The 72,089-nt window shown below is 40.8% G+C and overlaps 1 protein-coding gene and 1 long non-coding RNA gene across 23 annotated transcripts in view; one reads left to right on the top strand and one right to left on the bottom strand.

Moving 5' to 3' along the window:
- The first annotated feature begins 17,095 nt into the window (after positions 1-17,095).
- On the top strand, positions 17,096-42,547 carry LOC309848742. Its single transcript, XR_014303253.1, has 3 exons — positions 17,096-17,196; positions 38,892-39,077; positions 42,219-42,547. It is a non-coding gene; the product is annotated as an uncharacterized lncRNA (long non-coding RNA).
- Positions 42,548-64,707: 22,160 nt separating this feature from the next.
- The window catches only part of LMO7 (LIM domain 7), a 202,566-nt gene continuing 195,184 nt past the window's right edge, over positions 64,708-72,089 (bottom strand). For 21 of the 22 annotated variants that reach the window (XM_082701234.1, XM_082701224.1, XM_082701226.1 and 18 more), the window contains 4 exons: positions 70,024-70,305; positions 68,079-68,187; positions 66,845-66,947; positions 64,708-65,487 (listed from right to left, as the gene is read on the bottom strand). In XM_082701234.1, coding sequence (XP_082557360.1) covers positions 65,465-65,487; positions 66,845-66,947; positions 68,079-68,187; positions 70,024-70,305 — 517 coding nt within the window. In that variant the 3' untranslated portion in view covers positions 64,708-65,464. The remainder of the gene's footprint in view (positions 65,488-66,844; positions 66,948-68,078; positions 68,188-70,023; positions 70,306-72,089) is intronic. The other variant, XM_082701228.1, reaches the window with a different exon arrangement.

Below are 72,089 nucleotides of genomic sequence, written 5' to 3'. Positions count from 1 at the left end.
AGAGTCCCCGCTGAGCAGAGAGCCCAATGCAGGGCTCAATCCCAAGACCCTGGGATCATGACCTGAGCCAAAGGCAGAGGCCTTAACCCACTGAGCCACCCAGGCATCCCCATATATCTGCTTTTAGAACTGTACTGTTCAATAGAACTCTCTGAGCTAATGGAAATGCTCCATGTCTGTGCTGTCTAATGTGACAGCCACATGTAGCTCTTGAACACTGAAAATGCACTGTGGTTAAAAACTAAACTTTTTATCTTATTTAGTTTTAATTAATTTATATATAAATGATCATATGTAGCTAATGGCTACTATATGCACCATGTACTAGAGACCAGCACTACACTGCTTCCATCACTAGAGCTCTATTGTTTGATTAGATTTATAATAAAGCAAACACGAAGGGTGCTTTGGTGACTGAGTGGATTAAGCAGCTGCCTTTGGCTCAGGTCATGATCTCAGGGTCCTGGGATCAAGACCCACATTGGACTACTTACTCAGCGGGAAACCTGCTTCTCCCTCTCCCTCGCCTGCCTGCTGCGCTCCCCCCACCCCCCCGCCCCAGCTTGTGCCCTTTCTCATTCTCTCTCTGTGTCAAATAAATAAAATCTTTTTTTAAAAAATAGAAGAATAATGATAGTGTTCTATTATTTTTTAAAGATTTTTATTTATTTATTTGACAGTGAGAGAAATCACAAGTATGCACATGTAGGCAAAGAGGCAGGCGGAGAGAGAGGGAGAAGCAGGCTCCCCATTGAGCAGAGACCCTGATGTGGGGCTTCATCCCAGGATCCTGGGATCATGACCAGAGCCAAAGGCAGAGGCTTAACCCACTGAGCCATCCAGGCACCTCTCCTCTTTTATTTTTAATTTGTTTTTGCTTCTCTGGTACATTTAGTCTTCCAATCAAAATTTAAAATTAGTTTGCTAAGTTAGGAATAAAGTGCAGAGAGAGTTTATTACACTGGAATTAAGTGTATAAGTTAGATTGGGAAGAACTGTCACATCCGTGATATTGAATCTCATCTGGAATATAGCATGTCTCTCCATTGGAAAAGTCTTATAGTTTTATAAAACTGTCAGGGAGGTTTTATAGAGGTTTGTGAGGTAGAAAGATGGAGTGCACATTCTGGAGAACATGCCTAAATCCTTTGAACCTGAGAGTCTGACCCATCTTTGTGGTGCACATGTCTATCATTTCTCTGATAACTACATTTTGGAGATGAAATTAACTTTATTATACCTGTTAAGGGAGGGCCTTATGGGGGAATTAAGTAGGACCACAAAGCAGATGATGTCAAACAGGATACACAGTGATAATCCTAAGAGGAGCTCATACTTGTATGGTAACTACAATGTGCCAGACACTGCTTTATATGTAATAACTTCCTGGATATTCCAGCCCTATCACATAAATGTAATTATTAGCCCCACTTAACAGATGAGACGATTGGGACCAGTGCTTGCTGGTGATTTACCTATTATACCTTGAAACTGGGTTTCAAATCCAGGCAACCTCCCTTTGGACCATGTTCTCACCACCAGTTTGCTGCCTCTCCAAGGGTGCACTCTGAAGTGGGATTTTGAGAGCTACTGAGACTTGGTACCAATGAGCAACTTTCTGCAGCAGGGGACCTTTATATGGCTTAAAAGTAAAGGTGGCAGAAGACATCAAATTCACAGCCTACTGGGTTTTATTATTTATTTTTATTTATTTATTATTCCCAAGCACTTTCTATCATAGGTTAGAAATGTTTTTATTATGTCTTTTAACAAGTTATTTCTAGTATAAGAGAATGCTGTTGGGTTTTATAGTTGATCTTATATTTACTAAAATCTTTTTATTTCTAATGGTTTTTCATGCCATCTGTAACAAAATAGCTATTTTATTAACACATAAAAATAGTTAATTTTCATGTCATATGTAATAAAAAGAAGTTATCTCTTCTTTTCTAAAATATGTATAGCTTATCGCTCTTTCCTCCCATTTTATGTTGACTAGAACTGCCAGAAAGATACTGAATACTAATCATCCTATGTGTTTACAGAGTGGAAGGTCATTTTAAATTTTTCATATAAATCATTTGTTCCGTAAGTATATTTGCTTTGTAAATGTACATACACTTTCCCTCCAGGAGCCCCAGCTGACAAACTGGACATACTCCGATACAGCATCACCATCAGCATGCAAAGCACCACAGATATTGGGGTATTCAGTCCAGCTGCCACTATTCTTTTTACCAGAGACTATGATGGAACTTTTCTGCAAGGATCATGCACAAAATAAGGAGAGCTCCGTCCCAGGAACACTTAGTCACCACATAAAGCCAGGAAGGAACATTTGTATCTCTTCTTTGGGAATTTCCAATGGCCATCAACTGCATGCTTCCCACGGGATGCAACAAACACACAGTGAATACTGAAGTAGACCAGTATGTTGGTTATTACTGCAGAAGATAGAGTTGAATTCCATAAGACTCTCGTCTTCAAGTTACTCACCATCTATTGCTAATAACTAACATAATGCCAGGCACACTAATACTATACTGACAGTACATTATACGTATTTCACAAGTTTTTCTCCTTTAATTCTCAAAACAGAAAGATTTATTATTAAATTTATTCTTACATGTATTACTTCCTGTCACTAATGTAAATGGGATTTTTATTCCATTAAAACTTGTAACCAGTTACTTATGTATATGTCTGCTATTAATTTTTGCACACTTATTTTAAATCTTGTTACTATGCTGAATTTTTTATTGTTTAAGTTAGCTTTATCTTGATTCTTTAGAATTTTTCAAGTATGCTATTATGTCTTCTACAAATAAGATATGCAGAGAAATTAAAATTCACTGGGCGACAATATGTTCCAGAACCAGAAGACACAAATATACGTAGTTTGGACAATTTACTAGAAGCAACACAGTAGTATTCTGAATGGTATTTAAAACACATACACAAGAGGATCCTGGGTGGCTCAGATGGTTAAACATCTGCCTTGAGCTCATGTCACGATCCCAAGGTCCTGGGATCCAGTCCAATGTCAAGCTCAATGCTCAGCAGGGAGTCTGCTTCTCTCTCTGCTTCTCTTCCCCAATGCTCATTCTCTCTTTCTCTCTCTCTCTCAAAAATAAATAAAATCTTAAAAAACACATATACATACTTATTTCCTTGGGAAAAAGTAATTCTTTTAAAAAAGGCAAATGATAGTGGTATTAACAGAATGTTAAAGTTAAGAAAGTGATGGTTCATATATTCAATATAGCTTAACATAGATTCTGGGATAAATTAAAGAATGTCTATTTCAGCAGTGCCCATAGCTATAAAAGTGAATAAGTCCATTACATATCTTATAAAGAAATGGAAAGAAAGCAATTAATGACAATGTTTTGGCTAGTATTCCAACCAGTGGGAAAATTACCCTGTCAAATGACAGATAAAATTAAATATTGTCTGAGTAGCTTCACCAATGCATTTACCACCAATTGCATCACAAATGTTTTCTTGCTGATCCCACCCGCCAAACTGCTTATTTACCAAACTGCTCATCCTCGTATCATCGGCCAACCAATAAGCCACTGCCATAATTTGGCATTAGTTTATAATGTAAGGACTCAGTAAGAGTCTAGAGGAAATACACATACAGTTCAGTATATTTTCTTTTCTTCAATTTTATGTGAAATATTTTATATTTCATTGATATTTATAATTTGAAAGACTTAAAAAATCATGGGATAGATCCCTTAAATGTCAGTTACCTGGGGGTTTTTTTCTGCATCTGATATCTACCACTTCTAAGCTTCGCAGAAAAACCTTATGTGAGGATTTGGGGATGACCTGTTTTATCTTTCCCCTCTTCATGTATTTCCTGGGCTTTGATTACAATCTCCTCAAGACTTTAGTTTCCCAACTGGACATTTCTCCTTTGTAGACCTTCTCCAAAAAAACAGTAAGTTGAAATTGGAAGTCCAAGTTAAGTTACTTGAAAAATTGAATGATAATCTTTCAGAGAGAAAAATATAAAGATATAAACAAAGGAAAGTGAGGAAGAGAATTGAAGTGACAAGATTAGAACAAAAAGATTTTTTAAGTAAAGAAAGAGGGGCTTCCCTGCGAGTTTCTTAGTCATATGTATGACTTCCTTGAGTTCCTCATTTCTAGAACTGTAGCATTGTTTTCATGTGTGCACTTCAGTAATTACCTTCCTAAAATGTTGACTTGAGACAGAGAGAAATTACTCACTCATTGCTGATGAAAACTCTGGAGGTTTAACCTCTGGTGAGAAGGTTTCTTGCCAACATGCCTCACCCCATCTGTGTCACATGTGGTTACATTATTATATCCCCAACTGGCATGCAGAAGGACATTCTTTGACAATGGGACTGATGTATATGTTGCTCTACTATCACTCCCACCACAGTGCATTTGACAGTGTAACCCTGTTCAGTTCATTACAACCTGTCACTGAAAATGGATTGCCTCGTTGCTATAAAACTCCTGTTCTAAGCATTACCGTAAGAGTAACAGCAACGGCTGTTGTAAAACCAACGTGGAAAGTCAGAGACTGAATGAAAGTGGGATGGATGGCTGAGGAAACAGAATAAACTAGGTAAGTTCTTAAATAAGTAAGAGCCTTTTAGGAAATCTGGGAGAGTTTCAGACCTTTCCAAAACAGAAATGAATTCTACTCACTCTAACGACCAGTCTTTGTCCCATTGTCATCACCCATTCTGACCCTTTCTGAAACCAAGTACAAATGGCCAGTCTCTTACAGCAAGTTACCATAACTTAACTTCTTTCTGCCTTTTCATTTCTTACTATTAAGGCGCTAGTTCCTTAATGTCATGAAGTGTTCTCCCATTGAACTTGCCTCTCGTACTATCTACCTAAAATATAATAGATTTGTTCTGTGTTATTGAATGTATTTCATAATTACCTTTTGTTTATGATACTGAAAGTGATACTGAATTTATATTTAAAGTAATGGCACACAATTTCTAAACAGTTTACTGAAGTGAAAAAAAATTACTTAAATAAACATATAGAAAAAATATTAAGCAAATAATAGCAGGGTTTTATGTCAATATGGAAAAATTATGAAGACTGTTCAAGAATACACATTTTGGAACACCTGTCTGTTGGAAAGAATGCCATACAGATGTGCATAAACCTGACTTCTAGTCCAGGCTCTATCATTTACTATCTAGAAGACATCAGAAAAATCATGTAACTTCCATGTGTTTCAGTTGCTTCTTCAGGAAAAAGAGGAAGTTGACCTTCAACAATCTTTCAGGGACTAATAACAGCCACCATTTATAAATACTTTTATGGGTCAGGCTGTGTTAAATGCTCTACAAAGGAACTCTCACTCAATTTAATCTTAACAACGACCCTGCAAAGGAGACTGTCACTCTCATTTTACAGATCCAGATTGGGAAACAGACTCAGAAATATGAAGTAACATTCTCAAGATGGCACAGCTTGTTACTGGTAGAGTTTGGACTCAAGCCTAGCTTTGTCTGATCCCCAACCTGTGTTTCCAGCTTCTGAACATAGCCCTTATCTCAGACCCTATGACAATACCAATGGCAAATATCCTGTAAAATCTCTCCAAGGGACTTAAATCAAAGATCCCTGGAGCTGAGTTAACAGGAAGAAATATTACAAAGGTCAATATAGTTTTATATTATTTCTTAAACACAAATTTCAGGATTAAAAAATAACACATCTTTATGGTATAAAATATGGGAAGCATAGGAAATATAGAGAAGAAATAAAATATCACTTTGAATTCTACCACCTGTGAATTACCACTTGACTGTATTTCCTTACTGTCCTTGTCCTATTAATATATGTTCAAATGCCTAATTCAGTCCCTGGAGCAGTGGAACCTCAGGTAAGAATGAATAAAATTTTAGCTGATCTCTTCAGTCTTCCTACCAACCCTTCTGCCCCTTTAACTGATAGAGGAACAACAACAGTACTTTTTTATTTTTTTTAAGATTATTTATTTATTTATTTGACAGACAGAGATCACAAGTAGGCAGAGAGGCAGGCAGAGAGATAGGAGGAAGCAGGCTCCCTGTGGAGCAGAGAGCCCAAAGTGGGGCTCGATCCCAGGACCCTGGGACCATGACCTGAGCTGAAGGCAGGGGCTTTAACCCACTGAGCCACCCAGGCACCCCAAAAGTACTTTTCTTGAGCACCTACTCTATCAAAGCATATTGCTAGGTAATTTTATTCTCAAGTCATCGTTGGGAGGCAAATACTGTTTTATTATTGTTATTTTATAGATGAGGAGGCTGAGGTTTAAAGGGTAAAGCAATCACCTTGCCCAAGGTCATACAACACACAGACTCAGATCAATACCAGGATAAACTCTATCCCTAAAATCACTAGTCAGTATTGTTTGCATGGGCGAAAGTCAGTTTAGAGTATGCATTTGTAGTCCCTACAAAGTGCCCTCAGTATTGCATATACCACAAAGAAGTGTCCAAACTCAGGTAACCAGAGTCTTGGCAAAAGTTCCAAATTTCTTTTCTCTTAATTTTTACTAAAGAATACTTAGGCCCCCCCATATCAATGGAATCCTAAAGAATAATCCTGGAAAACAAAAGATTCCCATGTTAAGGAAACTAAACTCTGAAATGTGACATTGAGTTAGCTTTCTGTAAGAAAGATCTAGAAAATATTATACAATAGGAAAAAACTAGGAAAATTACACACCAAAAAAGGCACACTGAGAAAATGTCAGAATACAGAGTATATTCCAGTTTACATCTTGAGAACACTTTGTTTTTTGTTATTCTTCAACTAAAGAATATCACTGATAAAATAGAAAAGTATGTCTCTCCTTTAAATTGGCCCTCTACAAACAGCCTGAATCAAAGCAGAGACATAGAAAACCCTTCACTAGGGAGGGGATGGGGGATGGCGTAACCAGGAGATGCGTATTGAGAAGGGCACATGTGGTGATGAACACTGGGTATTATACACAACTCATGAATCATTGAACACTATATCAAAAACTAATAATGTATTATACATTGGCTAAACATAATAAAAAATAAATATAAATAAATAAAAAGAAAAGCCTTCACTATGGAGTGATGGCCAATAAATTCTTTAGTATTAAGAGGTGCAGTAATGATGCATCCTATTGTATTGAAGTGGACTGTTAAAACCAACATATTCGATGTGTTCAATCAATCCAGCACATGTGGAGATCAATGTGGTAAGACAACCAATAAAATTATCAAACATCCTAAAAGTAAATCATTTAAATTTTAAAGAAAAAATTTATATACATGTATATGTGTGGGTATATATATATATATAATTATATATACATATATGTGTGTGTGTATATGTCCCCTCAACGTTAGGCTTTTTAATTACATGTAGCATAAATTAGATTAATCACTAATTCCAAAGCTAAATTCATTTTGGGTTTTAATATATGCTGAAATTGAGAAGAAAACAGGTTTTTGTCAATATCCTAGGAAGTGATTTAATGCTTGCCTGATTTTATAGATGAATAAATTATTTAAGATTAGTTGAAAAATGAAAAGCTACTCTGAATATTTTCATTAGATGGCACTTGTGAAAGTAAACATAATTCACATACATTGATATTTAGACACAAACAAATCCAAGTGAATTTGTTGTTTTCCTCATTGGAAATAAGGGCTCTGAATATCCCTGAAGATTTAAATTCACTTTAAAGGTTTTCAATGAATGATTTAAAGAAAATATTCCAATATCTTCCAATCTAAGTATTAGACAGAGAAGTCAATAAACAAATGGTGAGTACGCAAAGATTTTCTGTCAAGCATCTCTTAAGTAAGAGATTTCTATTTATTTTTTTAAATGAGTCCAGAGAAATATGCTCAATAGAAAACATCAGACAAAGTTCCTAAGCCAGCTTGCTTTCTGAAAAGAAAAAAATCCTTTGTCCCTAAGACGTAATTATTAAAAAAATAATTGTGGTCAGTACATATAACAATAAAGTGCAGGGGGGAAGAAATGGTGTTTTTAATTCCCCCCCAAATTCTCCCATTACGTGTCATTGTGATGTGAAGGTGGTTTTAACTTCTCAAGAGTCTGATCACTGTTAAACCAATTAGGTTGTCTGTCAGCTCCTGAAACCTGTCACCTAACAGCACAGAGAGTGTCATCACTCAAGGATTTCAGCTCTTCATGTCTCAGGAGGTTACCTGAAATAACCCTAACATGGAAGAAGACCTAGGAATATGCATTTCAAAAGTCAAGTAAATTATTTAAATGCTCTGTTAGAATAGGGATTATTTAAGTGATGTGAGTTAGGAACCAAGAGAATCTGAACCCAACTAAAGTTCCGATGTAAAAGAAATACACAGCAGTCCCTTCCTGTGCACAGAGGCTCTGTCCCCAGACCCACCCCCACCCCCAGCACAGACGCTTGAAATAGCCGATAGTAGTGAACCCTATACATATAGACTATGCTTTTTTCCGATACATATGGACATACCTATGATAAGGTTTAACTAATAAACTAGGTACGGTAAGAGATTAACCATGATAACTAATAATAAAATTGAATAATATCCTGTAACATACCTGACCAATATATAATAATATAATAATTATTATATTATCATATAATAATTATAATTATATTTTATATATAATATATACTCATAATAAATATAATATATAATAATATAACCATATGCTGAAAATATTATAATATAATATAATAATTATAATTATAATATATTTTAATATAATACATAATTATAATAATTATAATGTATAATAATATAAAAATATCCTGTAATCATACCTGACCAAAAGCCTGAGAAGCAATCAACAATATGCTTAATAAAAGTTACATGAATGTCGTCTCTCTCTCTCTCTAAACATCTTCCTGCACTGTACTCACCCCTCTCCTGATGATGTAAGATGAGAAAACGCCTGCGCCAAGGGAGAAAGAGAAGAGAATGACGCAGGCGCTGTGACGTAGTAGAGTTAGGCTGCTGCTGACCTTCTGATGATTCGTCAAAAGGATCATGGGCTCCCAGACCTGGGCTGATGCGCTAACGAAACTGCGAACGCGGAACTGCAGATGAGGGAGGACTACACTATGGCTTTTTCATTCAAATTACACTACCGGTCCGTGTCGCCTGTTTGAGGGAAATCCTGGTTTTGATTCTAGGCTGAGATTGACCTTCGTGTATCATCAACCCCTAAACCATTCCTTGCTTTTACCTTCCCATTAACAAATGTTTCCTTCGGGAAAGATGTGCAGTTAGAACAGCAAAGAGTATGTGTTCCGTGGTAGGTTCAAACCCTCTGTACCGTTACAACCCGTGAGACCTGGGTGATTGACTCAACCTTCCCAAGCTGCTTTTTTAAGTCTCTGGCCATGGGTTTGTGAAATAGGAGTTTTAGAAACCCACTTTATAATGTCGTTGTGAGGATTATGAGATTAAATATACAATATAAATGTTAATTTTCATTATTAAGTTGCATTGATCTGTGAAAATTTAACTGGATGTTAGAAACCACAATACTCCGGGTCTAATCCCACGTCCATTTATTGTCTGTATGACCCTGCAAACCATGTCACCTCTACAGGTTTACTTTCTCATTCCTAAATAAAAATAATAGTACCCACCCTGCCTATATCTCAAGAGTGTTGTGTGAATCAAATGAAATAACATATATGAAAGTGCTTTATAGTTAATAAAATAAAACTTTAAAATATTTTTTATTAACATAGAACCTAAAAATAAAGGTTTAAAATATAAATCAAGTAACCAAATGAAAGGGAGAAAGGTAGAGGGACTTCTCCTTTCCAGACTTAGCTCTCAACCATGCCAAAAGGTTTTGGGTTATTTTAGAAGCTTTTCAAAACACTGCCTCAGAGCATAAAGCCAAGGAATCTTTGATTATTGCTCCTTGTTTCAGCCAAGAATAGTTGTGTGTGTGTGTGTGTGTGTGTGTGTGTGTGTGTGTGTTTAAGATTTTATTTATTTATTTGACAGAGATCACAAGTAGGCAGAGAGGCAGGCAGAGAGAGAGAGAGGAGGAGGAGGAAGCAGGCTCCCTGCTAAGCAGAGAGCCGGATGCGGGTCTCAATCCCAGGACCCTAGGAACATGACCTGAGCCAAAGGCAGAGGCTTTAAACCACTGAGCTACCCAGGCACCCCCAGGAATAGTTTTTTAACCAAATTATAACTGGAAGGAAAGGCAGACATGGCACATTTGTGTCCTAGTAGATAGGTACACATCTCCTTGAATCACAAGGTACAGAGAAACTGTTTTGACCTATAGTCTTCCTCAGAGACATAAACAAATAATAATTAAGTTTCTCCTGATCTGATTCTATAATTTACTAGTGACTAAAATGTATCTAAAGAAAGGAAGTAAGTAGCAATAAAGGGAACAGAGGTTGCTAGAAACATTGGAAATGGAACGGAGTATTGTGGGGGAAAGTAACAATGACTTCATCCTGTTAAAAAAAGAATGAAGCCAGAATACTATACACAGAATATAATCTTCAAAATGTTAAATCAGTAAAAACAAATGACCACACTGCTTCATTGTATGGCAGAAAAACATAGTGGTTCAAAGTACTCCAAAAAAAACAAAAAAAAAAAGCGGTTTTGGAGTCAATCCATTTGAATTCATTTCAAGGTCCACCTCTAAGCCACACCAGGGCTTGGTCTCTTCATCTGTATGTCAGGAAAAATAAATCAGGGGCTATGAAGATTCAATCAGATATGACATGCTTACAATTGGCCCAGTGCCAGCAACACACAGAGTGTCCAGTATATTGATGCCATGACAACTAAGGTGAGAAGGACGGTAAATCAGGAAATGATCTAGTCCCTGTATTAGTTTTTTAGGCTGCCATAACAAATTACCACAGATTGTGTGGTTTAAAATAACAGAAACTTGTTGTCTCACAGTTCTGGAGACTAGAAGTCTGAAACTGAGGAGTTAGTAGGGCTGTGCTTTTTCTGAAGTCTCTAGAGGGGAGAATTTATCTCATGCCTTCCTTTTTTTTTTTTTAAGATTTTATTTATTTATTTGACAGAGAGATCACAAGTAGGCAGAGAGGCAGGCAGAGAGAGAGAGAGGGGGAAGCAGGCTCCCTGCCAAGCAGAGAGCCCAATGTGGGACTCGATCCCAAGACCCTGAGATCATGACCTGAGCTGAAGACAGAGGCTTTAACCCACTGAGCCACCCAGGCACGCTCATGCCTTCCTCTTAACATCTAGAGGTGCCTGCAATCTTTGCTGCCCCTTGACTTGTAGATGTATCCTTCCAATCTCTGCCTCTATTATCAGGAGGCATTCCCTCACGTGTTTTTCTCTATATCTCTTCTCTTCAGATAAGAACACCAATTATATTGGATTAAGGGTAAGGGCCTGTCCTACTCCACTGTGACATCATCTTAACTTAATTACATCTGGAAATGCCATATTGCCAAATAAGCTCACATTTACAGGCACCAAGTGTTAGGACTTCAACATAGCTTTTCGTGGGACACAAATCATTCACAACAGTCCCTAAAGAAGAAGATGGAAATGATGGATGCACACTTGGGCTTTCCCCCCAGGCACATTCTGTGCAATTCCAAAAGATATTGCATTTGGTTCTGCAAAGTTCCTAACCATAAATAATTTAAATGTCAGAAATCATTCAGAATGAAACACAAAACAATTTAGAAAGTAGAAGAGCTGACTAATAGAGAAATTGAACAAGAGTGAAATAAGTATGCTGGACAAACAAAATCCACAGGGAAAGAGTAAGAAGTTCAAATCAGACCAGAAATCAGTAGGAGACATTATTCAGAAAGGATTAAGCGTAACAAAAGGGATGAAATTAAATGAGAAGATGATCTAAGAGGAGTACCAGGGGATTTGTTAGGCTAACAATAGTTCTAATGAATGCTGGTGAGACAGAGGAAGTAGTGAAAGTATGATTTTATTAATCATTAAAAATGGGGAATATGGCATAGGAATTAATTATGGCTCAGCAAGCTGGAGGTGTTTATCAATTCCTTGATTTTACCAGTCTATAAAGAGAAATCCAGATGATGTGTAAGTGAGTCTCTATGCCCTGTGATCAGGGTACCAAAGCCCTTATCCCATCACAGGATGAAAAGGAAAGCAGGAGTGATATAACAAAAGAGGGGGTGAGAACCCTCCACCTCTCTCAGTTCCCTATCTTCTAGACCTCACCAGGACACCAGTTCCAAATCCAGGCTTTAACACTGATACCTCATCAAAAAGATGGAGGTAATAATAGTAATATCTACCTTTGTAGGTTCTCTGAGAATAAGCAATTCATCCTACTTCAAATCCTTAGCATGCAGATGGGCACATGGATTGTCCTTAAATGACAGCCACCTGCTTAGACTGATCTTAATTTTCAGAGCCTACGGTGCACTTTTTTTTATTGTGACAAAATAAGTCAAACATGTTTGTTCAGTACATGCTGTGTCCATCAACAGACCTACTATGCACCCAGCACAGGGATGGGCTGGATAAGGGATTTCAAATGAACATAATGAGGATTCTCTATCTCAGAAAATTTTCTACCCCTACCCAGTACCTGGCTGGTTTCTTTTCTTTTCTGGGGGGGCGGGGGCAAATTACTCACTTCATCTCAGTAAATAAAACAGTGTCAGGAACCTTTTGTAATCCATCTTCCTCACTCAGTAAGCTCCGCTAAGTATATCTAATGGGTCTGAACTCATCAGAGCAAGGCCAGCTAACGGTCTACCACCCAGAATACCTCCAGAGGCTGATCTTTCTTTCTGTGGGCACTAAACATATACACATGAGTACCGTGTCTGGGAAAGAACTCAGAAATTAAATTTGAGAGAGGTTACACCCTCCCTCTGCCGGCTCAAAACCTGGGGAGCTCCCTGACTGAAATCTGAAACCAGTCCCTAGACACAGAGGTCAGTCACCCCAGAATGGTAGGGAACCTATGAGGCTTGTCTATGGCAGCTTCAAGAGGAGTAGATCTCCACACCCACCAGCAGAACCTTAAAAGTTTATACAGGGGCCCTAACAGCCTTCAGTTGCATGTACCCTCCAGGCAGTCTCAACAACACACTGCTCTCTCCTTCTTTGGCTATTTCTTTGAAGTGGCTCCTCAGGCAAGAACAGTGGACAGGGCTACATTGCAGAGAACGAATGTCTTTTTTTATTTTTAAGATTTTATTTATTTATTTGACAGAGAGATCACAAGTAGACAGAGAGGCGGGGCGGGGTGGGGGAGAAGGCTCCCTGCTGAGCAGAGAGCCACATGTGGGACTCCATCCCAGGACACTAAGATCATGACCTGAGCCTAAGGCAGCAATATGGCAATATGGCTTAGCCCACTGAGCCACCAAGGCGCCCCAAGAGAACTAATGCTTTTTAAAACTCCATAGATAGCCAGAACTTCAAATCAATTGTTATTTAACTGGAACACTGTTTTAGTCGGAATAACAATATTTTAAGCTAAACAGGATAACAGGAGAAAAGGCTTGGAAAGATGGTATACACAGTAGAACTCATCAAACCAGGTAGCTTCACTGGTTGTTCTAAGATAGTGAGAAGGACCTCCCCCTTTCCCATATGAAGTAGCTCATATTTCTTACCTGCTCACAGAGGCTGATCTTAAAAACAGCAAGGGGGAAACTTGAGCTGAACATAAGTGTCTTACGTGTTCTACTTTGACAGAGGAGGTTCTCAGAGAAATGGGACTAGTCTAGAGCAGGTTGGGCGCTTCATAACAAATGTATGAGGTAAATAAGTATTAACTACTTTTTCCATGTTACACACGAAGAAGCTGAGCGGTGGAGAGGTTAGGCAGCTAGCCGCAGGCCACAGTGTAAGTGGCCTACTCTGGATTCCCAGGAAGGAAGTCTAACCCCACTCTGGAGGTCTGTCAGCTCCTGCAGGTGGACGGGTGCCGCTGAGTGTGCTGGGAGATGTTGAGAAAAACATTTGAGGATCCGTTTGAAGTGGTCTTGATTATAAGAGAGAAAGATTATGATTAATTCCACATGAAACAGTTGGCTATGTAGAAATTTCTGAACAGGATATAGTAACGATGCTCCCGTGAGCATAATAAGGTGAACAAGAGTGTGCTCCTCCGGCTGGGTCAAATACAGCTCGTTCCTCTAAAATTTCTGGAACGCTTGCCTTTCTACATCACCTGTCTGGGATAGAGAAGCGGAGACAATTACAGTCTGAGGAAGGCTTCAATATCAACTCAGCTTCTGCTTAAAATGCAAAAAGCTGCAGGAGAGCATCACTCCCACTCTGAGAACCAGAAAAGGTGGTCTACAAAATCGTAACTTTTCTTGAGGCCATCCGAGAGGGGAGGTTACACGGCACCAAGCAAAGTACAAATGGGACCAAGCTCCCCAGAGGAGGAAAGGGCACATGACTGTCACAGTTGCCAGAGCCCAGGAGGAGGAGTTAGCTACCATAAAAGCAGATTAGGAGAAAAGAAAGAAAGAAAGAAAGAAAAAAAAAAACCAGCTTCAATTTTACTGAGTTCTCAAAGGCCAAATGAGAACTACCAGGAACCAGTTTAGAACAAAAGCTTGACGTGGCATGGGAGGGACAGGGAACATTCCCACCTGCCAGGGCTCAGGTAAAATCTGTTTCTCAGGGAGCGGTTGAGGCAAACGTCATCTGTCCCTGAGGAGGAGGGAGGCACTTCCAGTCTTCACTATGAGCCTCTCACAGACTAACAAGCAATAGGCTTCTATAGCTAGAGGGCAAGCAGGGTGAGGAAGAGTAAAAGGGGCAAAAGCTTTTAGCCTGGAGGGGACAGGGCACTTGGATCCAGGACTCGGCACTGACACAAAACAGAGTTCTGGGACCTGTCAGAGCTGGGGTCATTTGTTACTGAACTAGAATCTAGCCTCCTTTAACTTAATCATCCTCCTAACCTGAATCAACATTGTAAAATAAAGGAGAACACAGAACCGGTCTTGGGAGGAAATATCAGCTCTGTGTTAGTTTTTGAGATGCAGTTGACGGTCACTATTTCTACGGTGGGCCCCAGGCTGGAGCATCAGCCGGGCACATTTCCGTTTCCTAACCTCATTTGTAGGATCCTAAGAGGATCCTGAAATTTTGGCTTCCAAGCAAAAATGTCCTAAATTCAATACAATCTTTTAGGAATTTTAATAGCCTGCTATTTCATATTTATTTCATTGTAGACAAAACTTGGCCTTCTAAAAGTTTGCTGTATAGGGGCACCTGGGTGGCTCAGTGGGTTGAGCCGCTGCCTTCGGCTCAGGTCATGATCTCGGGGTCCTGGGATCGAGTCCCGCATGGGGCTCTCTGCTCGGCGGGGAGCCTGCTTCCCTCTCTCTCACTCTCTGACTGCCTCTCCATCTACTTGTGATTTCTCTCTGTCAAATAAATAAATAAAATCTTTAAAAAAAAAATAAATAAATGAAAGTTTGCTGTATAACATTAAAATATTTTTACTGAATGGAAATTGTTTTGTTTGAGCATGGGGGTAATTTTTAATTTTTAAACATTCCTGAAACAAATCATTCCCCTTTTTCTGGCTGTTGACTTGCTTTGTGATGTTTCCTTAACCTATAAAGCAGTGAAATATAGTGTGGATGAAACTGAAAAACTTCAAGCAAGATTTGCTGAGACCAGCCAAGCTTCCTGCCTTGGACTCACCAGTGACCAACCTCCGTGAGCTGTGGACGAGCTGCCATCTCGTCCACAATGTTCAATAACCACCACCAAATGTCCTCTGCCCAGCCCTCAGGCCTCTGGTATTTTCAAGGAAAGCAGTTCTTTGTAGTGCAAAGGTAGCCAATTTCTGTCTCTTAAAGTTCACCCGTAGCAAAGTATAATTTCTTTTCTGCTAACAGAAGAAACCCGAACTCATTTTTTGGCCAGGTATTTTAAAATGTGAATTTTAAAGAGACTTAGCAAACACTAATAGAATACCTTCTGTAGTTGACTCAGCGAGGTGATGTGAAATGTGAAATGTGAAACCTTTAATAGGGTGAACAGATAATTACACAGTAGTAAGAACATGCCGGACACTGTACTAAGCACTTTATAACTATTTACTCATTTAACCCTTCTAACATCTGAAGACAGGAGAGAAATTATTCCTTATTTTGCAGATAAGTAAACCAAGCATCAGAGAAGCAGGTAACTTGCCCAAGGTCACTTAGCTAGTAAGTCAGAGAATCCAGATTCAAACCCAGGCCAAGTGGCTACAGAGACTGGGTATGATCATAGGAAGAAGGGGAAATGTGGAGGCTCTGCTAGGACAAATGACCACAGCTTCACAGCCTTTGTAGGAAAGCGAACAAGAAGCATAGTCATACTGGTAGATTCAAGCATCAGACCCAAAGGAGTCCCCCATTCATTTCTAAAAAGCTCTACTCCAAAGATCTATGGCTTCCCTCAGACCTCAGTTACTTGTGATAATTGATTGAAGAACAGGTGTGCAGAAATACTAGTGGGGAAAAGTGTGTTTTGATATTTAGACATAAATATGCCAAATAAACCTCAGTCTCATATGTATAATTTATTTCAGCTTAGACTGAAGGTAAACTGAGTTAGGATTTATAGAAATAGCCAACTAGATAAGGCATCCACTTGCAGTTGTTGGGTTCCCAATGTTGGGTCCCCCAATAATGGGTCCATGGTCAAAGGAGTGAGACTGATACAAAGTGAAGTTCAAGCAAAGCTTTATTTCGTACCAAGCATCAAGAATCAAACCGACCGTCAAACAGACTGGTTGGGGCCACCCCTTACACAGAGGGTGACCCCCCCCCGCCCCCGCCTCACAGACTAACTTTTATAGAGCAAAGGCCATGTAGCTGGGCCTGGCCACACACAGGTAGCCAATGAGATTGTAACACACAGAGAAAGCTGCACAGTCATGCTAGGTCACACACGGGTGGCCAGTTGAATTACAATTCACCCCATAGTAGCTATTTGAGCTAGCCTATCACCTTAGTCAGAATGGACGCCCAGAAGGTGGGGCCCACACTCCCTGGTAGCTAGGGAGACAGTATGTGCACTCTACTGATTGGATGTCTCCACCCGACCCGACTCATGTCTGCATTCGGACCATTATCGCCACCTGACCTGACCCACCTTTGTATTTGGGCTTTGTTACCTGGGACTGGTTTCCCAGACTTGCTTTTAGGTAAATTCCCCTGGGCAGGGGTGGGGGCGGTCAGTTTAAGTTTTACTGCATAAACAACAAAATAGGGGCTGTTCAACCAAGGTGGGGCCGCTCTGGCTAAATACGCCCTTACACAGGGAAAATGGTATTTCTTCCAGATCCCCTTACAATCTCTTGGTGTTTCCAAGTGGCAACATTCAAGCTATAGAAGAAAGGAGACTCCATTATGTGTTTTTACTGGCTACTCCATGCCAGCACGCCCCTCTGTGTTAGGGAAGGGTGTTCAGTGATGACTCTCATGGTGACACTTCTCAAACTTAAGAGTTTCCCTACATAGTCTTACCTGCACAGGTGTTGTAAAGGCAGCTGTCCCCACCCCCTTACCGAAGGAAGATAGGTCCCCAGACCCTCACTGGATGCCTGAAACCACAGACAGTCTCAGGCCCTATCTACACTGTTTTTTTCCTATATACATACCTATGATAATGATTCGTTTACAAATTGGGCTCAGTAAGGGATTAACAACAATAATAATAAAATAGAGCAATTATAACCATATACTGTCATAAAAGTTATATGAATATAGCATTAGGCTACGACTGACCTGATGATTCATTAGAAGGAGGATCCTCTGCTTGTGGATTGCAGGTAACTGAAACTGCAGGAAGTGAAACCACAGAGAGAGGGGGACCACTATAGCAAACTAATAGGTTATAAATTAGTAGTCTATATAAATGTAAATGCATATAATAATAAGTACCTATTGGTATCCATAATCCAAACCCAACACACATTAGAACACTCAATGACCATAAGGAAGTCAAAATTTTTGTGAAATGTAAAAGGAATCATGTTTGTTCTTAGTCTGCAAAATTATGAACAGCTCTCAGTCTAAATCAACAACTAATTTGTTGAATGACCCGCAGCTAATATCTGATTAATGACACTTGATTACCAGGAAGCACTTTAAAACTATGAAGAGCCATAGAAATGTTAAGGATATTATTTTCCACCGTCTCTAGTGCCTTCCTTCAGGCAGAGCAAACAGCTCTCCTCCGTTCCTATCTGCCTCTGCATTTACTTTCACTCACCATAAACGATGCATTCTCTCTCGTAGTCTCATTTTCGTATTTTTGCAACTCAGAACTAGTTCTCCAGGAGAGTGTATGGTATCTCTGGATTATAGGAGAGGACAGTAGACCTCTCTTGTCCCAGCCCCAGATGTATGCCTGAAACCACAGAGAGTACTTAGCCTCATCTGTACTATGGGTACATACCTACCTATGATAAAGTTTAATTTCCAAATTAAGCACAGTAAGAGATTAACAGCAACAATAATAAAACAGAATAGTTTTAACAATACACTGCAGTGAAAGTTATATGAATGTTGTCACTGCTGTATTCATCCCTCCTGTGATGGGTGAGGTGGTAAAATGCCTCCGTGCTGAGATGACTGATGTAAGGGGAATGACCCAGACACTGCAGCACGGGGCTGCTGTTTACCTTGTAACAGTTGGGTGTGCTTCGGGACCACGGCTGACCATCAGTTACCGAAACAGCAGAAAGCAAAACCATGGATAACGGGAGCTACTGTGATCCGACGACAGCTTGCCAAGCCATAGACTGTTCTTTGAAAAAGTCATAAAATATGTAATTCCTGGGAGAAAGCAATGATTACCCACAAGCAGTATTATCTGCCAACCTGTTACTGAGCACCTTAGCTTTCCTGGAGGGAGTTGTATGAAATATCACAAAATAAATAAATTAATTAATTAATTAAATAAAAAGGAAAAGATGGGGAACTCCTGAGTGGCTCAGTTGTTAAGCGTCTGCCTTCAGCTCAGGTCATGATCCCAGGATTCTGGGACTGAGTCCCGCATCAGGGTCCTTGCTTGGCGAGGAGCCTGCTTCTCTCTCTCCCTCTGCCTGCCACTCTTCCTGCTTGTGCTCTCTCTCTCTCTCTCCTTCTCTGTCAAATAAATAAATAAAATCTTTAAAAAAATACAAAATACCCCTGGGGATAAAAATATATGTTTATAAAAAATAAAAAATTAATTAAAAAAAATAAAAATAAAAAAAAATACAAAAACAGAAAAGATTGGGGGGGCACCTAGGTGGTGCAGTTGGTTAAGCCTCTGACTCGGGTTCGGCTCAGGTCACGATCTCAGGCTCATGAGCTGCAGCCCCATGACAGTTCATCAAGGAGCCCCCTGGAGATTCTCTCTCCTTCTCCCTCTGCCCCTCCTGCTCGTGCTCGCTCGCACTCTCTCTCTAAAATACATAAATAAATCTTCTTTAAAAAAGAAAAGATAGAATCATAAGCAAAGCAAAATTAAATGAAATATCCTACATATAAAATGCAACATTCTCAATGACAAAAGTGAAAGGTTGCTATTTCATACAGGTCGCTATCACTTGCAACTCTAAAGCAGACATCAGCTACCCACTGTAGTCCCACCTGCCTCCTGTTTGCCCCAAACACAGAAAAACATCTTTTCAAACTTCCTCAAGAGAATCCACTTCTATCCCCCTAAAAAGAGTGAGAAACATCTACTGGGCTGAAGATTATTCTGTTGGGAGTGGGAGAGCCGAAACTGAGAAGAGAAACTACGGGAGCGCAGGCAAAAGCCAACTTACATATTCTTGGAGCGTATTTTTCTTCTTCCAAAACCTCCCCCAGCCATGTGGCTCCTGGAGTTTCAGCTCTGGATCAACCCCCCCTTCCCCATTCCTCTACATCTATGTGTTTTTTAAGATTGCCTTTCTTGGGATGTCTTGAGATCAGGGAACTTTCCTTTCCTTCTTGGGCAAGACCTTTGGGTCTTACTCTCCTTCCCCAGCAACTTACTGAAGTTCTCCACCACACACACCAAAATGTTCCCTCCCCTGAAAGAAATCCTGCCAAATAAACTTTTATTTTATTATACATTCTTTTTCCCCCGCTTTCTTTTCTTTTTTTTTTTTTTTTTAAACCTTGACTATCTTGGGTGTACATTGATCTGCTTCAGCGAAGCTGAAAAGAAATTGAACCACTATAATATAATGTCTCTAAAAGAAGATTTATTTCTGCTTCACACTTCCTCACTGTTCTCCTGTCTTCCACTTCCCAGTCAGAGAAATTTCGGGAAACGTGGGGAAAAAACCACCATGGCATAAACCTAGGCTGTGTGGCTAAAGAGCTGGGGCAGCTGGTAGCCGCTCCAGCCCCTGATCCTGACCCTGGAGGAGTCTAATTTTAAGGAGATGGACTTAGAAGCAGAGCTGCTTCAGGAAATCATTTTGGAAGAGTAGGACTCGGCGAAGCAAGTGTCAAATATTATTATCAAACTGCTATGCTAGCATTCCCGCAGGTAAAAGCACGCATCACTTCTATTTGCTAGATGTCTAGCTAGGAAATGACCCCTGAATCCTTTATTCCCATTTGTGCGGCATTCCACTTAGCCTCCGTAATATATCCTCAGTTGGCCCAACCCGCAATCAGGTATTACACACACACACACACACACAGCGGCTCCTCGAAGGTCCAGCCTGTGGCTCACAGTCATGGCAGGTTCAGAGCCCACGCAACCTGCAAGGTTTCTCTCTGGTTTCCTGTATCCGCTCTGCTGGGGTCCTCAATCCATCCCAGTGGTCCCATCACAGGAGGACCTCTCTCTGGTTAGCTAAGGCCAAGTTTCTACTTCTCTTTACTTCTTAATTTTCCCACCCACTTAATGGATATGGTACTATTGATTTCAGAGAGTTGTACGCACGATTTAAAATGTAACAGTATGCCTAAAATACGGAACAGAGCCCCCAACCTAACACATATCAGATACTCAAGAAATACCAAGTGTTGTTTTTGTTTTGAGTATCAAGTGACTCCTCTCAGAGAAAATTACAGTGTAAAAGAGGCCATGGGAGGCTTCTTCTAAACCATAGTCCCTGAGAGACAACGAAGACCTACCTACCCCAGGCTAACTCCTTCCACCGCTTCCCAGAGACCCAAATTAAGGTCTTTGCCAATCCCTCAGAAAACTTGCTACTCTGCTATCAGTAAGAAAGAATTTCAGATAAATACCATGTGAGCATAAGATCACTGCCTTTGCTTCCCCTATCCATAAACCAATGGGCACCTTAGCAAGCCAGATAGAAGCTACTTCAAGATAAAATTCTATAAGGACACCAGCTTGCCTCGCTTGGCCCACTCAGAACCTCACGGGCTGCCATGAGACCCAGGTGTCTGTTTATGACAAAACCAGGAGGGTTTCTTAAAATGTTTGCTTTCTAGAAGCTGACAGAGGATAACCAAGTCCACATCTTTGATATGTGTATTTTACTATTCATAATTATAAAATTACTATTCATAATTATAAATTATACTATTCATAATTCATAACTTAACAAAGAATGAAATAGATTATGATATTAATTAATAATGTCTCCTCACTCCAAAAGATAACATTAAAAATTTTTTAATCTGCTGTGGGCTAGATTCTCATCTGTGTTCCTATGGCTCTTGTCCTGAGCTACCCGTGCTGGAAACTCTTTCTTCATCCCAGGCCTTTCTTACTAAGTCAGCATCTTTGTATAAACCTTAACTCAAAGAGTTTATGAATTGATTTCTACGTGCGAATAAAGTGCAGTCCTGCGGGGACTTGGATGTAAATATTGGTCCCTCTCTGCTACTGAGTAGTGCATACCAAAGCCAGCTCAGGCCTCTTTCCATTAGGGGAGCTGGAATCCTCTTAGGGCTCTCCCCTCCTCTTGAGTAGACTGAGAACCATAACCAGTCTCCAGGTTAAGAGTCAGTCCAACCCCCGCACTCCTATGTGGAGAGCCCGAAAACCAGGCTTCTCCTGCCATTGCTTCTCCCTGACGCAAAGAGAGTACCGGGACCACGCTGACTCAGAAATCCATGAGGTCGTGTGCATCTTTGAGAGAAGATAATCCACCGCTCTGTATCTTCAGCAGAGGGCAATTCCACCGACATGTTCTCTCAGCAAATATTCAGAGTGCCTCCAGGTAAGGCGGACACAGTGCCAAAAAGGACAGCGTCCCCTTACCTTCCTCACGCTCACACTGATGACAAGGAGAGTGTGTTCATGCAGCTCTGAGACTCAGACCTCACTCACCAAACAGCCGTGGGGCCAGCACTTCTAGAAAGGTCTTTGATCTCATGTCCTCTCTCATCGTGTGCCTCCGGCCCTTTTCCTAGATTGATTTTTATTTTATATTTGATGTATGACATAACATTTATTGATTTGATTTATTACATAACATTTTCTTTTCTTTTCTTTTTATTTAAGCATATGAAACGTGTCCCCTTGACAAGTTTTTCAATGCACAACCCAGTACGGTTGACTACAGACACAATGACATACAGCAGACCTCTGGAATGTACTCATCTCTCCAGACTGAAACCTTTGATTAGCATCTCCTCAATTCTCCCTCCCTCCTGTTCTGGCCACCACCATTTCGTGCAGATGCTATGAACCTGAGAGACGGAGGAAGAGAGAGTGAGAACAAGCAAGGGGGAGGGGCAGAGGGAGCAGCAGACTCCACACCAAGCAAGGAGTCCGATGCAGGGCTTCCTCCCAGGACTCTGGGACCATGACTGGAGCTGAAGACAGACACCCAATGGACTGAGCCACCCAGAAGCCCGCACCTGACTATTTTAGATACCACACATGTGAGGAAGCCTGCAGTCCATAGCACTCTGAACACGTCCAATCCCATCTGATTGATATTTTATGTCCTCAATTTAATTCCTTTCCTTTTTTATCTCTACATTGTTGTAATTACAACTATTTGAAAACAGGACACATCTGCTTCAGCCACACTTACAATACATTCCCTTTCACTTGAAAAAGAAAGGTTGCCAACAGGAGAGAGATATGTGGAAGGGTCTGAGCCCTGGAGGTACCCACTGTCCTGTTCTTACTGAGGTTTTCAGTGTCGCTATGAAATTAGCTTTTATTTTTTTTTAAGATTTTATTTCTTTGACAAGTAGGCAGAGAGGCAGGCAGAGAGTGAGAGGGAAGCAGGCTCCCCACCGAGCAGAGAGCCTGATGCAGGGCTCGATCCCAGGACCCTGGGATCATGACCTGAGCCGAGGGCAGAGGCTTTAACCCACTGAGCCACCCAGGTGCCCCTGAAATCAGCTTTTAGAGCTTGTTCAAACTCAGACTCCGGAATGAACCCTGGCAGATCAATAGCACCTTCCTGGTACAGCCCGAGGGCAGAGGTGGCAGGGTCTATCTGCCATCCCATGGCCCACTTAGGACATAATTCATGCCCATGTGGCTTTAACTTTAGAATCTAATTTCATCCAAATAGCCATTCACCCCTGCTAAGCAGCACAGTAGTGTACAGAGCCTTACAGCAAAAGGCTGTGCCTCCCTCGGGCCCTGGATGAGCAGGATGGTTTCTAACAATTCATCCTCAAACCACCGTCTTGGGCAAGACCGGGGACCAGCGGCCAATGAGGGCGGCCGTGCGCCTGCATCCCCTCGGTGCCCAGGAGGGGCTCTGCACATTTGGGAGCCAGGTGGGGAATGAACCGTGAGGCTTTCCCTTCGGCTGCTCTGCCTTGCACCCCTGCCAGGTTGGTCTCTGTGGGAGCCAAAGAGCAAAGAGCCTCTCCAGCACAAAGCGGACATCTGTTTTGCCAGCTCGGCACAGCAGCGTGACTGGAGAGAAATGTTTCTGGCGCACAGTAGAATGGCTGTTCTTACCGTGGAGGGGACACAGGAGGGTCTGAGCAGCACAAGTAAGTTACTTGGACTTTGGAAATCAAGAGTCATAACGTCAGGAGATGACAGAAGGCAGCAGAGAATGAGGTGAACAGAAGGCCTGTCCTTTGCCGTACTGGATAAGCTTCTCTTCCTTCTGGGAAGCTGGGAAGCCCGGGTCTTTGCTCATGGCCCACAGTGGGGTGAGCTGTGCGGCCAGTGAGCACCTGGGCTCTGGGTGGAGGCACAGGGAGGGGACAAAAGCTCTTCGTCCCCAGACTCAAAAATAGGCCTTTGCATTCAAGGTGCAAAGCACTTAGCAACTTCCTTCCTTCTGAACATTTGCTTTGCATTTCAAGTCAGCTCCTTGGGTCCTGGCAGAACTTTGCAATCTCGCTTGGAAAGGCAGAATTCACACAGAGAGAAGGAGGCTTCCACATGGGCAGATCAATGGCATTTTCGCCTCAGACGGAAGTCAATTAAACAGATTGGAGGACTTTGGGACTCACAATCTGAAAAGGTCATGGGGGATGGGTGCTGGTGGGATGCACCTACACGTGTGCACACGTGTGTGTAGGTATGTGGGCATGTGAATGTGTGTCTACGCTGGTAAGGGTGAGTATGCGTGTATACTGCAACCCTTTTTGTTGAAGTGAAGGAGAAGCTTATCCATTCAGCTCACTGATGAAGTATTGAAACTTCCCTGTTGAGATCAATGACTGTTAACTCCACTCATTATAGATAAACGGACTTGAACATCCCGAGTTTCAGAACCAAAAGTAACAGAAGCCTTTCAGTCTGCCCTGTACCCCACAAAATGGCTCTAAAGCCATTCCCCAGGTTATTCCAGGCTCCTCCCAGGAAGCCTCTTTTTCAAGACAGACAACGTTGCTTCGTGAAGAATGACAGTGCAGGTGGCCAGGGACATCTGCTCCAAACCTTCTGCTCATTGTTCCGGCTTCCCAAGAGGAACTCCTACTTATCCGGAATTTCCACTACCCTTCTGTCTGTTCATTTTTTCCTGAATTTTCAGCTCCTTTTCATGATGGTTTGAAAATCAACAGTTCACCTGACCTCTCCATGCCTTGACTTGAAACATTAGTGAATGTTTCTTGGTATCCATTTTCTTCTTTGACACCTACTTACTGTTGTAGGACATATGACGCATGTTACCTCTCATCCTTTGAATTCAACAGTCAATAGAGCAAAGAGGTTAAGAATGCAGGCTTTAGGGTCAGTTTGCCAAGACTCATAATCCCAGTTACTCCATTAGCCAGTTGTGTGGGTTTGAATGAATCGCTTCCTGTTTCCGTGCCTCAGTTTACTTATCTGTAAAATGGGAATGATACCAGTACCTGCCTCATCAGATCTGTGAGAGAATTCAGTGAATTAACACATGCTTTAAATAGCCTGGTGCACAGTAAACGCTCAATAAATGTTACCTTTCGTTACCTACATGACAACTCTGCACAGTGTGTTTTATTCCGATATTCTAAATGAGGAAGCTGAGCCTGGAGAAGTAAAGAGGTTGCACAGAGAGGGAATGGCAAAGCTACATTTTAAATTCATAAGTATCATTCTCTACAACCTATGTTCTTACCTCACAGGAAGTGACGTGCACAGCTTGGCATTGGTTCTAAGCCTTATCAGCTCTCAGGCAAAATTAAAGGGAGGCAAATTGATGGCAACAACTGATGGTAATAGTTATGATTATAAAAGGCATGTTTCTCTATTTGAGGGCCAGCATTCACCCCTTACCACAAGCCTTTCCAAAAGAGCGAAGTGATTTTATTTCTCTTGGCTTCTGCATGCAAGAGATGAGGGGAAAGAGAAAAAAGTAAGAAAAGTGAATCAGGTACACCTGCGTGGCTCAGTCATTAAGCGTCTGCCTTCAGCTCAGGTCATGATCCCAGTGTCCTAGGACCTAGACCATTATCAGGCTCCTTGCTCAGCGGGAAGCCTGCTTCTCCCTCTCATGCTCCCCCTGCTTGTGTTCCCTCTCTCGCTGTGTCTCTCTCTGTCAAATAAATAAATAAAATCTTAAAAAAAAAAAAAAGAGTCAGGAAGGAAACTTCTCATTTTCTTCAGAAGAAAAGTATGTCTTCTTTATTTTCCTTTTTTAAAAATCTTTCCCTATGTGAGCTTCTTCTTTGTTTTTTTTTTTACCTTAGATTTGTATTTTATTTTTTTCTGAAAATGTGGAAGAATTTTTTTCTAGTGATTAGATGTCTATGTATGACTTTTCATCCATACATACATACTTTACTGTTTCTTTTAAGGAATAGAAGTTTTCTAGAATTGTTAGGGGTAAAACATCCTTCCTTTATGATTTGAGCCGCAGGCATCCTTGTTTAATAAATCCTTGCCTACTCCAAGTCACAGGGGCGTGTTTCTACAGTGCCAATTAACTCTATGCTTTGACCAAAGATGAAATTAGCCCATATATTTTCCTTTCCCTTTGCCTCCCTCTACTCTGTTGCCCCATTTAGCTGATGCTAGTATCATTTTAGTGTTCGTTTTGTGATGGTAAATATACTTGTGCTTTTATCCAGAGGCTCTGCAAGGGCAAGGATGTGGGTATGGTCCCAGCCCGGTGCTAGCAGTAAGACTGCACACTGTTCCTTAGAAAATTTAAAACAAAAGTAAAACCGACTCCAAGCCAGGTCATAAAGACAGTGATACAGCTGCAATAATACAGACCCAGGGTTAATACTCTTCCTCATAAGGAGATACCACTCCCGCTGCTACGTGTCCCTCGCTTGTTTCATCAGCTTTACGTAGGATCTTTGAATGTTTCACTGTAAGAGATGAAAAAACAACAAAATGATAATACCTTTTTCTCTTTACCTCTTGCCCATATTTATCAGGGTTTATAGCATTTGTGTTGTTTGTAGCAATATTTTGTTTTTGTTCAATGAAGTAGATCTAGTCCCATCACCATTTTCCTATACTTATCATCCCTTTCCTGATTTGCTGTGATTTATCCTTTAATAGTTTTTTAACATTTTTTTAAGATTCTTTATTTGAGAGCGAGAATACATGGGGGGAGAGAGACTCCCAAGCTGACTCTGCACTGAGGGCCAAGCCAGATGCAGGGCTCCATCTCAGGACCCGGAGAGCAGGACCTGCGCCTAAACCAAGAGTCAGACATTTAGCCAACTGCTCCACCCAGGCACCCCTATCGTTTAGTAGTTTCTTTTTTTTTAAGATTTAATTCATTTATTTGACAGACAGAGATCACAAGTAGGCAGAAGCAGGCAGAGAGGGAAGCAGGCTCTTTGATGAGCAGAGAGCCCGATGTGGGGCTCGATCCCAGGATCCTGGGATCATGACCTGAGCCAAAGGCAGAGGCGTAACCCACTGAGCCATCAAGGCGCCCCTTTCGTAGTTTTTTAAAGAAGGGGTAGACATTCTCCGCATTCTAACATATTGGAAAATGTCTATTATGTTAATACAGGCTTAATATTTTGGCTGGGTATGAAATTCTTAAGTGCTGCCCACTATTTTCTGTGAAGTCTGAGCCTAAACTCCTGTTTTTAACTGGAATTTCTCTTTTACTTGAAGATTCCATGCATGAGTCTGAGTAAAATCTTCCCAGGAAATAGCATACCCTTTCAAACTATAGAGTCTTCTTTTATCTGTAAGATTGTCTAAATATTTTTCTGAATCATTATCTCCATTTTTCATCTTTAGGACACCAATTAGGCATATCACCTTCACCTGTTTATAATTTTTTTCTCTAATCTTTTTAACTTTTAGCTTCTATTTCAGTGTGCTCATTTTTATCAGGCCCCTTACTGTGTTTTCATCAGTGGCGAGTTTCTGTTATGCTGCTAATCATTTTGCCTTTAATTCTATAGCAGTTTTTATTTCTTTTTTATTTCTATTTTGCTTTGACTTTTTCCTGAACTCTGCCAACTCACAGTTCATCTCTTCGTACTCTCTAACAAGCTCCCCTTGACACCTTATATTTCTGCTTTGTCTCTATTCTGTATTAGAGCAATTGCCTCTAATTTTTTTTTTTAAGATTCACTTACTTATTTGAGGGGGACAACATGTGCACATGCATGCGTGCACATAAAGGGAGAGCAGACTCCCCACAGAGCAGGGAGCCTGATGCGGACTCCATCTCAGGACCCTGGGATCATGACCTGAGCCAAAGGCAGATGCTTAACCAACTAAGCCACCTAGATGCCCTACCTCTTAAATTTTTTTTAATGACTGGACAGGTTTCTGATACAATATTTATCTGCAGTGTATTTCTACTGAGTATTCTTTATCAGCAATTTGTCCTGTTTTCCTTTTCTCCCTCTTTCTAGTAATAAGTGTATGTATATATGTTGATTTCTTTTTTTTCTCACATCATTTGAAAGAGGTAAGTTTTTCACGAACAAATTATATGTATGCAGCTATATGTAATTATGTGAGGATCATGTGGGCAAAGAGCCAAGACATGGTAGTAACTATGAGCTCTTTGGGAACTTACTTTTCCCTAGCTGTGGAGTTCATCAGTTGTGGGGAGGTTCATCATGTGAAGACCTTGAAGTTCCATCCATCACCACAAGGACAGTCTGCTTCCTGCAAATTATTTACCCATGTAATTCCTCCTTTGTCTGTGTTGTTCCTCATTTCTCATTTCTCTCATTCCTCATTTCTCAGAACAATACCAAGCAAAGGGAAAACTTCCATGCCAGCCAGTGAACCTTTCTCCTCTACATGAGACTCTACATGAGACCTTAGAAAATCACCCTGGTTTCTAGGATCTACTTACAGGGACATCATTTTAATTTTACCTGACCCTGGGTGGTTTGCTCACCACCATTGTTATATCATTACTTCATCTACATTGTTTTTCTAAATTTTTATCATCTCTCACTTTCATTGGCGACAGGTATTGTGTTTGCATCTCTCATTCTTTTCTTGTTGCTTTCGCAGAAGCTGAAAGAAGAAGAGAGAAATGCCAATTTTATGTCACCATCTTCAGAATGGAAATCACTAGATGTTCTTAAAAGTGAAACAATTTTTTAACTAAAAATGACATACAGAGAGCAATACAAAGAAAGGAGGAAGAGGGGCGAGGGGGAAGGGGAGAAGGAAGGGAAAGAAATTTAACTTTGCAGTAGAAAATCTGCTCTTCACAAAGAAAGCCACAGTAGTCAGTACATACTCTTGGGTTCTGGTTGACTTTTCACTGTAGTTACTATTTTTATCGGGAAGTCCATGACTAAATCATCCTGTTTGGCATGACTTGTTCACATGGAGGTCATGCGACTTCAGCCCCAGATATTTGTCATTGCAACAGATGCTGCAGATTCCAACAGCAATTGATGTAAGTTTTAACTCATAGAAGCAGAGAATAGCATAGTGGTTGCCAGGGGTTGGGAGCATGGGGAAATGGGGAATGATTTATCCATGTGTACAAAGTTTCAGTTAGGCAAAATGAGTAAGTTCCACATATGTGCTGTAAAACATAGTAGCTATAGTTAACAATATGGTGTTGTGCACTATAAAATAGAATAGATTTCATGTCAAGTGTTCTTACCATCACACACAGGCATGTACACACACACTCGGATACAAGAACATTTTTGGAAGTGAAGGATATATGTGGTATGTTGTTTGTGGTGATAGCATCACAGGTATTGGCATATCCAAATCCAAATCCTCAAGATATACACATTAAAGATGTGCATTTTGTGTGTATCATTTACACCTCAATACAACTAAAAAAACACAAAAAATAAACTAAAACTTTCTTTTAATACCAATGAGACTATGATTTATCCCATGATAGTATCGAACATTGATTTTTTTTTTATGTAGAAATAAAATTCTAAAGTGAGAACACAGAATTTTTTAATGGAGAAGAATTGGTTATATCCACTGACAGTCAGCTTGTTTTATTTGTGGATGGCAGAAAGACTGGTGAGACAGGAGAATTTTCACTGCTGAAAGCATCATAGAATTAGCTGTCACACTTGACGTTAATGTTAATTGTGGACAAACTGAATCTTCTGACAGATTTTCTGCAGCCAATGATTTAGTAAAAGTGCTCTGCTTTGGAACACCAAGAATGTCAGCTAAAGGTCAGCTTCCAGGACATTGAAATGACCCCTTCACATGACAAGATGTTAAAATTGGAGTCTTTCCGCCTTACTCTAAAGCTGGGGAAAGCAAACAATAGGCACTAAGTACCCCTATGTGACAAAGTGCAGGGCAATATCACCTCTGCAGAACTTGCAAAGTGAATGGTAAGAACTCAGGGCTGCCATCATTCCTTATCAACTCTCTTGAGGTATAAAAAGATGGAAGTTAGATGGATTGCAGAGCCATATTAGTGCAGCAAATTCTGGAGGGCTAGAATTTTTTTCTTCCCCTCCTGGAGGGTGGGGTAGGGGAGGGCAAGTAACAGAAACATCTCATGAAGAGCTAAGAGCATTTGACCTTGATTGTCTGGCATATGTGGGGTCCAAAGACAGATATCAGACCATGCTGGAGAAAATCCAAAGCAAGAACCTGAAGCCAATGTCTACAGAGTAAAACCCTGCACTGGGAACAAGCTACAGTTCACAGTGGGACAAGGATTTGTGAGTGTTTTTAAGTGGCAGCATGTGGACCGCGTTGGGAGGAAAGCTGATTCAGAGTTGCCTTAAGGTGAACTTTGCTCAGGAGATCCCCCAAGGATATGATAGAACCCAAAAAGAGGCAGTTAGCATAAGATGAGTTGCTGGGCACACAGAGGCTGAGACTCAAATTATGCGAATTACAATTAGAGAGCCCAGCATGAGTATTTCTGTGGAAGCTATGAAAGCTCCCAAAAGAAAATAATCAGTGTGAGGGACCAGACATTGATAGAAGGCACCAGTGCCAGGATTTCATTCCCTGTGTAGAAGCAACTACTGCTCAATACCATCATAGATTCATTTTATCAATCCTAGGACTTTACATAAGTATGTTCATAGTACGTACTCTTTTGTGTCTGGCTTACTTTCTTCAGAATAATGTTTTCGAGGTACAATCATGATTTTGCATATATCAGAAGATTATTTTACTTTCTTATTACCACATATATGCCACTGAATACAGTTATTTGTTTTTTTATTATGTTCAATTAGCCAACATATAATATACTCAACTAATGAATCATTGAACACTACATCAAAAACTAATGATGTATTATATGTTGGCTAACTGAATAAATTTAGTTCAGTGTGTTTATCTAAAAGCTCGTACGTTTTGTCTTTACACTTCATCTTCTTTTAAGATTTATTTATTTATTTAAAGAGAGGGCAAGGGGGAGGGTCAGAGAGAGGAGAGGGAGAAAGAAAATCTTAAGCAGACTCCCTGCTGAGCATGGAGCCCAAAGCCAGGCTTCATCTCACTACCCTGAGATCATGATCTCACCTGAAACCAAGAGTTAGATGCTTAACTGTCTGAGCCACCCAAGCACCCCTTTCCATTTGATTCTGTCCTCCTATTTAAATAATGCTTTATGTATGATGGGAAGTATGGATTGAAGTTCTTTTTCTTTTCCCATACAGATATCCAGTTGTTCCATCACCATTTCTTGAAAAGTCTCATTTGCTCATTAAATTATCCAATTACTCTTGTTGCATAATAAACTCCCACAGAAATGAAAGGTTTAGAACATGTCTTTTATTTTGGTGACTATTTTGCAGGTCAGGAATTTGAGAAAAGCTCTGCTGGGCAGTTCTTAACTTGGAGCTTCTCATGTGGGTACACTCAGGTGTTGCATGCGAGTGCAGCAATCTGAAGCCTTGATCGGGTTGGACATTAGATGGAGGACACTCACATGACTGGCATGTTGGCTGTCTACTGGGAGCTCAGCTGAGAGCACCAATGAAAATATCTACACATGACCTTTCCAGTATGGCCTTCATAGGGTAGTCAATCTTACTCAATGACTGGCATCCCCTAAAAAAGAAATGTCCCAAAGAAACCTGCAGAAGGCACATCACCTTTCATGACCTACTCTCAGAAATTAGTGTCACTTCCACCATATTCTTTTGATAAAAGCAGTCATAGGACTATCCAGATTCAAGAGAATCCCACATCCTGATCAGAGGTGTATCTAAGAATTTGTATTCATCTTTAAAACCGTAATATCATATATATGGGGTTCTAGTCACAGACTCTTTTTTCTGTTTTGTTGATCTATTCATCTATCTTTACATCTGTAATAATATCTTGATTATTATAATTTAAAATAAGTCTTGAAACTGATTAGTATAAGTAATTTTTTTAAATTGTTTTAGCTATTCTAGGTCCACATTTCCACATAAAGCTGCTTAACCGGTTTCTATTTAAAAAAAAAAAAAAAAACTGCTTGGATTTTAACTGGCACTGTATTGAATCTATGGAATAATTTGGGAAGAGTTGATTTCTTAGTACTATTAAATCTTGCATTCCATAAACGGTATATTTCTCCATGTATTTAGGCCTTTATTCTCAATATTATTCTGTGGTGTTTCATATAGAGAATTTACTCATCTTTCATTTAACTTATTTCTATGTGTTTTATAATTTTTGATGCTCTTGACAATAGGAATTGACATTTAATTTCATCTTCCAATTATTTCTTGCTATATTGTATATGGAAAGGCAAATATTTTTGTACAGTGATATTGAATCCTGAAACCTTGTTAAATTTACTTGTTATACCTTATTATACTATACACCTCAAATATAATGCTGAAAAATAGTTTTAGTCTTGTTTTCAAACTTTGGGATCAAATCTGAAATTTTTGGCAACTGTTTTTTCCTTGTTTTTCAGCTTCAATCTCATTCTTCCTTATTTTAGGAGCTTCAGTTACATATGAGTTATACTGATTGATGTTGCCCCACAAATCTCTGTGGCCATTTCTTTTTTTAGGTTCTTTTCCTATGATTCAATTTGAATAGTTTACTGATATTTTCATCTACAGTGTTCAATCTTCTGTTAAACACATCCAGGGAATTTTCCATTTCATATGTTATTTTTTTTTTCAGTTCCAGTGTTTCTGCTTAGTTCTCGTTTTATAATTCCAATTTTTCTGCTGAGATTACCCATCTGTTCACTAATTATGACATTTTCTTTAAATTATTGAATATGTTTATAATAGCTGTTTAAGTTCTTTTCTGCTGATTTCAGTATCTCTGTCACCTCTGGGTCTGTTTCCATTGATTGTTTTATATAATGATTATAGAGCATGTTTTCCTGCTTCTTTTCATAAGCCAAAGAAGCCCAGTACCTGAGTTGTGGTCTTCCTGGAATTCCATTTAAATGCCTGAAGTTTTAGCAAGATCTCTCTGTTCTGATTGATTTGAATTTTAATGCAACCCTGAACTCTGTGATCTCCAAAATTGCAGGTCAGCTTATAGTTCCCTAAGTAGATGCTTGCTGTCAGGCCTTGCAGTCTCTCTACACATGCAGCTTAGTATTTGGCCAAAGATTCAAGGGACCCTTATGAAGATTTATGAAGCTCTTTTTCTGCCCACCTGCCTCCTTTCAGGTATCCATCCCTGACAGTTTCCGCCATAGCAACTCCAAATTCTGCCACCTCAGCACAGTGAGATTGTGCTGCTTTGCTTGGATTTCAAATTCCTTGCCATGGTCCAAAAGTGCCTCCAGTCAGAAATCTGAGGGTAATCACAGGCTCAGGTCTTTCTCTTTGCACATAAATTACAGTCTAGGACTATCTGTTGTCCATCATCTGAAAACAGTTGCTCTATATACATTTGCCTAGCTTTATTGTTGTTTATGTTAAAAGAGTTAGTCAAATACCAGTTATCACCATGGCTGGAAGCCAGTTGATATTTTGTTTTCTAAGATTGCCTGGAGACATCAGAATCTGGTGTTATTTCATTCCAGTTAAATAAAATATCCACAGTTTTTGAAAGGACAATAATGAGAAATAATAAACTGGCTTTCCACTTGACCTTATAAAGTTCAATTGATTCAAAGTTACATTACCATATCAGAAATATATGCATGTATGTGGAATAAGAAAGAGAAAATGTTTAAGGAGCACTAATACTACCCCTTTAATTAGGGCATGGAGGAAATGGTGACCCATGAACCTTGATTGTAAAGAAATAAAGCTGGAGTGAGTTGGAGGAAGAGAACCTTGAGTTTGGATTCAATCCCAGCTCTATTTCTTATTAGCATTATTGAGCAAAGTCATTTAACCTCTCAAAGTCAATGTCCCTTATCATTCCAGCTGGATTAAAATACTGACCCACTCCTTTTTGTCATGAATAGCAGGTGTGAAATACGTGCAAACTCTCTACAAATACTAGTCTTGATTAATGGGCACTTGATTTAGGAGTTATATGAGGAGAAGATGAAAGAAAGAAGGAAAGAGAGAGGGGAAAGGATGTGTGGCGGGAGGGAGAGAGAGAAAGGAAATGAAGGAAGAAAGGAAAAAGAAAAGAGAAGAAAAGAAAAGAGGAAAGAAAGAAGCAAGCTGTGTTCTAGAATGTGGATACAGATTCTATTCCTCACTCTTGATTTTCTAAGCATGTATAATAACACTAGCACCCCCATTCGTTCAGTGTTTACCACACGCCTGACACTGTTTTTGCAGATTTAATTCATTTACTGGCTACTGTAAACATGAATGAGAGGTATTAACATCCTGATTTTGCGAAGGAAAGAACCAAGGCTAAACAAAGTTAAGAAACTTGCTCGAGGTCAAATGGCAAATCAAGAAATCAAACTCAGACTCTTACATCTACAAAGCCTGGTTTTTCCCATTACACTATATGGACCATGGGCAATCATCACTTTATGCTTCAGGGCTCTGCTCCATGATTTGAATCATGTGCTAAGTATTCCTATCCTTTTTTCATCAAAACATGCATAATTGCAACATGATTTTCTAATCTTATTAAACCTCAGGCATAAAGAAGCCTAATCTAATTCTAAGTCTACTTAACTTGGAAATGTTGAATTCTAGGAGTATGTTTGTTCTGGTTTTCATATTCAGCTTCTGATCTGCTATCAGTAAAGACTTCAGTCTGAACAATGATCCTCTCACCTTATTCTAATCAATCACTCAAGACTTGGCGCTCAACTTTTTTCTCCTCTACGCTGGTGAAATTCACAGTGAACTTCTAGCTATATCACCTGTTATTGCTTGTCATTGCAGGTGGTGAAAGTGTCACCTAGGCATTTTTGAAGGAGAGTCCTCCTGCTTACTCTGATGCAACTCCTGTCCATAGAGATAATCTGAAAAACCTTATTGCACATTTGTGTGTGCACAGCTCAGCTCACGCTGCAGACATGAATTATCTTGCCCTATGCTCATTAGTACTAATCATCATTTTATCTCTTTATTTTTAAATCTATACAATCCAGAGCAATGACATTATTATCAGTTTGCAGAGTTGGGCTGAGAAGTGAGAAAAGGGAAAACCTTCATCTCTATGTCTCCTCTGACAAGATTAGAAATGGGGATGTGATGGAAGAACCCACCTCTGCCTCCTGTGCAGAAGCAGAGGCCAGCCGTGGCAATGGCAAGAGGTCATTCCACAAGCATTGGTGGACACTGGGCATATCTGAATAAGCATGTCAAATACATCTGTCAAAGAGACATGTCCCCCACCTGCTGGACAATCACCACACTCAGGGGCAGGTAGTACAGTGGGATCTGCAATGTGTGTGCAAAAGCTACTGAAGGGAAGAAAGAACTGGCCCATGAGGCTGGCTGTATGACAGCTTCAGAGAGAGAAGGGAGCTGTTTCCAGATATTTCTGCCATGGGTAGGAAAATAAAAAGGCACTGATGTTCTCCTGGCACAACCTGGGGATCCGATGGGGTTCTGAACCTCCACATTTTCCTGTAACAGTCCTCCATATCTTGTAGTGTTAGGTCTCCCAGGGCAATGGGAACCGACCAGTAGTGATGCACTAACTCAGCTGTCACCTCCACATCATTTCTTTCTGTCCCTGCATATCAGCCACCAGGGTCACTCACCAATCATCAGGCTAAAATATAGGCTTTTACGGCACGCTGCCTCCTACAGAAATTCAGTTTGTGTCGAGCTCCAAGTTGACCTCTTTTTCAATCTCCTGAATTTAAAATTAATGCAGCATCTCTGTTTACTGCATGATTGAAGATTCCAAACTCTGAAATGTAATCACATGCAAAATGTTAGCAGGGCAAAAGATCAAGGACGTGTATAAGGCAATTTGACACATGCAGAGGCCAAGTCAGAAAGGTCAAGTCAGAAAATAAATTGCAACTAGCAAGGGCATGAAAGATCAGTGGGGCCACACTTTATAAATATATTAGCAGGGTGAACAAAGTGTAGGCTCCTTAATTATTGTTGTGGCAAGGGAAATAGAATAAGAGATAGCAAAGTGGTCGAGGTATTAAATATCTCCATCCTCCTAAGATATATATCCAGTGCTTGAAAAGTATTATTTTAACTTCAGTTTTGAACACCCCCAAAATTTTTAAAAGATTCTAATGATCAGAAGTCTAATTATTGGGTAGTTGGAAGTAAAAGGAAAGTCAGCCTGATTGATACTTTTATCAACAGTTTCCTGGGCATTTCTGGATGTCTCCAAGTCACTACAACTCGACCTATCCAAAACAAATTCATCTGATTTCCATCAAAAACTATCTCTCTTCCCAAATATTTCCTGTCACAGCCAATGATGCTACTATTCATTTTCCCAAATCTTGGAGCCTTGAAATTTTTGATGCTTTGATAATCTCCCTCCCATTCTTAATCTTTATTGTCAACACCAGCTTTCCTTATTTTTACTTCCTTCAAAACATCTCTTGATCTATCTCTTTCTCTGTATCTACTTCTTTTGTGTTTCAGTGTTCCAGAATTCATTGTTTCTGCACCACACCCAGTGCCCCATGCAATACATGCCCTTCTTAATACCCACCACCAGGCTCCCCCAACCACCATTCCCTTCCCCTCCCAAACCCTCAGCTTGTTTCTCAGAGTCCACAGTCTCTCATGGTTTGTCTCCCCCTCTGATTTCCCCCAACTCCCTTCACCTCTCCGTCTCCCACTGTCCTCCATGTTATTTCTTATGCTCCATAATAAGTGAAACTTATGATAATTGACTCTCTCTGCTTGACTTATTTCACTCAGCATAATCTTGTCCAGTCCAGATAGCTACTTTTTTTTTTTTTTTAACAAAATCTTTCACCTCACAATTTAACTCCCATGTCCTCTACGCTCACCTCTCAGGATCCACTTTTTTTTTTTTTTTTAATTTAAGTAGGCTCCACATCCAGAATGGAGCCCAACATGGAACTGGCACACACAACCCTCCCCTCAAGGCTTGAACTGACATTGAGAGTCAAACACTTAACTGACAGAGCTGCCCACGTACCCCAGGATCCGCTCATTTCTATACCACATCTCTGGAGGCGGCTCTTTTTCAAAACCATAAACGGTCTCTACCTTCTACCTCAACAACCCTTCACCCTCCGGTGCAGCCTATACAAAATAGGAAAGCTTATGAGATGTGATTTGCTGACTCAGTTCTCTCCTCTTTCATCTAGTCATTACCGGCTTCTTGGGGTTTACAGTACTCCCTCCCCCATCTTGCTCTTTCTTCAAGGACCCAAGGAGACACACACACACCCCCACACACACACTGAACAGGAGCTGTGCTTTGACCAAGACTCAGGGGCATTGAACTTCAGCTCTTGGCTCTGGTGTCCAAGTTCTGATTATCATTAGCCAGTTGGATCCCTTTGAGTTCTGGTATTGAAAACAAAAGGAGAGGACAGGGGGCGCCACCAGCAGCAACCATGACACAGCACAGAGTTTAGCATGAGCCTCCGTGCATGCTTTTGTGACAAGATACGTGACACTGGCTTACACCACCGAAAGCCCACATTCTCAGAGACTTGACACAAGGCTTTATTTCTCTCTCATGCCACAGTCCCACACAAATCAGTGTGGCAGGGTGGAGAGTGAGGGGCAAGAAGCAGTAGTTTAGGGGTTCCAGGCAGGGGAAACAGCTAGAGACCCTCAAAATGACCCTCCCATGACAGAAATAACTAGAAATGGAGGACATTCGTGCTGCAACAGAACATCATTGGCCCAGAAGACTTAATTCCCTTACTCCTTAATCCCTTCATCTGTGTGACCCAACACTGAGCCACAGCCAACAGCCATTAGGAAGCGGTGGCAGGTAGAGGATGAAAGCCAGAAGGAGAAGTTGACAATGTCCTCCTCCCTTACTATAGCTTTCCAAGCCTGAAGCAGAAGCAACCTGGAGTGGGGAAATGCTATGGCCTGATTTAAAATTTCATGGTTTAATGTTAGCCCCACTGAAATAAAACTGCTCTTTTGAATAAAGACTATCAGAAACACTATGGGCGTGGCCTGCAATTTTGTCCAGGAAGTCTGAGTCCAGAGTGTGTTTGAAGGGGTACTGGGAGAAAGACGGAGTTCTTCCAGCTCAAGGTCTCCAGATATGGTCCAGCTTGCTTAATAACTCAGTTATAAGTTCACTTAGCCTGCTCTCCTGACCTCTTCATTTGCCCCTTACTCCTGCCCTCAGGCCCAGGACATGCCAACCAAATATTCACCTATAAATTCACTTTAGATATTTGCTATCCAATTTGATAAATATTTACTGAGTATCAACTATGTGCCAAATACTGCTCTGATGGGAACAAGGGAAAAATAACTGCAGTCACAGAACAAATAAATATATAGCACAATGTTAGCCATGATGGGGGGCGCCTGGGTGGCTCAGTGGGTTAAGCCATTGCCTTCAGCTCAGGTCATGATCTCAGGGTCCTGGGATCGAGTCCCGCATCGGGCTCTCTGCTCAGCAGGGAGCCTGCTTCCCTCTCTCTCTCTCTGCCTGCCTCTCTGCCTACTTGTGATCTCTCTCTGTCAAATAAATATATAAAAATCTTAAAAAAAAAAAAAATACCATGATGGGTTCGTCATGTATCTGTTTGGCTGTACTGAACTACATTTCCCACAGTTCCACCTCTCATGTCTTTCCTATTAGATCAGAGAAGGACGGCTTCTTGGGAGGTGTGGAGAGCTGAAGGGGAGCAGCAGGCCTTGCCTGTGTAGCTCAAACATGTTGTTGATGATCTGCTGAATTACCCTGGCTTGAAGAAGTAGCTGGGACCACCTTTCCCAATCCCCCTCCTGCTTCTTTGATACCTGGGCCAAGTTGACTCCTGGACAGGTGTGTGTGTGTGTGTGTGTGTGTGTGTGTGTGTGTGTGTGTGTAGCTCTCTGATGAAAAGCTTTGTTTCTACAGGATACACTTGCCTTCAAGGTTGGAGGCCAAAAGATGGACACAGGTTTCACTCTGTCCCAGTTGGGTCCAACCAGCCCTTGATTTGTCCACTCTGCATGCACAAATGCAGATGTCCACAGATATCCACACCCAACTCCCTGTGGACATCATGGATATGTAGATATCACATGTGGACATCAAACTCCAGTAACAGATGCAGATATCATTTGTATTTCTCTGCTTGAACCATGATTGATATAGGTACAATGATTTTTTTTTTAAATTAGATGTCTGGTCAGTGAGACATAGGAGGAGGTTAAATAGGGTGGTCACATATGTCTCTGAGGAGGTAACATTTGAGCAGACACCTAAATGAGCCAGTGAAAGAGGCCTCAGAGTACCAGGAAGGAAATTATTCCAACAGAGAGATAGCAAGTGCAAAGGTCCTGGGGTCAGTAATAAGTCAATATGTTGGAGAAACAAGAACCCAGTGTGACTAGATCAGAGAAAAAAACACTCTGGCTCCTCTCCACTCTGGTGAAGAATTGACTGGAGAGTATCAAGGTGGAAACAAGGAGTCTAGTCTAAGCCTACATGATATTTGCAGAAATGCTGAGTGTCTAGATTTAATATATATTTTGAAAGTAGAGCTGATAGGAATTGTTGATTAAATGGATATGGATGTGAGGAAAAAAAGAAATCAACAATGATTCTTGTGTTTTCCACTGAGAAACCATATGTTAACCCTGGGAGGATCTAAAAATATAGCCTTACCATCCTCAAGGAAACAGTCGGTTGGGCGACGTGCCTTTCTTCTGCACATGCCCCACACTCAACATTTCCTCCCTCTCCAAATTCTTCCCAACTCTCCATTTAAATCATTGTGTCTTCCATCTTCCATCTTCCAACTATGAGCTGCATGGAAGTAGGGATTCTTATTTATCTTTTTTTTGCCTCAGTGCACTTAGAGCAGTGATTTTGTGGAGAATAGGATTTATTTAAAAATTTTTGTGTTGATTTTCTTGAAAAAGATTTGAAACCTACAAATTCTCATAAGCTGCCCCAATTCCTTGAAATCACATCACAAAGTGGCTTTAAGGTTTTCTTTTTTGGAAAGTCAATATGTGCATTTGTTTGCATGTGCTGATTTTGTTTTTCTTTTGGTGAGTTTCAGGGATATGCCAGGGAATCAAAGATTATAACCAAGGAAATCCTTTTATTCCTGCCATTTATCTCACAAAAGAATTGGAATTTCTTTTAACAAAGTACATTCACATATTAGGCAGATTTTAGGCAACTAAATGCTAAGCAAGCCAACCAAAGCCAACCCAATATCTTACACATGTTGGATATTAACTAACACAGCTAATTAAAGCAATTTAAAATCTCCCCTTCCTGATTCCATTAGCACTGGATTTTTCAACTAATAAAGAACCTTTCTTAAGTATTATGAATTGTTATGGAAATCACAAATTGCAGAGGCATTTATGAAGGAGAAATAATTTATTCATTAATTACTAAAATTCACTGACCATAAATTTGTCACTGAAATAAAACTGTGGCACTTATACCCAGATGCACTCATAAATAACGAAATAATTAAACTCACAGCCTCAGAACAAAAGCCTCGCAATGGGCACAATGAAGTCCAAATAAGTATCTCACAGGACAAAAATAGACCATGTAATAAAAATTATGCTAATCTGCATGTGACCCCTTCAGAGCTCTCGTGCCAGCAGTTTCCAGAAATTGTACTTTGTTTGTCATAACTTATTTCCTGTTCACTGTCCCTTAAGGGTGACAAAATATTTGGTGCATACCAAGGTAGATATTGTGCCCGTTGACACTATACTGGTTGTGACGATGAGGACTATGGTCTTTGAGCGCTCAAAGCACATCCTCTCCTAACTCCTATCAGCATGGCCACAAGCCTCCTCCATGGGGCACAGAGGGGAAAGAAAGAGGGAGGGAGGAGAACCAGCATTTATCAAGGACCTATTATTCAGTAACTGGCTCCTAACACCTGCTTTACATATATTTACTTAGTCCCCACAAGAATTTTTTCAAACAACAAAGCTGACACTGAGGATTGAATTCCTTTGTCCGAGGTCACTCAAGACAAGGTACTTTGTATCCCAATCTTTCTGACTCTAAAACCCATATTTTGACACTTGAATTTGGCCTAAAGGTAGTACCTCATGTCTCTCATTTGTACTCACCCTGTGAAGCATCTCTTCCCAGCAGTCCTAGTAAGGTCTGAAGCTCTGTGTTGGCTCCACTCCAGATAGACCAGCCTGCTCAGAAGGCAGGAGCTTCCCCTTTGCGTCAAGCTATGTTCCTCAGCAACTTCTTGTCTTCCAAGAGAAAATCGATACATTAGGGGTGACTCAGAGACCTCTGACCTATCAGAAGCACATTAACTGTAGGGTATGACGCACGCACACCATGTTCTTTCAAGTTGGGTGAAAATATGTGGAAGATGGCAGTCAAAATCAGAGAAGGAGCCCTTGGATGACGACTTAGATATAAGAAGAGTGAGTAAGCACCAAAACTGTGAGCAATTTCTGCCTCTTTCTGCCCCACTTTATGAAAATGACTGGACATGCGTCCACAGAACTTCAAGTTCCTATATGTGCCCTCCCAGTTACTAGCTAAGTTACCTTTTTTTTTTTAACCTCACAGAGCTTCTGTCTCTTTATTTGCAAACTAACGTCAATAAAGTTAACTTCCAATAGGTGTTAGAAGCTCAAATGAAAGTGTGTGTGTCTGAAAAGAGGTCAACAGGGTAAATCTAGCCCATATATATATATGTTTCATTTGAACAACAGAGCAGATTTTTTTTAATGTGAACTTGAACTTAAGAAGGTAATGCACATCCCAGCGGACCACAGTCCCCACCACTCCCGAAGGTCTTGTAACAACCAGCTTCATACACTGACACAGTCTACCTGTCCAAGGCATTTGTTTGTATCTGATGTATTTATATGTCTTCTGAGAACTGTAAGAAATTATAAAAATACTATAAATAGCATGTATTTCTTTAAGGACAAAAATCCTAACTTAATGCCGTGTCTTATGTCATGATAGTTCACAACAGAATGCCAAACAGATATGGAGCTCTAAACAGAAGTTTCTGGAAATGGAATCATATGGGTGGAGTCATGATAGAAGTTATGAGGAGAGTTCATCCTCTCAAACCTGACCAAACTGCAAAACCCTGATTTCCAGGGCCCAAGACACTAACCAGCCTTCCCTGTGCTTTCCAGAAAACACTCGGACTGTTTTTAAAGAAAGAATTTTAATATTTGGCTTGGATTGGAAACTTGTATTTGTATGCTGTAGCCATGGTTCAGGTCATGGACGTTTTACAAGGAAACCAAATAAGTAAATCAATAGTACAGAAACAGTTTACCTCAGGGCCCATCTGCTACCCCAGGGTTCACTATAGTACTTAATATTGCCATGATTACAGTTTCTCTCTTGTGAGTTCAAGGAATAAATAGTATTCTGAATGTATTAAAAAATTATTACTTATTCATCTAAACAACTTCCAAAGAATCGTCTACACTGCACTGAGTACTGGGTGTTCATGGCACCGGAGGCGGGTGGGTGCTCAGGGCCAAGGCTCGGTCAGACATGCAGCCGAAATTACAAACCGGGCTAGCTATGGGACAAGGAAAACAGGAAGAATAGCTCTTTCTGTCCTACTATTTCCAACTTTCTTTTGCAGCTATGTGCCTTTATTTCTATCTACTAGCAAAAGAATAAAATGTAAGTAAGAAAATTGTTATGTTCTAGACCTCTTACCATTAATTTACATAAGCGGAAAAAACTCACAAGTTTACATCAGCTCTACATCCTTATCCATAATTGGACAGTTTTCTCCAGTGGTTTAAATAATACCTTTCAGCCAAAGCTTTCAGACTGTTGTTTCTTATTTATTTTATTCCTCTTGGTCCCCTGTGAGCTGGGTTAATAACAGGGGCAATAGAATCTTTATGTTGTACATAAAAAGGTAGACTACGTGATTAACCCCAGGTCCCAATCCAGTACTAGCCACTGGACACTCTCCCCCGGTTCTCTTGTTCTAGTCCTGCATCTCACTGTTGAGTCACATACTAGAATCGCTAAGGACTGCAGTTAGCAAGGGCTTTCCAGATGTAGGCAGTGGTCAGCACAGACACAAGCAGGAGAGAATGCGCTTCAGCCAAGAAACTTCCAACAGTGTGTCTCAGTCACTATTCCTCTTTCCACTCTGTGAAATAGTGATGCCAGATATGCGGACCATGAATCACCCGGAAATTTGGAGAGTTAGTATAAAGAGGGTGAAAGAATCCATATCTTCAAAGCACACATCCTCAAACATTGTCTGCAGGTTGCACGTATTTTCTTGCAAATAAAGCAGCTACTATTTTTAGGCATAAAAGGGAGCGACTCAGAGACCTCTGACATATCAGAAGCACGTTAACTATAGGGTATTATGCACATACACCACGCTCTTTCATGTTGTATGAAAATATGGGGAAGGTGGCAGTCAGAATCAGAGAAGGAGCCCTTGGATGACGACTTAGATATAAGAAGAGTGAGTAAGCACCAAAACTATATTTTTTAAGATTTTTAAAAATTTATTTGACAGCAAGAGAGATCACAAGTAAGCAGAGAGGTAGGCAGAGAGAGAGAGGGAAGCAGGTTCCATGCTGAGCAGAGATACCGATGTGGGACTCGATCCCAGGACCCTGAGAACATGACCTGAGCAGAAGGCAAAGACTTATCCCACTGAGCCACCCAGGTGCCCCAGCACCAAAACTATTTTTAACCATATATAGCTTATATGTACTGTTCTGGGTTATAAAATATCAATGTGTGTGTGTGTGTGTGTGTGTGTGTGTGTATACACATATATATATATGTATATGTTATTATACATATTATATATTATACATATATATATTATACATTATTTGAAATACTATTAAATTAATTGTGGCACTGTAAATATGCATCACTCCAATTCTTCTAAAAGTACAAGTACTATTACAGAGTGTATTGGGAAGAAATGAAGTTGTAACAACTGAACAGTCGGGATACACTATCCTAAACAATATGCTCAAGCTTATGTCACAAAATACAATTAGACACAAGGAACTCAGTTTATTTTTGAGTAATGAATATCCTGAAGCAAAATTTCATCCATTCTACAGTTTATTATTTCCTCTTATGCCTTCCCATGCCCACTCTTTAAAAAGTTTTATTGGGGCACCAGTAAATATTGGTGGCTCAGTGGGTTAAGCCTCTGCCTCCAACTCAGGTCATGGTCTTGGGGTCCTGGGATTGAGCCTTCCATCGGGCTCCCTGCTCGGCAGGTGGCCCGCTTCTCCCTCTCTCTCTGCCTGCTGCTCTGCCTGCTTGTGATCTCTCTGTCAAATAAATAAATAAAATCTTTTTAAAAAATAAGTAATAAATAATAAATAATAAAAAGTTTTGTTTCTTGGGGTGCCTGGGTAGCTCAGTCAGTTGAGCATCAGACTCTTGATTTCAGCTCAGGTCATGATCTCGGCGTCATGAAACCAAGCCCTGCATCAGGCTCTGTGCTGGGAGCAGAGCCTGCTTCAGATGTTCTCTTTCCCTCTGCCTCTGCCCCCTCCCACTTCTCTCTCACTCTTTAAAAAAAAAAAAGTTTTCTTTCCTGAGAAACATCTGTTAAATAATTTATTAGTTGGTCTTTTCATAATAGACATATGCTTTTTTAATTAGAATTTTAAATTTTTTAATTAACAATCTTTTCCCCATTATTTATTTTAGAGAAAACTGATTGGGAATTGCAGCTTTGATCTGATTTTTTAATTTTTTGAGTTTATTTTTACAGTGATCACAGAATCCCCAACACTGGTTTTCTGCTTTAGAGCTTCTGATAAACACAATGGGTATCTAATCGTCTTATTTGTCTTTGTCAGTTTCTGACAACTGAGAACACTCTGCATCACTTGGTTTAGAAATAGTACTATAACCAGTGACACAGTCCTTTGTTTCAGAACTGGCTCCAACCCAGGTAAGTATTATTTATTCTTCTGCAGAAAGAGTTCTATTTCCCAGAGTTTATTGAGGTAATCCCCAAACAAACTCATGGGCATAGTTCTGATTTCAGTAGAGACTTCCCCCTGGCCAATCTATTGAGTCAAAGACTGCTGTCTTACAATAGAAAGCCTGAGAAAAGGGCTGCTGTCATTAAGGGAATTGTGCTGGTCTTTTTCTATTGTTGGAAGATCTTTGAGAGCTAAAAGTTTGGAAGAGAATAAATAATAACTCTCTTAACCTCAAAGGAAAAAAAAAAAACTGAGGCTGTCTGTGGGATTAAGCAAAAGTTGACCAATGGCTGCCATGAACTTGGCAGAGATGCACAGTTGACACTATTGGGATGGTTTACATGTATCGTCATTTTTATTATAACATTACCATTTTACCCATAATGAAACAAAGGCTTAAAATATCACATTCTTCTTGAGCTTAATTAGGAAGTCATTTCATATGCACACAAACACACACACACACACAAGCACCCATACACACACTCACACAAGGATGGCATAAATCTTTCTGAATGTTCTATCTACTTCTCCCTTTGCTCAGATAACTGACCTTTGCAATCAGGGAAACCATCCTGGATCTCTACCAGGAAATAAAGAAATCTCAAGAAAAGTAAAGAACAATGATGGAATGTTCCCTCAACTATGTTATTCCTTAAACTGATTATCAAAATTACCTGGGGAATTTTTATTTTTTGAAGACAGCTTCTCCTCCCCCAGAGCTAAAAAAAAAAATCCAGCAGGCCGTGGGCAGGGTCTAGCATTTGTATGTTTTTAACCATGGGATAACTCCAATCATCAGCCAGGTTTGGGTACCACCTACTTGCCCCTCTGTTCTTGGAATACCACATATAATTTTATTACCCCCGTATTTCCCTCAGCACCCACCAGAATTGCCAATGCAGCAACGAATCCGTCTTCTGTGCCACCTGAAGTCCAGCCAAGAGCTGATTTTTACCACCTTTTCCTTCTTTGCTAGCAGAGAAACAGGAGAGCACATGCTTGGACCAACCATATCCAATATTTAATTGATACTCTCTGCTAAATAATTAGATGATTATTATCTGATGATCATTATCTAGGCCAGTCCAATGGTTCAATATTTTCAATATTAACTCCAGTACTAGTCAATGAATAAGGGACTTGGGGACATTTTGAGAGCTGGCCCTCCTATTCTGTAGCAGCTACAACAGATTCCAAGAATCTGATGGAAGGGTCAGGGAGAGATCACCGGCTTTTGCTTTTCCGCCTCTTGACTGCTCTCCTAGTGCTAAGAGCTGTCCCCACAGTGACCATTGCAGCAGCAAGAGGACCAGGGGAAGGCTTGGGAAGACCATAAAAGCCTAGTGAACCTCAAATGGAGCCTTACTTTTATTTGAGATTGAACAAGTCATTTAAGTTCAAAGTAATATTTTTGTTGGTGGTGGTGGTATTTTTTTTGTTTTAGCGATTAGTGCCCAAAATAATAGGTTTTGTTCAGAATCAGCTGGGGTACCTACTTTTTTTAGAGATATGCACTCTTGGGGCACCTGGGTGGCTCAGTGGGTTAAAGTCTCTGCCTTCGACTCAGGTCATGGTCCCAGAGTCCTGGATCAAACCCCGCATCAGGCTCTCTGCTCAGCGGGAAACCTGCTTCCCTTCCTCTCCCACTGCCTGCCTCTCGGCCTGCTTGTGATCTCTGTCAAATAAATAAATAAATAGATAAATAAATAAATAAATAAATAGAAAGAGATATGAATTCTACCAAGATTTCTGCATCTTCCAGAGCTACTTAGCCACTTCACAGAGTTTCTGCAAGAACTCTAGTCTCAGACATTTCATGACTTTAGTAGAATTATTCAAGATGTTGGGGGTTATAGGAAGACTCAGCGTGTGGAGCAAGAAGACTTGCACCAGCTCCTCCACTCTACTTTTCCCATTCTTGCCGTCATTATTTATGTCCTCTCTCCCACACTCCAGCTCTGAAACCTCGAGACCGAGCGGTACCAACATCTGGACATAAGGTAGAGTTCTGGAGTCAGACTTGTGCCCAATTCAAATTCCACTCTAAGGCAGCACTACACCTCTGACCATTGCATTCACCATTACATACATGTAAATCATAATGGTATCTACCTCACACTGTTTCCAAGAGAATGACACCAGAGCATGTTGTATAAAGCACAAAATACAGAACTGGGAACATTATAGGTGTTCATGAATGCCACCCAGGGGGCAAACTGATGTCCACTGAGCTACTGAAATGATGCTTCAGATCTGATCCCTCCTCATAAATAAGGACCAGAAATGGAATCCAGGTCAGTGAGAATGTATTATTATTAATACTCCATTAAATACTTGGAGAAATCAAATACCAGTGATTTCAAGGAACTTGCAGTCCAGTTGGGAACATATTATAAACATATGAAACAGGGGACCTGAGAAACAATACGCACAGTAACAAAATTAATAAAATAAAAAATAAAATCCCGGCAAAGCCTCATTCTGAGTTGAGTAGTGATATTTAAGGAGGGCTTTGTAGAGGAGACAAAGGAGAAGTAACTAACAAGTGAGGGGTAAAGGAGAAGGATGGTTTAAAGGCTCGATAGTGTTAGGAAACATACACTGATTTACATGTTTGGGAATCATGCAAATTAGCAGGTACATGCAAAACCCGAGCTAAGGTGAGATGGGGAAAGAGGAGGGTGGAGATGAGGAAGGGCCAGAAAGAAACTTTTGTGATGAATCCTAGGGGTACGTGCAGCTTCCATTCCCCTCTCCTTGGTGCACCATGTGGACACCCAACAGCAGAGGAGCTGGAGAAGGAGGGCCTCTGAGCGGCAGCAGCCTTCGTGGGAATGTAGGGGGTGGGCCTTGGAGCTGTGGGGGCTGAATGGAGACAGAACAGCTGAATCCAGAATGTTCCAGAAATACTGTCATGTTCTTTTACATACTAGCAATTTCTATGGTTTTCTGAAATCAGAATCATTCCTACAGAAAGGGAAGTGTTTCCACGGTGTCATCGGGCCTCGGGGTGACCACAGTGATGGACTGGGCCAAGTGCACACTCAGGAGCCTGTGAGAAGAGAGAGCTATGGGAATAAAAGCAGGGTCTGGCTTGGGGCCATCAGAGCTACATTGAATCCTAGCTTTGCCAGCTGCCAGCTGAGTGACCTTGGGCAAGTTCTCTAACCTCATTGAACTTCAGGGTCTTTCTGGGAAAAGGACAGTTTGTAGTGCAGATTAAAGGCAACATGTACAACACGTGTCTTGCATACAGTAAGCACTCAAAAAATGCTAGACACTATTGTGACCTACAATGTAGGCAACTCAACCCAAACAACCCTGAGTATAACCCAGAGCTGAGAGTCCTCAAAGACCCTCTCAGTAGGCCCATATTTTATTAAAACATGTTTAATTTATTTATATTTCTATTATTTGTATTAAAACTTTGCACGGTTTACGCCTGTGGCAGATACAAAGCCCCTCAGGGGTTGTGTTTGCCTGCCCCCTGGTGGTAACACACACCCACTTCAGGCATGAGAGAAATCATCTCATTTTCTTGATGAGAAACCAGAGGCCCTGGGAGGTAAAAGGACTTCCCCAAGGTCAGTGTTTTAAAAGGCAGAATTAGAGTCCAAACTTTATCACTCCTCTTCATGTTTTGTTCTAACCAGATGGAGAGAGCTGAGGGAAGTTTAAACAGGACACTTAATGGATACAAAGTAGGGAAATCCATTTACTTCACCTCTCTTAAGCAATAAAACCATTTTCCTTTGGGAATGAAGGGGGTTTAAATTGCTAGGCCCTCCACCACCTGGCTAACCTTCCATGGCACCAGATACTAATGGTTGTGGCAAAAAAAAAAAAAGGAAGTCTCTAGATGCTTGTGACGAGACAGGCCTGAACTCCCCCACAGGTGGAAAAAGCCAAATCAAACCATGTTAAGAAAATCCTGATTTAGGAGTCAGGAAGAACATTTTCTACCAGGAAAGTGGGCAAAGTGAGATAGAAGGGATAAAAGCCCTCTCCCCCCGGGTCTTGGTGGGCTGGGGATGGAACCCTGGGTTTGTGGCTAGATAAACTGCTTGGAATTTCAGTTATGTCTCTCACTTGCTGTGATCTTAAGCTAATCTTCAGAGACTCCATTTTGTCATCTTTAAAAGCCAAGTTTGAGAACAAATACTTAGGAAGACAAAAAAAAAATTCTATTTGAGGGGCGCCTGGGTGGCTCAGTGGGTTAAGCCACTACCTTCGGCTCAGTTTATGATCTCAGTGTCCTGGGATCGAGGCCCGCTTCAGGGTCTCTGCTCATCAGGGAGCCTGCTTCCCCTTCTCTCTCTGCCTAGCTCTCTGCCTACTTGTGATCTCTCTCTGTCAAATAAATAAATAAAAATCTTTAAAAAAAAATTCTATTTGAGTCCCAAATATCCAGATTTTCAAAAGTCAAAGTATTTTGTGCATAGCAGAATTTTATATAAATGCAACTTGTGCCCATTGCACAAGGAACTGGGGATAATGTCTACAGCATTTTAAAGACAGCTTCCAAGTCATGATGGCTCTGCTGTAAACAAGGCTCTTAATGTCTCTGAGCCCCACTGGATTCATCTGAAAATATAAATATGCACTTTGCTGGTTAATAATGAGAGTTTGTAGAATGATGTCTAGATGTTCAATAAATGGTAGTTGAATTTAAGATGAAAAGAGCCAATCCTCAATTTTCTTCTTGTCATTGTCCACACTGAAACTGTCAAAGGCACCGGGCAGGAACCAGAGAAAAAACTCAGGTCAGTCCATCTAACAATTTGGTTAGAAGTTTGGTTGGCACCCAAGATTATGACTCTGTGGATTTCTGGAAGGATAAATTGCTCTTCAGTAAACCCAGCTCCATTAACACGACAGGATGATTAGGCTCTATTTAGGAAAGTATCTGTCTTTTGAAATTTAGGAAAGGGAGTTTGCTGATTTTTAGGGTTACCGGACTATTATCTATGGAACCAGACTTGGGAGCTTTCCCAGCATACGGGAAGAGAAGGGTCTAATGTAGAAGGGGGACAAATAGGTGTGCTTCTGGACCCCCCCCCCATCTCTGGCTCAACCTGAGCAGCCATGTTTTACATGATTTTATTTGTAGCAAAAAGTTTCTGCTCTAAGATACTTGTTAACAATATGATGGGAATAGAGCTTGGCCCGACTGAGGCCTGGTGGTAAGTCCCACCCTGATTCGTTGGGCCTTCTGATATGTTACAGAAGTGGCACCATGAATGCCGAAAACTTGTCTCTCAGTGAGGACTGATAATAAGGCAAGAGGCTGAGTAGGAGTCACAGGGAGAGATCTTTCAAGCAGCTGACATGACAAGTCGCATACTTCCTTTGTGCCAAGGACTGACTCATGGCAAGGATTAATTCAGTTAATGCTCATAATAACTGCATGATGTACATGCTTTCATGATCCCCATTTTACAGAGGATACAGACACGGAATGGGTAAAGTACCTGAAAGTGAATGGTGGAATCCAAGGAAAAGCCCCATTTTGGCACCAAAATCTGCCCTGTCAGCCTCTATGCTGTGTTGTGTGTCCGTATAAGCGGGCTGTGTGAAGAACCATAACAACGAGGAAAACCATCAGCTCCAGTGTTGTGAGGAGTGTGGCACTGGTGGACGTGAGATCATAGGCCATGCCAGGTTGGAACCTCTAGTCAAAACGCGCTTCTCTAAATCTCCTCCCAAGGAAGCCCTACCTGGGCAGAGGCTACAGCGATGTCCCTCACATGGGCCGCTACAAGGGAAAAATTCTTCTAGATTATTCTGACCTAAAAATTCACATGTATCACTATACTTTATAAATGGGATTTATATTTTAAAAACTATTTCAATATTAAAATGGTTAACTAATCAGTGAAATTACCTCAGCACCACCACACCCAGTAAAATGACCTTCCCATGTTTATCCCACAGTCTCATGTCCTCTCAGGGAAGCACAACTGTACAAGTTGGGAAACCTGTCCGCCACGCCTGTTGGGTACATTTTGGAACTCTGTTCTATTACTCTCCAAAACAAATCCCCCATTCCTGGACCATCTACTTTCCCTACACTGACCTAACAGTGGGGCAGGGGTATCGTCTCATTGTGGAAGAGGGAGAGTTATCATGAAGTTAATAAAGTGTTAAGATTCAGGCCCCTTATTCATACAGTAATGTGGTGTCCTAGTCCTAAGATTCTGTAAAGGAAAATATTTTAAATCAGCTCAGACCTCTCTTTCCAGTCCTGTTTCACCTCTGTTAACTGGCTCTCCTCTTGTCAGGTCAGAGGACAGTGGAGTAGCCCCGGGCATTTTGAGGATCTGCCTGAAGAGCATTTGATTCCAGGATGTGATCTGTGTAAGTGAGAGATGGACACTTGTATGTCGTCCGCGACGCCGCCCCAGGAAGGGCTCTGGGAGACGCCTGTTCTTCACGCTGACCCGCCCTGCAACGTCATGATGGGACAGTGGGCACAAAACCAAACGACAGATGGATGTGGTTCCACAACAGCCAGCTTTAGAGACGTTTGGTCGTGGGTTAAAAAAGCAAGGATAGAAATGAAGAACACCAAAAGCAACTCCGTGGAAATTTGTTCCAAATCTTAGAGCTCCTGTTTGAAAGAAATCTTTGAGATTTCCCAATTTCAGGAACCCTGGACATTCACAGAGCAGAAGCAAAAAGAGGCGTGAAGCTGAAAGAAATGTATAAACGGTCGATACTATTTTGCTCAGCCATGCTAAAGGAAAGACTAAATTATCTTTCTATGGTCGCTATAAAAATGTATTACACCGTCAAAGTTGAATGTGGAAGTAATTGAAGAGTATATAGCCAAAACTTTAGGAAAAAAATTATTTTCTAGGTGTGTCAGGCAGTTAATGAGTAAAATGCCCTGACTAGATTTTTATGCTTGTACAACTTGTTGGCTTTTTTAGTTTTGTAATTTCTTGGAGTACTCTTTTGTAAATATTTACTCTTGTATTTATTTTTGTATTCTCTTTTTTATTTGTATTCTCTTTTAAGGAGGGTGACTAATTTTCATAAGTTTCTGGTCCCATCAATTTGTATCTGCCCCTCCTGCCTCCACACCTCACACCCCAATTTCCTCAGACTATATGTATGGTCTGGTAAGGTCCCCATTCCTAGTTATTAGATGGCTGTATCTTTTTTTTTTTTTTTTTTTTTTTTTTTTGCTGTATTTTTCCATGGTGGAAAAGACAAGGGATCTAACACCTTTATTATAAGAACATTAACCCCCTCCCATGACCTAAGCACCTCCCCAAAATCCCCCCTCCAACTACCATCACAATAGGCATTAGGATTTAACACATAAATGGGGAGGGGTGACAACATTCAGACTTTAGCAATTTCAGGGGTCTGCTCAGACATCACCATTCTCAAGAATCCTTCTTTGGTCACTCTGTCTCAAATTGAATATCCGTCCTTTCCAATTACTACTCCTTTATACCACTCGGCTTCTGCACTTAGACCTACCATAGTTGTGTGTCTCCTGCCACAATACAAGCTCTGTAAGCTCTGTAAGAGGGGTGACATAGCCTGTTTTGTTCACTGCTTTATCTGCACTATTGAGGTCGGTGACTGGCTCACAGTGGGCACTCAAAAAATTATTTGTGGTTTGGGGGCACCTGGGTGGCTCAGTCGGTTAAGCCTCTGCCTCGGGCTCAGGTCATGATCTCAGGGTCCTGGGATCGAGCCCCCCTGCATGAGGCTTTCTGCTCAGTGGGGAGTCTGCTTCCCCCTCTCTGTTTGCCTCTCTGCCAATTTGTGATCTCTGTGTGTGTCAAATAAATAAATAAAATCTTTTTTTAAAAAAGTATTTGTGGTTTGAATGAATAAAAATGTGGGAGAGAGAGAGATGGCCAAATCCATCAAAGAGGTGATAAAATGAGAACTCGTTGGGGTCAATTAACACCGCGAACATGCATTTCAAAGAAGTAGCAGGAACAGCCCCCATATTCTTTTGGTCCCTATGCATTTGCCCACTTGAGTCAGTTGCATTTTTCATTTTAACGGGTGATAATTCCAGCAATCTACTCTTACCTTTCTTGGAGGATTCCCAGATAAAACAATCTAAAGTGAGTCGACATTGTATTTTGAAAAACTGACAGTTTTAAAAGTCAAGACCCAAGTGTCCTGGTAAATATCTGCCTGCCCCACGGAGAGAGTCTGCAAGAAACGTCTGTGGCCAAATCCCCATGGCAAAGTGTGGTTGGCTCCTTAGCACAGGAGGCATGAAGATTCCTGAACACAACAGCCTCTCAAAGCGGGGGCGTGCTCTGCGAGGGGCAAGGTCTCTCCAGGCCACCACTTAGAGCACCTAGAGTGCGGAAGTCTTCCCTAATCCATTCTGCGCAGAAAAAAAAGGCCAAAGCCAGATAGAGAAATAAGGCCTTAGCTTCTCCAGGACTTGACAAGTCCATAGGAGACAATGATCATTTAAATTTCCTGTTAGTCCTTTAGCCAGTCTCCTGTAGGATTCAGCTCTGGGCTGTGCTCAGACTACTAATACTGGACTGATTGGAGATTCAGAAGCTGGCTAGGAAGTTACAAATCTGGAAGGGGAAAGAAAAGAAAACAAAAAACAAAACCCACACACTGGGTTTTCCCATCTTGTGCCAATACTGCCACCTAGTGTTATAAATACAGAAAAGGAATTCTGCTCAGTAAAAATCCTCACAAGGAAGTCCAAAATTAGGAACACAGCTGCACTCTAGGCTCTTTGTCAATTTTCTAAGATTGTGTCAATCCGTTTTCATCTCAAAAGCCGATGGAAAGATTTTAGAAAATAGCTTCTTTATTCTTTCTTCCAGAACTCAGCCATCACTATTCAGCCCAGGGTTACACATGGATTGTTTCTGTTTGTCAGCCACTGCTCTGAGAGCTTTACAGGAGTTGACTTGGATCTTGGTCCCAGGAAGCTCATGAGATATAGGCTATTAGTAACCCACCTAGTGTTTTTTGTGTTTGTTTTTTTTTATCCACACATGAGAAGAGTGCGTCACGGAGAGGAAGTCAGTCAGTCAAGGTCATACATCTAGTAGACCCCCCCCCCCCCCACAGACCCTGTGACTTCCGATATTCACTGTTGTCTAACCCTTGCACTGTCCTGACCTCATACGTGGTGCTAATTGCCATTAAGGTGGTACAAAATAATTAGAAAACTTGGATCCAACCCTCAATGAGCTGCAGGACAAAACAATACAGCTCTTTATGGAAAGAGCAAAAATCCGGGTAAGATCTTTTGCTGTATCTGCTCACCCATGGCTTTTCCCAGGGAGATATAGGTCTCTGAAAGTTCAAGTTCTTACCCCCAACTGTGTTATAACCAAACAATAGAGTGATTCCCACTGCTAATGCTCCAATTCTCCAGCAGGTGTAAATCCTCTTCACCTAGGGTAATAAAAACACATTAAAAGGATGTAAGATGGGAAAATGCACATAGGAAAAGACAGACCTCAATTCCAGTTCTGGTCTGAGACACCTTAATTCAATTCAATTCGCTTCTTTGGGTTTCGGTTGCCAGGACTGTAAACATTTTTAATCCCACCTTTGAAAATCATGCTGCCACCACAGTTTAGGAGAAAAAAAATTTTAAAGAAACAGATGCCCCCAATATTAGTATTTATGTGTAAATCATATACAAGTATTAGAATAGGTTTAAATAACCTATTAAAATTATGCTTAAAATGCATTAAAATAAGCTAAATATGAAGGTAAATAGATTGATATAAAAAGCAGTTATTTTAAACCATTTACTGGTAATCAACTTTCTTCCCTCAAAATTTTTATTTTTTTAGATGTTTTTGTGACCACAAGGATGAATGACTAATCCCTAATTTTATAAAATACCTTGGTTCATTGATTAAAGAAAAAATTAGAAGAAAAAATTGGAAGATTTGGGTATGAGCTAGCATATGGGAATTCTCGGTCTGCATGGGTGTTACAAATAGGCACGTGGAGAGATTGTCCTTGGTTGCACCTCAATCCTGACACTCATTGCTCAATTCTACCATTTAGGCAGAAGTTTTGTTAGAAATGAGTTGGTAGGGGCACCTGTATGGCCTTGGAGCTCCTGGGTGACTCACTGGGTTAAAGCCTATTCCTTTGGCTCAGGTCATGATCCCAGGGTTCTGGGATGGAGCCCCGCATATGGCTCTCTGCTCAGCAGGGAGCCTGCTCCCCCCCCCCACCCCGCCTCTCTGCCTACTTGTGATCTCTGTCTGTCAAATAAACAAATAAAATCTTTGAAAAAAAATGAGCTGGTAAACTGGAATTAAAATGAAAGCTTTTAAAAATGAGTTGATAAATTTCATCCCATTATAATCACTCATTGAACCTTGTTTGGGTATGCTTAAACAAATTACTTCAAACTCTAAAGTGTGTAATTTGAAAATATTTTTAAGCATATTAGTTTCCAGTAAGAACTGTTATGCATGAAATATTTACTTTTTTTTTTTTTTGCAACAAAACCCTTTAACAACAGGAACTGTCTAAACATGAATTTTCAAGGTATTCTATGACCTATGGTTTTTTCAAAGGAGTTATTTTTTATTTATTTTTAAATTAGCTCCTTTATTGTACAATAAGATTATTATGTTTTTGTACTTTAAATATCTGCTAGGAAAACCACAGATAGCCAAGGAAAAGGCACAGGTCAACAAATCTGGACCACTTTTCTTGCAAAGGAAAAAATGTGTAACATCTTCAAGTTCAACTACTGCCAAATGGAGTAAAGAAAACAAAAACATCGAATGTTATTGCCATCAAGGATAGCAAAAATAAAAAATTTAAAAAAAACACACAAGATTTTCATGGTCATTCTCTATCTTATTACAAAGTGTTATTCTAGTCTAGTAAAGATCTTGTTTTTAAAGAGTGGGAAAGCATTTGCCAGGGTCTGGGCGGTGGGGGAAATCGGGTGAGCTTCCTAAAAGAGTATTAACTCTCAGTGACAAGACGAATTAGGTCTGAGGATCTCGTGTATAAAATGGCGACCACAGTCGATAGCACAGTATGGTGGAACTGAAATCTGCCGAGAGGAGAACTTAAATGTTTTCACCCCAAAAAACGGAACAAATACAACAGTCTCCCCCTTATCCTCAGGGAATACTTTCCAAGACCTCCAGTGGATGCCTGAAACCACAGGTACTATCGAATCCGACATATACTATGTTTTTTCCCAGCACACATCCTAAGATAATGCTTAATTTATGAATTAGGCACAGTAAGACATTAACAGTGACTAATAATAAAATAGAATTATAATAATGTACTGTAATAAAAGCTATTTGAATGTGGTCTCTCAATTATCCTACCCTTTTTCTTGCATTGATGGAGGTGATAAAATGCCTTGGTAATGAGATGAAGAGGTGAGCCACAGGGACACCGTGAGGGAGCATTAGGCCACTATCATTTTCTGACCATACATCACAAGCCGAAAGGAGGATCATCTGCTTCCAGATCCTGGGGCGTGGAAGAGGCTGTTAACCGAAACCTCAGAATGCAAAAGCCAGGATAAGGGAGCACCACTCTCTGCGGGGTGATGGATAGGTTAATTGACTCAACTGGGGGCCTCCTTTCACAGTATATATGTGCATCAAATCGCTGGAAAAGGATCTTTATAAGATTAACGTTTGTGAATTTCTGGCTACAATTTCAAGCTAAAACTTGGGGGAAAATAATGTAAAAATAGCTAAACAATAATTATAGAAAACTCTCTGTACCTATGTCCTATAATCTCCTTCTTATTCCAAAATAGTTTCATCAATGTGTAAACATGCACAGTTTTACCATAAATAATTTGTAATACAAAAATAATTTACTGTTGCTTAGATCTGCTGGGGTATTTCCCTTTCGATGGCTCATAAAGAAATAGTTCTTCTTGTAGTCCATCACCGAGACAGACTTGAACAAATACCACACACCGAGCTATGGCGCAGATAACCTTTGCAAACTGTAGCAAACCTACAATGAATTGTTTGTTTTCATGCTTGTGTCTTCTTGATTTAAGCAATGTTTCCTCTGCCTCTCCACTTGTTGCCAAAGGAACACACGGGTGTGTCGGTTTCTATACTCTTGCCAGCCTTGCTGCTATTTTAACCTCCGCAGGAAGAACAGGATTTGTCTCTCCACTGTCTGCAAAAGACACCTGTAAACATGTACCCTTGTGGTATGTTTATGTGGTATGTAAAGGACAGATTAAATCTTGACTTTAAACATCACTGACAAATTCGTAGAGGTTCTTCTTCATGCTCCATTGTTTTCAGACCTTGCAAGGTGATGCCACGAGTACATTGTAGTACACCAGCACATGCCAATTGGGGCACCATCGTCAACCCCTGCACAGTGTGGAATTCCCAGTCAGCCCTTGGATACTCCATGGTTTTTGTGCCATACGGGACTAACACACATCAAGATGGCAGGGATGTGCCAACCCTTCTCTGAACTATTAGAGAAGCTTGAAGTTTTTCTTTTGAAGTGTAAAACGTAAATGAATGGGATATATTCTTCCTACAACACAGTGGATCATCTTGCTGGCTGCTCACTGCGGAGACCGCTCCCACAAGAAATGCTTCGAGATCTAGAAAAGCAGGCAATGTCCAAGTCACTGGAACCACTACCACCACCGCCGCACTGAAAATTCAATCTACTGTAACTACAAATGCCATTTTATTAATCTTTTAGTGATGAGCACACATGTATAAATACAATTTGAGAAAAATATTTTGTCAGAATCATCCTAGTATACTCCCTTTAAAGAGGCACGAGGGGAGAATATTAACTCCTATGTGTAGCAGGTAAGTAGCAAAGTGGCTGGGAATGCTGAATGACGCCCCATCCTAATCTCTGGAACCTGTGATTGAGGACCAAGGGCGTAGAGATGACCTTCTGCTAAAAGAGCAGACAGGCTGATCAAGGGAGTGACATTTTTGAAGAGAAGGGATGGATGTTCAAGCAGAATCCTGGTTGTACTGCATGGACCTCCATGCCATTGATCAGATGGGGAAGGGGACACCCCAGGAGAGGCCACCATGTAGGGTTAACCAACTGGAAAGACCAGAGAGGACAAGAGGGCTGCAGTGAACGTTGGTCTAGAAACCAGGGGGAACAAAGTGATTCCATGGGCCCACCCCAGAGCCATGACTCTGCGCCAAGGTAAACAAGGCCAAAGAAGAAGAGGGGACACAGAAAATCCTGATTTGACTGGATTTACACCTGAAAAAGCTGCAGAGAAGACATAGACTAGATTTTTCTGCCTTTAGACGGACTGGGGCTGTAAGTAAATATTAATTTCAATGACACAAATCTTAATTTTTATAGCTAAACTTCATCCTATGAAAACATCACGCTTGCTCTCATGTCCCTAATAAACCTGGCAGGTAGTGAGTACTCAGTAAACACTTGTTAAGTGAACTCAGGTAGTGGGAGAGGTTCTTTCCTGTCTTCTCTCCTGTCTGCTCCCATCTGGTCTCCTCCGCAGCCAGGAGCTAAATTCCCCAGACGAGACCTTATACATAATCAGAATGGAGGCATCGTGGCTAAAACCTCATTATACATCTGAACTTGAAACTGCCACAAACTTGGCATTTTATGACTAAGGAATCGTAGGGAGCTGTCTGATTTGGAGGCAAGAAATGGATTTAAGGGCAAAGACTTCCGCTGGCCATCTTTGACTGATGTTTTCCTGCTGCCATAGAACAGGTCAGAAAGGTGAATGAGCTTTTGACAAATGTAAGAGGGATGCTCTATTTAGCCTGAAGGGGCAACAGTCAGATCAATGCCTCCCACGCAGTTCTGGGACACTGAAGTCATTATGGATCTAATATGGCACTTTAGTTGGAAACAAACAAAATCAACAAACAAACAAAAACACACACAAAAAAAACCTAGCAACAAGTACTACACAAAATACGTAAGCTAAAAGCCTGAATTAACCTAGAAATTATTACTGCATCATTTTCCTGATTTCTGCCAGGTCTCTCCTATGGAATGGTAAATAAACCCTATTTTTTTCTCTAATCTAATTTTAATAGCAAGATGCTTTAATAATCTTCCACAGGATTGTGTTATGAAATGGGTGTTGAAAATACTTACTGTCCAGGAAGAGCTTTGAGGATCTTGAATAGAGAAAACTCTAAGGAGCTTCACACACAGTTGTCAAACAGAATCTTCAAGAGAGTTATGGAGTCAACTGAATGTGTTAAACGATATCATGGGATTATAGCATATAAAATCCATAATCTTAAAAAGCTTAAAATTTAATCATAAAAGATGAGTATTTAACCCATGATTTTCTTTCAGGAATTTTTATCTAAGAAACCTGAAAAAGAGATTATTTTTGCACACTTCTATAGAAACAAAGTATTCACAAATTATCCAGTTTCCCAATTTTTCACCTCATCACCACCATGAGCTGATCTTTTGTATTTGCTTGAACAGTTTGTTTTCTATCAACTACTCCCTCAAATGGTCCTTGTTGGATATGATGAAAGGAAATACCCTCATCCCTTCCCCTGTCTCTTCTGTATTGTTAAGAAACACACTAACAAGGTTTTAATTATGAATGCAAGACAGGGTCTTGCACAATGCAAATACTCAATCTTCTAGAGAATTCATAAAAGCTAACTGTGGTACGTGTTGTGGTTGGCTCCCCGACTTTATTCAATCATACGCCAATGGGCAATCGCATGATTTAGAAGTGGGACCCTACTTAAGGGGGTCCTGATTACCAGAAGATGGGATTACCCTTGTTTCAGATACAGGCAAGTAACCTAAGTCCAGCCAAAGGAGAGAGAGGTTTTTCTAAAGGCTCCTGGAAAAGTTCCCCTACTCACTTAACAGCAGTGAGGAGTCAGTCTCTTTTCCAGTGCATATGAATGAGGAAGCATGAAGCCTGTCAACCACCTTGTAATCATGATAGTAACTACCCTTAGGATGAGGCCACCCTCATGGATGGCGAAACAGCCTCAGATGAATGGCCACGAATGGGTCTTTGACGACATTATTGGACTGCTCAATGAATCCACCTTCCTGACATCCTCTCGGGTGAGGAAGTGAACTTTAATTTGATCATGCAAATGAACAATGGACACCATTTTTTAAATCTCAATTCAGCTACCTTTAGAGACTTCTGTTCACATGTCAGCTTTACAGTGTGTCTAAAACAGAACTCATCCCAAGCAACAGCATCTGTCTCTGACCTACACAACGTTGAGGTCCCAGAGCTATTCTTTCACTACCGTTTAGTCTTGTCCCATTTCAGAGTCATCGTCTCTCACCTCAGTCCTTCTTGCCACCTGCCCACCCTAGGCCAGACCCACAGAGCTTCATGGACGCCCTACCACACACAGACCCATCAAGGGATCTTCCCATTCCCCTGCAAAACGGGCCAAACGAGGTGTATAGTTTTGTTTTGTTTTTTTTTAAGATTTTTTATTTATTTATCTGACAGAGAGAGATCACAAGTAGGCAGAGAGGCAGGCAGAGAGAGGAGAGGAGGAAACAGGTTCCCCGCTGAGCAGAGAGCCCAATGCGGGACTCGATCCCAGGACCCTGAGATCACGACCCGAGCCGAAGGCAGAGGCTTAACCCACTGAGCCACCCAGGCGCCCACAATGTGTATGGTTTTGATGGGAATGCAAAGTTAAGGAAGCCGACTCTGGGAGCTGGACCTCCACTCACATGGTGTTTTGTTCCTTCTACATAATTTGCCAAGATTGTATCTGTTCTTAAAGATGCCATTCAAATATCAATTCGGCTGCTTCTACTCCCTTAGTGTAAAGGCCTCGTGGATTCTCACACATTGTAGTGCCCTGGCCTCTCACACCAGGTACTAGAATTTTTTTTTTTTAAAGATTTAATTTATTTATTTGACAGACAGAGATCACAAGCAGGCCGGGAGGCAGTCAGGGCAGGGCAGGGCGGGGAGCAGGCTTCCCGCTGAGCCCCTTCGATCATCATCTTAGCTGAAGGCAGAGGCTTTAACCCACTGAGCCACCCAGGCACCCCCAGGGACTAGAATATCTAGAGAATGTGCTCCTCTTCTCTGCAGGAGAATAGGATTGCTTTGTATTCCTCAAATATACTCCCAGCATTGATGTGTTTTAGGACAAGAATCTCAAAGCTGTTTTTTTTCCTGTCCCATACTTATGGATTTTAAAGACAAATTATGGTTTTTTTAAAGCCATTTTTACTGATATGACCTGGGACCTGTACTAACATGCATTTAATCCCTCTTCCAGATTGCAGGGATGGATGTTAATGAAGAATCCCAGCCTTGCCACATCCTAAGAGACAGGTCCCTCAATTCTAACAGGCAGTGCTAACTAGTCCATGTGTGGTTTTTGGAATATAGATCATATTTTTTTTTTTTTTTTTGGTGGTGTTCACCCTGTGATATAAATGAACATTAGGTAAAGAGCCATGAGTACACTCCTGAATAGAGCAAACTTTCATGTTACTTTCTTTCTGCATCCAGCACTGCACCAGTTCCAGGCTTCTCAGGAAGGCGTCCTTGGACATCTTCTCTAGTCAGAACCCAGGGCAGGTCTTCCCGATTCCCAGCTGAAGTTTTTTCTATCGACTGGCGGCCCTATATTTTCTCTCTGGCCTGACCTCCTGAACTCCAGACTCGCATAGCCAGCTGCCTCCTCGACACAGTCATTAATCATCTATAGACTGTTCAGCCTGACCATGGTTAAAGACCAAAGTTCTGACCTCCCTGTCCCCCTACCCCAAATGTGTTCTACCCACAACCTTATCCATTTCAGAAAATGAAGATTTTAATGTTTAGCTCCTCAAGACAACCCTTTAGACTCTGACCCTTCCCTTTCTCTCCCGAGTCATCAGATTTGTCAGCTTCACCTTCAAGACACGTAAACACACTATCCAATCTGCCCATTCTTCCTTACCTCCCCTGCCCCTACCCTGCTGAAGAAAACATCTTCTGCCTGCACAAATTCAATAGCATCCTGACTTGTCGCCCTGCTTTTACCTTTGCCCTTCTGCCATCTGTTATTCACACAGTGGTCTGTAGTCCTTGTAAATTGTAATTCATTTCCCTCCTCTGCGCAACCCTCCAATGTCTCCTGATCTCATTCAAAATAGGAGCCAAAATCCCAGAACCATCCGCTGACCTGGGCCCTCCCTCCTCTCTCTCCTCCCATTCCAACCCCATGGTTGGTTCTTGAACACATCAAATATTCTACCCTAAGACTTTGGCACGTGCGGTTGTCTATGTCTGCAATGCTTTCCCTCAACGATCTGCAAGGTTTGCTCCCTCATCCCCTCAGGCTTTTGCTCAGAGGTCAAACAGGCAGCCTCTGACAACGCTTATAAAAAAGCGTGGCCAAACTCCCACTGCCAGCACGCGAGGGTCCTCCTCACACCATCACCTGCTCTCCATGAACCATATTGGTGGTTACCTTTTTGCGCCTTTTTTTGTCTTTCTCTCGCCCAACTAGAAATCTAAGTGCCATTAAAAGCAAGACTGAATTTATGTGTAGCTCTGTCTACCGTGCTGAAAACTGCCTGGGACATAAAGTATGAATAAAAAATGTTGCATGACAGCATCTCTCCTTGTTCTTAGATGAAGTGACACATACTCATGGGGTATACAGAGGTCCTGTAGAACCAGCGTCTTAGAAGAAAACCTCTGAAAAATGTTCTAACAATTTGCACTAAAAAAACTTACCACTGAGCAAGATAATGTGAGAAACGTGAGGAAAAAAAGGCCTAAAGTCAACAGAACAGATTAAAAGTTAAGAGACTTAGATGAGAAGGACGAAAAGGATGTCGGATCAGAAAGTTAAAATCACCACGTATGAACTAAAGCTTGCACTAGAGGCCTGCACAAACAGAATTAACAGGACTGAAATTGAAGCAGGGGTTTATTTATTAATTTTCACAGCTACTACATATTGAGGGCTACTGAATGTCAGGAAGAAAACGAGGCAACAGAAATTGATTTTGCGGGGCACCTGGGTGGCTCAGTGGGTAAAAGTCCCTGCCTTCAGTTCAGGTCATGATCCCAGGGTCCTGGGATCGAGCCCCACATTGGGCTCTCTGCTCAGTGGAGAGTCTGCTTCCTTCTTTCTCTCTCTGCCTGCTTCTCTACTTGTAATCTCTGTCAAATAAATAAATAAAATATTTAGGAAGAAAAAGAAATTGATTTTGGCAAGCATGCACAGAAATGGACAAGGCCACGTACTGCTCGTGGGATCTAAGCTGGTGGCATCTTTCTGGAAGCCACTTTGGCAGTATGTATCATGACAGCTTTAAAAATGCATATTTTAACCTGAGCTTATAGTCTGAGGCAATAATCTCATATCTATGACAATATAAAGAAATAGGAGTCCATCACAGGATTTCAATTAGAAATATATTTATATGGATATAGCTAATCATATTATATATATTAAAATGTTCATTAGAAACAAATGAAATATACCCAGAATTATCAACTGAACATTAAAAGCTCCAAACAATGGAGCACTAGGCAACCATTAATAAATAAATAGAAACAATTTTAAGAACACAGAAAAATTCACAATCCAATGCCAAGAATGCAGGGTAAATATATACAGAATGAGTTCAAACAGAGCTCTTGTCTTTGGAGTTTGGGAATTGGGTGTTATATTTATGTTTTGGGGCATTTGATCAATTTTCTTCAATAAGCACAATCTTTTTTTTTTTTAAGATTTTATTTTTAAATAATCTTTACAACCAGCATGGGGCTTAAAGCTATAACCCTAAGATCAGGAGTCATATGCACCTAACTTCTGAGCCAGCCAGGTGCTCCAATAAGCAAATTCTTTATTTCAGATTATTAAAGTAATAAGTACTACAAAACAAAAGCAAACTAAATTTTTAATACTTTCCCACATTACAGTTTATTTCTAACTGATTCCAAATACAGTTCTCATACCCTAGAATTACCCATCCTGCTCTGACTATAATAAAGGATTCACGCGAGTTGATATTTTTGCTCAAAACACGCTCAAGTTTTATATTCTTGCCTCACCATTCCAGATTTCTAAAACAAAGTACATTTGGGTTTTTTTTCCCCCCCTCTATAGATTTTCTAAACCCATTGCTATTTTCCTTTATCACTGGGGAAGCAGAAGAATAAAAAATTTATCGAAAAGATCCAACAATCCACTATTCATTCTCCTCTTACCGTAGAAGGGTACAGCATTCAGAAACAACCTTCCATCAAAAACAAAGTTGGTAGTGAAAGTTTTCCAGTAAAACAATATGAAGATTATGGTGGTAATTTCATAGGTAATCACACATTTCCAACTTGTCATATTGTATGGTTTAAATATATGAATTTAGTTATATGTCACTTTTTATCTCAGTAAACATGCTAAATAAAAAATATCAATAGAAGTTTAATACTGAAATGGGAGTAAAAGGTCTGGGAGGTAGACAAACACATACATACACACAGAATAAAAAAAGAGAACCAGTCCTTAATGGTTCAGCAAGTTTATTTACAAACGCAGTGGAACAGAAAGGCTTACTAGTTCCTGGAGAAAATTTCTGGTATACAAACCATGATGATTCTGTATTAATGAAAAGAAGCAGCTTTCTATTGGGCATTGCTTAGTGATCATTCTGGTGAAGAAAATAGAGATCCCCTCACCAAGCAACTAAAATGTTACATATGCTAAAAAAATTTTTTTTCAAAAGCACAATATTACATAGATGAAAAGAAGGACACAGAAAGCAAATTTGTGGGTAGATTTTAGTGAAATTTCTATACGGTTCTGCATTAATTTAGTATACATAAACAGAGCAATCGCAATTATATATTTATATTAACTATTTCAAATAATGTTTCAGAACTTAAAAAAAAAAAACAATAAAATAACCCTCTTCGAGACACCACTAGAAAGTCAAACCTGATCATCATCAGCGTCAAAAATATTTCATTCTTATTTTTCCCTTGTGCTTTTAAGATGTTGAATTCAAAAAGTAAATCCTGCACTTTCTGTCCCCCCAACACACAAAATCTCTTTCTTATAAATAAACAACAAAAATACAGGTGCTACCAAGACTATAATGCTCTGATGTAATCTAAAGAGGCAAAAAATTAAAAAAAAAAAGTGTTATCCTTTAAAAAAAAAAAAAGAACAAAAAAGACATACAACACATATTTATAGATCTACATCAGCAGCAAACACCTCTTCTTCTATCTGCAACAGTGCTTTCGTATGGAGGCTTACATCACATGGCGGTTGGCCGTCCAGCTGATCAAGCAAGGAGAAAAAAAGAAAAATACTTAGGATAGAGAAATAGTTGGATATCACCACCCGGGGTGTAGCAGTCATCACTCAGAGATGGCCCCGTGAGGTAGAAAGAGTGACCTTGTACTCACTTAGGATAAAGCTAGGCAAACAAATCACAGCCTTGGTTCTAAAATCATTTCTTTGCAAAAATTAAGTAAAAATAAACTGCTGACATAGAAATAAGTTACACCCAACTCTCTATTATTTGTACTGGAGGAGGCAAAGGCATGGGCAATTTCCCCCTGAATATTCCAAAAATCAGTTCTATTTGGCCTGGGAATTTGATTCAAAAGAGAAAAGCGCACACACATACACACACTCCCGCCGTTGGATGCCCAGCCTTGCCACTCTCCAACCTCAGTGGTCACATCCAGAAAAGAACTGGACGCCGGGGAGAGAAGGTTCCCATCCCGCTGACAGATAAAAGAGAGTTGACTGGGCTGAAACGTTTTCAAAGCACTCTTCACATAAAGGGCCATATAAATACCTCAGAGTTCAAAAGCAAATGGTTTGCTGATACCACTTGTAACACCCTTTCACAATAAGGAAGAAACACATGTTACCACCATCAAGCTTCAAAGTATCAACAGCAGTAATGGTTGTCTTTACGTGGCTAGAAACGATACGCAACACATTGGAGCTATCCTAGGTTTTATAACACACAAACGAAAACATGCTTAGACACAGATGAGCATGTCAAGTTTTTGAAAAACTCAGTTTTCCCAAAAGTGACACCGAAACACCATATAATCAGAATTCGTGTTCTCCTTTTAAAAATATTAATCATACTAACACAGGCTTATAGAGTAGCAAAGCACAAGCTGTTCTCCACTCCCTCTGTCAGACCACGGTGTTTCAAGTTGGTCATGTTCTAAATCACAGAAGCAAAGCCCACTGTGAAGCGACAGAAATCTGCTGATAATGAGGGACTGATTCCTAGCCACGAACCAGAGTACAGTCTACACAGAAGGGTCATTTTAAACTGTCTGTGTAAGTTTATTGATAGCCTCACATCATTAGAAGTTCCTCCACACGCAGAGCAGACAGCAGAGGAGGCCGTCCTGACTCAGGCACGCGTCCCTCTCCAGCCCCTCAGCCCCTCAAGCCTCCCGAGAGTGGCTGGAGTCTGGAGCCCTGACCCATTCACCATACCCACTTTGAAAGGGCGGGGGGGGGGGGTGACACACGAAGCTTCCTAAAGCCTAGAATTCTAAGGCAGGGAGCCGGAGGGGGACACAGCTGCAGGTTCAGGGAAATGCATGGGAGCCCGTGGCCTCCTTAAAAGACAAGAAATTTTCTCCCTGATTTGCTCTCTTACATTTGAATCTGAGATAGCAGTCGTTGCAGTAGAGCTGGTGGTTTCTGATTCGGACTTCAGCTCCTGAAGAGGAGCCTCCGAGGTCACACGAACAGGCCACACACTGAGGGACAAGAAAGAACAACCGCAGTCAGTCAGTTTGCGAACTCCAGTGGCACTCCCAGCAGGGGGGAGAAATTGAGCATAATGCAGCTTCTAAGCTCTTAGATATGTTTCAGCAAAGAAAAAAAAAGAAAGAAAGAAAAGAAAAAAAAAAAAAAAAGAAAAGCCCCAAAGATAATTAGTAGATTAAAATCAAGCCTGCCAGAGGAGACATTAAAGAATTCATAAGTCTAATTTTAAGAGCCAAAATGATCATTCTAAATATACCGAAAGAGTAAAATTGATCTGCTGATTGGCTTGAAAGAACTGAGTCTTCATTTCTTGCGGCAGAATGTGAGAGGGTAAGGCATCACGGGGAAGAACTAGAGAATGAATGAGGAGTGGGGTTCTGGCACTGTCCGCTGAGGTGGGCAATGTCCAGTGGCCCACGGCCCCTGCCTGGTGAGTGTTTGCACACAGCACCTGCACTTCCAGGCTGTGTATTTTGCTTCCACATGCTCAAACACTGGTTATTTGGACTGGTTCTGTTCTGCCCGGGAGCTGCTCAAGGCAGCGATACGCAAGCTTAAACAAGCTGTGCTCTGCAGGACTCCAGAGATAAGAACCAGGGTCTCTTTCTAGCCCAATGCAAGTTCTAGAATTACATAGAGAGGTGTCTCTAAAGACAAAATAAAGTAATTACAGGCTTAGTTCTTTTGTGCACATCCCATAAGGTGTGGCAGGCTTTGCAATCGTAAAAATGTTTGGCGATGCTCTTCATTACATACTCTCCCTATCAAAGCTATGGTTCCGGACACTCCCAATTGCACGTCCCCATGCCGTTAATAATGCTGGGAAATTATATTTCAAGCAGGCCTATGACAGCGTGTTAAAGAAAGGATTTATAAGCTGTAAATTTTACTCACAGAATCTTAACAGACTGAAGACCAGGAATGCATAGTGTTTCTAGATTTAATTTTTGTGACTAGGTTCAAGATTTGAGAACAGGCAATTTGCGATTCAAAGTGCAGCACAGACTGACAAAATGTAGCACCGAGTTTGTTAGTGGGACATTCACACCCAGCGCGCCAAGAAGCCATGCGCTCTCCAAGCAAAGCTTTGCGGACCTGCAGGCTGTTCATCTTGGTCTCACCTTAAAACAATGCAAATGATAACAAAGACCCAGGGACTCGATGATCATGGCAGCTCCTTTGCCCAGAATGTTATTACAGTAGGAGCACACGCGTTTCCCACTGACTGACCTAGACGCGGAACGAGAATGGAAGGGAGGCTTTCATCGGCGCAAATCAAGGTTACTTAAAATCACACTCTGGCATTGACATTAATTAATAATTACTTAGGGAAGTATAGATCTGTGGGAGGAAAACTATCACCAACCAATCAAAGCATGCTATGTTGTACCTCGAAAGAGCTCTGTGGTGGTTCAGAAACCCTTGACACCTACTCACGTAAATTAACAATTTCAGTGTAATTAGTCCATTCCCTAACTCCTGATGTTATTCTCCTGAGATCACATCTGTATTCAGCACAAGTCTTTCCCTTCTCTAACCAGCCAGTTCGCCTGCCAAAGCCCGGCCCCACTCCTGTCACACCCGTCAGGACGCTAGGACAGCAGCCCCAGCTCCACCCAAAAGGCGCTATGTGCTTCTTCTACCATCCTAACCTTATTTTCCCATCCTCCTCTCCATTCACCTGCTCTTCTAGTGACACAGCAGGACCAGAGCTTTCCTGGGGGTGTCTCTGGCTTCCAGAATGGCCTCTGGGAGAAGATGACAAGTGGCTGGCAGCTATCATGGACACAAGTATGGAGGGTGTCTACTCTCCTTTGGATGCAAGTCTCTCCTGCAAGTCTTTCCAGGTGGGAAGGTAAAAGTCACTTAGTACCACTGCATCCCACAGGACTGGCCCAGGTTAGTGACAGTGAAAGTACAGAACTGCCAAGAGCCTCACACAAGAGGGCAACCTCCAAGACAGAGACCTTCCCAGGGCAGAAAAGCCAACAGCCTGTGTCCCATCTGTCCTCCTACGGTGGAGCTCAGTAAGCAAATGCACACTCTCTCCTCAGCCTCCCTCCTACTGTGGAGCCTTCATCTCTGCCCAACATTTACCACACATTTGTGCCCCTTCTTAGTTCAAATCCCATGATACACATTTTAGAGATCCTGGTACAAGCAACATTCTTTTAGATGGATATGTTTTCCTAACAAAATCCCTTGACAGCTAAAAAAAATTCCAGTACTTATCACTGTGTTTTTACTTTTCAGTATTTCACTTGCAAAATCCCATAAGCCAATAGCACTCCCTTCAGAAGAGAGCAGAAACACTGCTGAACATGGCTTCACCAAGCACTGACAGTCTGTAGAGAAGCTACCCAAACCTGGGTAGCTTGTTGAAATCTGGGCTTTATTCCACGTCAAAAGACAAGTTGAGTCAAGACCTAGAGCTATAACTCTTCCCCAGTTCCTGCTGCATATAACCTATAGAACTCAGCTGACATCGTCCGAGCAGAATGTTGGCAAACTAGGTAAGAAGCCAGCAACAGTTTTGAAAATCAGAAACAAAACAAACAAACAAACAAAAAGAGCAGTATCTAACTACTTAACATTTCTCTACCCAGCTTGTTAAAAGTTCCACAGACAATGGAGCTTGATTATAATGCTTTCCTTTTCGACTCAGTTCCTATAAAACGAGTTTATACTACAGCCTCAATAAAAACAAAACATTTTACAATGCTGCTTTTATTCATAAATTGCAAATGCATTCACAAGCTACTGTGTATTTTTAAGCTTCCACACTGAGAATTATACGAGTATGTCTGCACTGACCACAAGCAAAAGCAAACGAGACAGGGGCAACGAGGTACATGTTTTAAAGGTCTCCCATGGCTTCACAAGACACCTATAAATGTTCTTGGGGTAGCATGGAAAAACATTATGAAGGCTTTAATAGAGTTTGGTAAAGGAGCACTGAATTTCATAGATTCCAAAAGGCTTGTTTTTGGTTTTCACTAGAAAATTTGGACAAGACTTTGGGGAAAATTTTAATGAAAAAAATCTCCCTGAGACTAAGGTGCTCACCTGTTGCGTAGCTGGGAACTCGGTTGCGAAGTTGAAGGAGAATGGCTGCGTGGTGTGGGGGAAGGCGCAGTGGTGGTCTTCACAGACCCCGCTGAAGGAGGGGGGATGCTGGAGGATGGGTTGCGCATGTAGGCCCGGTTTGAGGTGGACACCAGCTGAGGTGGGGGCCGACTGAAGTCTTGAACGGAGGAAGAAGCACGGACTCCTGAAGACTGATTGAGCCAAGGGGATGGTTTCCAAGAATTGGATCTTGGGGAATCCAGGTTATCTAGAGATTCACCTCTGAAACATGGAAAGAGTTAATTAAGATTATATAATACATTGAGCTAGAATCCATATATCATTAGAGTCCCTAAAACATCCATTTTATGTTTAGTTAAGTAGGTAGTAATCTAACAGTTACCTATAAAATTACCTTCAATAACAAAGTTTCTTTTCACCAGAATCACGATGTTTCAATTAATCTTCATTTATGTTTACTTTTTTCACTTGGTGCTTAAAGAAAAAACACCGAAGTGGAAAAGACAATACTAAAAAATAAAACTTTTTTAAATAAATTACTATAAAGACATACATTCCTTCTTTAAATCTTCAACAGATCAGATACATCAATCTTAATTTTTAAAACCCAACCAAAAAAAAAAAAAAAACCCCACCACTTTAGACACTTACATATGTCAGGTATTAGACTAAACACTGTCACAAAATTTTTGACTCATTTAATCTTCACTATAGGCAGGTTTTTTTGGCGGGGGGGTTATCGCACACAAGTTAACTTGCCCATAAGAGAAAGAGCTAGTTAGTGGTAGAACCGGCTTTCAAACCAGTATCTCCCTGATTTCAGAATAATCCAGACCATTCCTACTGTGCAGTCCTCACTCTCACCCCAAACCCTGAATTTAATCAACTGTCTAATGTACATCTCATAGAAGCATTCATCAACCACTCCCCTTGAACTGAATATGCATTTAAAATAGAACTCGGGCACCTGGGTGGCTCAGTTAAGTGGATGACTCTGGGTTTCTGCTTAGGTTGTGATCTCAGGGTCCTGGGATGGAGCCTCGCATCGGGCTCCACACTCAGTGCAGAGTCTGCTTGGGATTCTCTCTCCCTCTCCCTCTATTCTCTCTCCCTGCTTTCTTCCGTTGTCTCTCTCTCTCTCTCAAATAAACAAATGAAAAAGATGCCCAAAAATCATTGAAAAATAAAATAGAGTTTAGCTCACAAACTGACTTAAATGTAACTTTCAGAAAGTTATATTTAATTGGGGATAATTTCAGATTTAAATATAACTTTCAGAAAATCTCTCTAAGTCAAGTGCTTACATCAATTCTGATCTACAGAGATTGACTCCAAATTATAAATGGTTTATTTCTAACAGGTCAATTTTGTTATTACATTTAAAACTTGATCTTCTATCCCAAGTTTGAAATATGTATTTTTTTTCTTTTTAAAATAACAGAAATACTACCTCATCTTGATGAGAAAGACCCAAGCAATATAGAAGAGTATCTGAGGGAAGAATAAAATTTCCCTCCGCCCTCACTTATCACAATTTACCTGCCCTAATTCCTGGAGGTGATCACGGTTAACTTCGGGACTTTTTCTGCTTACACACAGATTTTCATACAGAGACCAGCTGACATGATTAGAGCCATGTCTATATACACCTGTAATGTGTTCATGAGTTTAACACTCTTAAACAAATGGGATTACTCTACAATGCATACTCTGCATAACTCTGTTTCTTCCAAGTACGATGTTATCCTAGAGCTATTTTCATGTCAGTTCATGCGATGGATGGTACTTCAGAGCCCCCCAGGGAATCATCCTCCTAGCATCCCTGCCACTGTGCAGCCCCCTCCCACTGATTCTCTCTTGGCCATGTGACATGTTAGGCCAATGGAACATTAGCAAACATGATACAGATGGAGGTTTGAGAAACACTTGTCCATTAGGGCTTATTTGCCTGCAAGGTTTCCTCTTTGGATCCAGGTGCCATGTCCTGAGGCAGCCCAAGCAGCTGTGTGGAGAGGCCGTGAGGAAGCAGAAGCTCCCGGCCAACA

This window comes from Mustela nivalis, assembly GCF_964662115.1.
Source record: "Mustela nivalis genome assembly, chromosome: 15".
NCBI classification, from domain to species: Eukaryota; Metazoa; Chordata; class Mammalia; order Carnivora; family Mustelidae; genus Mustela; species Mustela nivalis.
The sequence above is the reverse complement of the archived record's forward strand: the minus strand, read 5'-3'. Positions and strand labels throughout refer to the sequence as shown.